The 72,089-nt window shown below is 35.2% G+C and overlaps 1 protein-coding gene across 1 annotated transcript; it reads left to right on the forward strand.

Moving 5' to 3' along the window:
* Nucleotides 1-12,787: 12,787 nt before the first annotated feature.
* LOC149551012 (BTB/POZ domain-containing protein At1g30440-like) lies at nucleotides 12,788-56,527 on the forward strand. The gene is made up of 4 exons (XM_089786576.1): nucleotides 12,788-13,281; nucleotides 18,608-18,677; nucleotides 35,118-36,314; nucleotides 55,753-56,527. The coding sequence occupies exons 1-4, from the start codon at nucleotides 13,223-13,225 to the stop codon at nucleotides 56,326-56,328; spliced, it is 1,902 nt and encodes a 633-aa protein (XP_089642702.1). The 5' UTR covers nucleotides 12,788-13,222; the 3' UTR covers nucleotides 56,329-56,527.
* The last annotated feature ends 15,562 nt before the right edge of the window (nucleotides 56,528-72,089 follow it).

The following is a 72,089-nucleotide window of genomic DNA, read 5'->3' on the forward strand; positions in this document are numbered from 1 at the left end:
GGTGATTAAAATTATAGGTAAGTGCCTCCAAACATTTAATTGTCTCAGGTACGCATCCTTAAACTCATTTCCTCTTACATTGGTTAATAAGGAATATGGTTGATATGATCACAATTAAAAGTTTCATAAAAATAATTATTTTCTAGATTCATACATTGAAAGACATGGTCACAATTTGCATAGAATCCTTAAAATGATCATCTTTATATAGAATTGGTGAAAAGTTTAAAATTCTATATTTCCTACCGACTTGGCAAATAATTTTAATGAAGAATTAATGAATGGAAATGCTATCTTGCAAATGGGAGAATTAAGGTGTTTGTATGAACTAAAATGCTCCTAGTCTAAATTTCACAATCTCGCAGTGACTCCCAAATGAGATTCACAGTATCACAATATGGGATATAATGAAAGCTACTTACTTGTCATATAATCTTGAAATTCATTATTGGTATTTACTTTTCATGAGATTTCTTTTTGAACAATTTTTTATTTTTGGAGAAAATATTTGTTATCAAATTAATGATAGACCTTTGCATTAATGTATTGGAAGAATCATGTAGGTACAATAATTGGGCTTGATGATATATGTGGCTTACTGCCAAAAATAGTGATAAGATCACATAGGATATGATTGGAAGTGATATTTTCTTTGAATAATGTTTAAAGGATTTAAGTGGAAGGAATAAGTAATGACTACCCTATATTTTCTTTAAATAATGTTTAAAAGATTTAAGTGAGTGATATTTTTATCATTCACTTATTTCTTTAAATATCAAAGAGCTTTAATATTATTCCCTCAGTTCATTTGAAATATATTTCCCTTACTATTAATTTTAGAAATATTTATATCTTGGGGTAAAATATCTTTTTACTTTGTAATAAAATTCGTTGGTTTTTTCTTTGGTGTCAGGGGAATAGTAAGCCTTTATTAATTATTCAATCATCTCTCAATTTAATGCTATTAGAAGGCTTTAGTAAAATGTTTTTATTGGATAAGAATTATACTTTCAAGATATATTTCCAATATTATGGAGCTTTTTATATTCTAATACTTTTCCTTTGTAAAGGAAGCCCTATTTTTCTCAATTTCACAATTTCACAGAGGTAAGTATTTCTTTCTCTTGAAACAATGAAAAGGTAACTGGAACTAAGGTTTTAAATTTTAATATTAATGTCTTATTATATTTTATGAGAACGATTAAATATTTTGATCAATTATTCCCTTAAAATATTTTGCCTTCACATCAAATTTTGATTTCAGTGTGTTAGAAGGGAAATACTTTATGAAATTATTTTCAACTTAAAATTCATATATTCTTTAATTGGAAAATATTGAGATATTTTTTTGGAATACTGTGCTTTTACCCTAAGAATCAATATTAGGGTGTAATTTTATATTTTCCCAATGCTATATTCCAAATGTAGTATTTTGATGAAATATTTTGTGCCCACGAAAGAGGCATTATGGTAAAACCCTAAAAAGGTAAGATGATGATTTGTATTAAAATTTAAAGTGTCTTACTAAATTATTTTCACATGGAATGATTAATAAAATGGAATCATAAAAATAATTTTCTTAATGAATATAAGAGAGATTAAAAATTTAATTCCTTTCCAAGCCAAAGGGTGTAACCCTTCATGAAGATGGCAAAGATAACAACATCAAGCCTCTGAATTGGTTAAAATGTTAAATTTTGCATCATAATTAAAATATGATCAGTTGTATTTAGTTATAGGTAGGAATAGATGCAATGATCTGAAGCTTGTTTGCATCATTTGAATTTCTATAAAGGATACCAGGATCATTCGCATTAGGGATAGAGTGAATAGAACAAATATAACAATACATTTTTCTAAGATAGTGGATGGAAGATTATTGCAGATTGATTAGGTAATACAACTTGAACATAACTTAATTGTAATTCTTTTCTTGAATCAATAAAATGATGTAGTTTCCTATCTAAAATTGAGAATTGGTTTTATCAAAACTTGCATGCTATAATGTCCTCTTGGATGCAAAACTATTGCTTGATAGATTGGACTTCATGAATACTCCTGATTATTAGATATTATCATAGTGTATTATAATATCTTTTTAATTGGTCTCCTTTAATTTGGGTTAAATTCATTTTGACAAGGGTTTCATGTACTAATTTCTTTGTTTGATAGTTGATGGTCCAGCCAACCGTCTCCATAAGAGTTTGATGATAAGTTCTTGCAGTGTTGACTCCATTTGCCCAATTGGACTTAGGGACTGATCTTCATTGATTTATTTAAATTTGTAGTTGCATTCTAGTGTGGTTCTTCACTTTAATCATTTGCATATCATTTACCATTTTCATTCTCATTTCCAATCATTATTCAAAATTATTTCAAAAGCATTATGCCTTATGATATCAAATTTCTCCTTGAGAAAACACTTGCCCAATCAAGAGCATCTTTCCTAAAATCTGCAATAGTGATTTTTTCCCACCACGGTGGTTGATATATAAGGTACACTCACCTAGATCCATAGAGCCTAAAGTGTGGAGATTGATTGCAAAGCCTCCAGTCTCAGAAGTTGGCCAAAATTGTGTTGATTTTCCCAACATTGAGCAGGAAAGGCTCATAGGAATCCAACCAACAATTTTGAGAACCAACACACCCAATTATCACAACCTCAAGGGGAACAATGACCTACAATAGAGAAGAGACAAATAGCAATTATGTAGAAAACTAATAAGGCAATAGATACACTATCAACAAGTACTTCAAGATCACCTCTTGAAGAACTTATCATGGGATTTCCACAAGATGTTAGAAAGATGTTTAAAGGTAACATGGATATTAATAAATATATTCAAGTAACATCATTTACAAATGGGAAGATAGCTGAGGAGACCGGTAAGATGAGAAAGAGTCCATTAGGTACACTTGAAAAGATTATAGAAAGGATGAAAAACACCATTCAAGTATAGATCAATGAGTGTGATGTAGAAAAGGGAGTAGAGAAAACCATGGAATGATTTGATAAGAAATTCTCTACATTGGTAGAAGTTGCAGCAGTAAAGGCCAAAACCATTCATGATGCAAATCTATTATGCACAATCTGCAACAATATCACCAATGATCTATCATTTCTTGATACTTGTATCAAGGAATTGAGGAGATGCTTGCAAGAAGGCAAGGACTTATATGTCAAATGTGCTTTATTATTTAGTTTCACTAAAGGCATTCAAAAGAAAATTTAGGACAAGGAGATAGAATTGAAAGGCATTATGGATGAACCAAAAAATTTAAATACATAGATCACAAACTTTGCATCAAGGATAAGCAATGCTCATGATGAGCTAAGGATACTAGAGTTACAAAAGGAGAGAGCAATGAAGAATTTTTCATTGTTAAGGGAACACCTTACTTTGAAAATTGATCATGTACAAAGGCAGCTTAAAGAAAGTATGGATGCAAAAGAATGTTATGGAAGATTGATATATTATGATTTCAATACAATTAAGTTAGCATCAAATGGATTATGTGCAATGCTCAATATATCTAAGGTAGTGAAGGACATATGGGAGAAGGAGTTCAATAGCCTTAAGAAGAATTTTGGAGAGTGCATGACACTTGTAAATATACAAGATCAACATAAAGGAAATAAGGTAACAATTTTGATGTGTATATAGATTTTGACTTGCCTTTACCATTGATGTCAAAGGGGGAGAGTATTGGATATGAAAAATATCAAGTATAAGGAGTTACAAGTAGGATAAAGTATAGTATAAGATGATATACATTTTTTAAGATGGTCAATATTTTTTAAATTTTCACAAGGCCACAATTTTGAAGATTTTTGTTTTGTAATTTAGCTAATTTTTCCATTTGTTGTTATTAATGCCAAAGGGGGAGATTGTTTGCAATTTAGCTAAGAGGATGTATGAGGATGATATAGATTTGTTATTTATGGCATATACACCTACTATGAAGAAGGAAAAACATGCTATGATGTTTCGAATACTAGGACTTAGAAAATTGTCTAAGTGTTATGCAAGAAAGCAATGAACAATCAAAGTATTTTGTTTAGTGCACTTCATAGGATGCATGTCAACATCTGTGTAGTTAGAGGAAGGTATTAAAAGGTGTATAGAGCACATTTCTAAAAGTGCTAAAGATTTTGATATGTATAGATGAAGTTATGGACATTTTACTAGGTACAAGTCATAATAAGAAGAGCAAAGCAGATGACAGAGTAAAGGAATTTTGGTCAATGGATTCTTTTGGTTTGCTGAAAAAATGACTTAACATGGTTGGGACAACATCCTAGATGTTAACCCTCACTTACTAAAAAGTTATTTCAAGTTTTGGGAAGTGTGCAAAGTATTGAAGACCAACTGGTTAAGTAGTTTGGTATAAAGGAAGAAACTTTTTGTTTATAACAAGTGCCAAATTATATTGTAATGATATAATGTTTGAATTCATACTTTGTATGATCAATATTGATGTGAACTTGATGATAGTATAGTACAATATGGATGCATGATCAGTTTTGTGAAGAGAGCTACAAAGGACAAATCAGATATTGAAGATATCAACATTATTCGAAAGATTTTTTTGTATATATACCTTTTATATACAGATTGTACTATTGTATATGCATGTTTGGGTAGTGGTGTTAGCTTTCTATTTTTATTATAATACCAACTCCTAATAGGGTTGAGGATTCTAATAAGGCCTAGTCCTGTAGCAAGGACATATACACTATACAGATGTAATAGACTACTAAAAGGGTCAATATCTTTCACAAGATACTTTTGATTAGTGGATCATTTTGTGGGTACCATACCCACCAGGGTTTTCCCTTGGTCAGGATTTCCCTAATTAACATATAATGGTGTTTTGAGTTGCATTGTTTTATGGTTATGTTTATTTTTCAGCTTGATTATATATGCAAGCTTAAAGATTGTTAATAATATCCATAGTTCGACAAAAGTTTGTGGAACACTGGTTCAACCCTCTCTTAGTATTCCCTAATTCTAATTGACCCATACTTTAAAAAAAAATAAAAATTTGATCAATCTCATGAGGGGGCATGCTAGCATCCTTTTACTCGGAGAGGGGGGTGGGGCAACGTGCTACAGACTTAAATTTCTTTGAAACAATATGACAAGTGCATAATTTCAAAGAGGGGCAAAATGTATACACTAAAATTTAGCTTGATATATTAATTAAATATTTATTATTTAATGAATAGTTTATTCATCTATTACTAAATAAATTGAATATTTTTTTAGATGATTCACTTTTTCTATTTATCTTATCCCAAGTCCGCTAATTAATCCTGTTAAGGGATTCAATTACATACTCACATTATGACTATGTTTCCTAGTCCGCCTTACTTGTGCAAGTCATGTGACACATTGCCTTAACTATTATATTTAATTAAATTATATTATTAAATAACCCTATTTATCATCACCCACAAGGAGGGGTATATGTCTTCATGTGACTTAGTCCTAACCACTTGTCCTTAAGAGACCTAATCCATGCCACCTTGCCCATAATTTTGTGGTTGGTTTAGCCACCTCATACGGTCAAAGGTGACTCATGGGACATTTGTACAAGGAGTCCCCATGAGGAGTGCGTTCCTCCACCTTATTTTCAAGGGCGTTTGTGAGACAAATGACACATGTGTTTCCCCTCCACCTCAATGCCTTATTTGTCAAGGTGAGAAGAACATTCTCGCTATTCTCCCTTTCACATCCCAACTAAATCTATATTTCTCTCAACCTCTCCAAAAAAGTCAATTTCAACCATTGACCTCTCCAAATTTCATTTTACACCATAGGATTTTTTCCACATAGGCTTGGGGTCTCCAAAAAATTATAAAAGGAGCATCATTCCTCCCATTTTGGTTAATTCACAACTTTGTGAGAATTGCTCAATCTTGTGAATTAGAAAAATAATGAAAATTTGACATTCTAGCAATCAATAGCAATTTTGAGCACATAATATCATGGTAATTTTATTTAGTATAATCATTAACATAATCATTATCTCATTTTGAAATCATCACCCATATTGCATTTTGGAGCATTCTAGAATAGTATTTTAGTTTTGCTCCACAATCATATAATCTCCAACACTTTGATACTATCTTGAAGAAAGTACTAGCTTTATAAAGTTCAAGAGCTCGCAAACTCAAGTAATGAAAGCTAGGAAATCAATGAAGATAAGCTACTGGTAAGGGAAGGTAAAAAATGCATTTTTAGTTATTTTACATTTGTAATCTTCATTGGGTATGCATATTATATAAAAGCTAGTTGGTTTGCAATTTTTAATTGTTTTACTTCAATTTTGCATACAACTCCCTAGAAGACCCAATGTTTCACCTAGATGCAATGAGTGCCAAGTGCTCCACTAATTCTAATGAAAGATAGATTCTTGTGAACCACTACTCATAAACATAGATCAACAAGTTTGACTCAAAACCTACATATTTGAATCATAACAACAATATCACAACTATAATCAATTCTATCAAAATTTAAATTTAAATCTAAAAGATTAAATTAAAGACAACCCAATCTATAAAAATACTACAACCCAATCTAATCTAGAGAAAAAGCCTTCAGTGGAGTCTATGGTGCAATTTGCCTCTAGTATTTGGCCTCGTGGGCAATGCCAGTGTGTTGGGGCTATGGGGATTGGTGGTGGTTTGGCTATCTTTTGAGACCCTCTAAAAATCTCTCCCCTTGGTTGGGTGTATTCTCATTCAACTTGTTCTACGGTGGCTTCTTCTTTGGATTCTAGTGAAGTGATCCTGATTACTAATGTGTATGCACCTGTCGATTTTGTGGCAAAGGTGGAACTTTGGACACATATTCAACATGTTAGAAACTTTCATCCTTACCATCCTTGGCTGTTAGTAGGAGATTTGAATTCAGTATTAAGTCTAGACAAGAAGCAAGGTAGGTTACCCTAATTAGGGCCTTCATCTAATCTTCTTCATAAAAATATAGATATTTTGCATCTTTTAGATATTAAAGCTACTAATGGTCTCTTTACTTGGAATAATAGAAGCACTGGAGTTGATACTATCTCAAAATGTCTGGATAGATTTTTGGTTTCTTGCTTCTGGGTTAGTGGTGCCCTCACTCTGTCTTCTGAAAATTTGGACTGGAGGGGTTCTAATCATTGGCCAATTAAATTTTTTGCTACTAGGGTGATTATTCCTAAGAGTCCTCCTTTTAAGTTTTAGCTCATGTGGCTCTGGAACCCCTCTCTTCATGATCTTATTTCTTGTTGGTGGAGGGATGGTACCCTTGCTTTTGGTTCCAATATGTTTAACTTTTCTAAGAAAAGATGTCAAGAGGCAATTCAAGAGATGGAACGTAGATTTTTTTGGGAACCTTCATTCCACGAAGAGGCTCGCTCAGGAGCATCTGGATGTCATAATCAGATAGATTAGGGATCTTGGTTTCTCAGAGGATTTGGGTAATGCTGAATCCCTTGCTTTTAGATATGTGGAAGAATGGGAACTTCGGGAGGAAATATTCTGGAAGCAAAAATCCAGAGTTGATTGGCTCTAGGAAGGTGATAGGAACACTGACTTTTTCCACAAAACTATGCAATCTCATCAAGAATTAGAGCTATATTTCTTCTTTGGTTAATTTGGAAGGTATCCAGTTATCTCCCTTGCCAACTTTATTTCAGGTTGCTACTTGGTACTTTTCTAACCTCTTCTCTGAGGATTCTCCTCCTACTAATAATGAAGAGCATATTATTTTGTCTTGGATTCCCTCCCTTATTTCTCAAGAAATGAATGATTATCTTATGCACCCAATCTCTTTGGTTGAGTTGAAGGAGGTGGTCTTTGGTATTCATAAGGGAAAATCTCTTGGCCCTAATGGCTTTCCTGTTGAATTCTTTTAGGACTCTTGGGACATCATTAATTAGGATTTGTTAGAAGTTGTTAAGGAATATTATTCTAGCAAACTAATGTTTCGAGCATTGAATTTTACTTTCTTGGTTCTATTCCAAAAAAAGATGGAGCTAATCAATTGAAGTTTTTTAGACCTATTTCTCTATGTAACACGACTTAAAAAGTTATTACTAACTTGATTGCTGAGAGACTTAAAAAGTGGCTAAATACTATTATCTTAGAAGAACAAGGAGGTTTTGTTATAGGAAGACAAATCTTAGATGGGGTGGTTATTGATACTAAAGTTATCCACTATATGGCTAGCTCAAGGGAGTGATCTATGTTTATTAAGATGGATATGGCTAAGGCCTATGATAGAGTCAAACTGATCTTTCCAAGGAATATTCTTCTTACCTTTAGCTTTAGCTCAGAGTGGGTGAGTTGTACTATGAGCTAATAGCCAACCTTCCTAGTTATTTGGTGCTTCTAGGGGTCTCCGCCAAGGTGATCCTCTTTCCCCCTGTATTTTCATTATTGTGGCTGAGGGTTTGGGTAGATTCATTAAGTATTAGGCATCCTAGATCTCTATCTATGGGTGGTCCTAGGGCATTAGTTTACCTTCTCTTTCTCATCTTCAATTTGTTGATGACTCTACTCTTGTGGGAATTCTTTGAGTCAAGGAAATTAAAGCCTTCCGACATACTTTGGATATTTATTTGGCGACAACAGGCCAGAAAGTTAATGAACACACATCTTCTATATATTTCTTTAACACTCCTGAAACTATTCAATGGAGGATTGCTAATATCCTTAGGTTTCAAAATGGGTTCGCTCCCTTTGAGATATCTTAGCATTCTTATTGCTATTTCTAGGCAACCACAACTCTTGTGATTGAATTTGATTAACAAGCTTTGGTAGAAGGTAAATAACTGGACCCATAGATGGCTCTCTACTATTGCTTGTGTTACCCTTCTTCAATCTATTATTTAGGCACTCCCTATTTATAAAAGCATGGTTCAAGCTGCTCCTCTTTACTTTCTCAAGGAATTTGATGCTCTTTCTCAACAATTCCTTTGGAGTGGTAATTTGCATAACTCTAAATTGAGTTTGATCAGTTGGGAGACTATTTGCAAGCCTAAGAAGGAGGGTGGTCTTGGCCTTCGATCTGCTACCTTGAGTAGCCAAGCTTTGGCTGCTAAGCTTTACTAGCAATGGTGCTCTAGACAAAATCAACTCTGGGCTCGTATAATTACTCATAAGTATTTTAGAGATGTTGATCCTTTGTCTGTTTCCATGCTTCCTCTTGCAGGTTGTGGCTCTATGGTTTGGAATACTCTCAAGGTTGGTGCTCAATTGCTTAAGAGGGGCCTTTTATGGATATGCATGGGAGGTTCTGAGGCTTTGTTTTGGTTTGATGCTCGAGATGACAACCCTCCCATCTTATCCATTTACCCCCATCTTCAGACTTTGTGTGATTCTGTTCTTGCTTCTGGATGGGATAAAGTGGCTCATTATAAGACTCCTTATCAGTTGGGTCTTGTTGTCAGCTATAGATGGAAGTACTCTTTAGATTGGCCTCCTGGGGGTTTAGAGGCGGACCCCAGGAGCATTCTAGGATTTTTTCTTCTAGGGAGTGCTACTCTCTGTTGGGCTAGATTTTTTAGCTTGGGGTGGTACCCTATCTGGTAAATATCCTAAATTTTTTGGGTACTAGTAGATTACTAGAGAACTATTAAGGGATGCTGAGGTCCCTTGGTGAAACCAAATTTGGAATAAGTTTTCTTGGTCCAAATGTAATTTCTTCATGTGGCTGGTGGCTCACAACTAATGTCTTATGTGGGATAATCTTTGTAAACATGGATTTCAAGGCCCATATTTTTGTGTGCTATGTTGTAATGGAGAGGAGTCTATTTCTCATCTCTTCTTCCATTGTTCTTTTTCTACCTAATTATTGCATCTTTGGTGGAGTGCTTGGGGTTGCTCTTGTCGACGTGCTTCCTCCTTGCCTGAGTTTTGGGATTGCTTAGGGAGTGCTCCCTCCAAGGTTTCACCTCTTTAGGTTGCATGGGTTGTTGGCCCCTCTTTTATTCTTTGGTGTATCTAGTTGGAGAGAAACTGACGAATCTTTCAGGATGTCTGGATTGGAGTCATGCATCTTTGGTGGAAGATTTCCCACTCTCTTTAGGAAACTATTCAGGCTAAGTGTAAGTTAGATGGAGGTATGGATCCTGGTGATCTTGCTATTGTAGTCGCCTTAAATTTCATTTTCATGAGTTCTTAGGGGTTGTAGGTCAATGGTGTCATAATGTTCCCAACCATTCTAGACATTAGGGGAAGCAACGAGTGAACCATGTGGGTCATTGGTTGTCTCCTCCACTTAGAGTTCTTAAAGTCAACACTGATGGTTCTTCTCAGAGGAATCTAAATCCTGCTAGCATTGGGGGTGTGGCTCGATGCAACTCTAGAGAATTTCAATTTCTTTTCTCAATGCATAAGGGTTGGCATACTAACAATCTCATGGAGGCCCTAGCCATTTTATATGTTGTGGAGCAATGTTGTTTGAGGGGATGGCACAAGCTTATTTGTGACTTTGACTCTCAAGTGGTGGTGAATTTGCTTACTTCAAAGTTGCTTGAGGATATTAGTTAGCAATTGGCTTCAGTTGTCAATCAAACTCTTCTCTTTTGTACTTCTCTGGAGTCTGTTAGTTTTAATTGCATTCCTTGAGAATGGAACAAATTTGCTAATTATTTGGCCAAATGGGCTTCTGATCATGTTCAAGATTGAAATATCGTAGATAGGGGGCAACTACCCTTGGATCTGTCTTGTGAGTTAGATGACCTTGTTACTCAGGATAGAGCTCCTTTTTGAGCTCTCCTTTTTGTTTCTCTTTTTGTCTTAATAAATTTTTACCCGTCTTAATTAAAAAAGAAAAAGAAAAAACTTTAAATTAACCATACTTTAAAGTAATAAAAAATCATCTAGAATTAAAAGAAAACAATGTTGACAGAGCTATCCATTTTTCACAATTAAATGTAATATATTAAAATCGATAGTATATATATTTTTAATTTAAATTAAAAAATTGAATTATGAACAATCTTATCCATAAAAGATAATTGAAGCCCAAACAAGGAAAAATTTAAACTACTAAAAAAACCTTTTAAACTAATCATATTCTAGAATAGAATAAAATTTACACGTCATTTTATTAATAAAATAGTATTTCAGCCCAAAGGAGGATTAAAAATCCAAAGTTTAAAGTAGTCATCTCTAAAATAACAAAATTTAGATGTCATACTCACATTTCTATATCAAAATTAAGACCATCTAGTACGTCCATAAAGTCAAAATTAGATCATCTAACTATAGAGAATAATAATACCACCATACACAAAGTGACATAAAACAATTTTGTATGCACTTTTAATTCTTATAATAATAATAAAATATCCCCTCTAAAAGCAAGAAATCAAAAGCTGACAATGTACATACGCATAATAAAATCCCACCAAAAAGTTTGAAATATGGAGGACAAAAATACCAATCAAAGGCGGCCATTCTAATTCCAAGACTTTTTACCTTCCAAATGAATGCCAAGAGACAAAAATAGAAGAAAAAAGGCATTAAAGGTTAGAAATGGACCACCTCAATGCATTTAAATGGACAAGTTGCATGGACAATCAATGTTTCTTTGTATAATAGATATATTACACTCCATCAACAAATCATACCCATAAAACTTAATCAATTTTATATATATTAAATTTTAATTTTTTGTCACGTTTTGATGATTGGTTTTTAAGTTAATTTTATTAGTTTTTATTTTATAAATAGTGATATTAATATAAAAATAAAAATAAAGAAGTATAAAAAATTGTAATGTTTTGTCATGTTTTAATATGTTTTAATGGTTAGTTTTTAGTGGATTTTAATAGTTTTTATTTTATAAAGAGTGATATTAATATAAAAATATAAACAAAGAAGTATAACAAGGCTATAAAGTTGTTGAGTTTCTAAGAACATTGAAATAGGTAATTGATTTGTAACATTTTCTTAGCATTAAACTTCTAATTCATAAGTAATTATAGTTCAATTTTTTTTGTTAAAATTAAAATTTATACAATTATATTTTGTTCAAAATCGTGCATCTACATATAGTGATAACTAAAATTTATTGTAAAAAGACAAAATAATTTTAATGGTTGATTTCAAACAAAATTAATAATTGCTAGTTAAGTTTACTTCTATACTTATACTACAATAGTAATATAATTGATTCGAGATGTATAAAAATAAAAAGTAATATTTTCAAATTTAATATTTATTATTTTATTAGTGTGATATTTATAGTAGTTATTCTTTAAAAATTGAAAGTCATTTATAAATTTATAAACTAATTATGTAATTTTTTAGTATATCTTTAATTACATTCTATACCTTTAATTCAAATAACATAACATTAGAATTAAAAAAACATATTAATAGTATTTTGATTCATCATTCATATATCTATCATTAAGATTTCCACCATCTATTGACAAAGCTGTATGTTGCTAATAGACTAGATTATGTGAGCATTTTTAGGAAAAAAGTTTGAGATCATACTACATAATCCACCTTTAAAATGATAGAAAACATAAACCATGAATCACTTAGTGTGGTCAAAACATTGATACATAAAAACATTCACATAATCCAAACCAAACATACAATTCTTTTATATTATTTTAAATAAAATTTATTTATACAATAAACAAATTTGAATCCCAATTAAATCTTAAACAAAAGATATTTTTCCCAATTTTCTATTTTAACCAGCCTCTCAACCCTAGTTCATTGAAGAACCCTTAAGTTACATTGCATAGTATTGAAATATGGCATTATTAAATTGAATTTATAGCTATTTCACCTGCTCTAGTTGTTTGGCTGGTTTGTTCGTCCGCATTTAGAAAATCAATGAAAAACCAATATAAATATTTATAGAAATGACGACCATTTTTAGATTTCCGGGACTGCCTGGACTTCCAATGCTTTTTTTTCAGCACCAAGATTTTGAAAACATGTGTTTTTCTCTATTGGAGAATGACCCATTTCTGATCTTTTCGACTTATGTGTTCGTCTCTTTCTCCTTACGCGGTGTTGATACAGGACTCGGAAATTGAGAATACCCATGTTGTATGGAGGCTCAGTGAGTATGTTTTTAATGCAGCAGTGTGATGGAAGTGAATATTGGAGTCGGGTGATTTGGAAGAAGGTACATTATGAAGCAATGAATGGTTGTTAGCTGGTGTGGATTTGTCAGAGTTTAAATTTGTGAAAATGGCTTGTATGAAATTGGGATCCAAAGCTGATAACTTCCAAAGGAAAGGACAGGCATGGTATGCTTTTCCCCCTCCTATTAAACCCTCTGAATTGTATCTATTTACTGTACATGTCTGTATTAGATTATGGTGGAGATGACTAGAGTAAAAACGTTCAATCATAAATCTATATACAAGATTTACCATACTGAGAAATGAGAGGATGTCTACTCGAAGAAAATAGACATGGGTGCCGTTTGAGTGGCCTAGTACTGCCGGAGCCGGATTGGGACAACATTCACAAGAGGGGAAGTGTTTCCGTCTCTTTTAGAGGTTATTCGGACATATGAAGTTTCTGTAATTGGAAACTGTGTAACTAATTTCTGAAGATTCTTGAGTGTTAGCATATGTTTTCAGGTGCCCTAATCCATCTCCTTGTAGGGAAATCTGATGTGATTTTGGTCTAGTTTTTCGAGATGGGTGGTTTGAAGTGTTTAGCTGTAGTTATTGTACGTGGGTAAGCTGAAGTGAATTTGGTCTAGCATGCGGCAGTTACGTCTCTTGAACTGAATTTAGCACAACTTTGTGAGATAGGCATTTTGAAGATTGTTACGATTCTCGTAAAAACTGAAACATGAGAGGTTCAGAAAAACCATAAACAATATGTCAGAGCCATAAATTTGGGAAAAAACAAGATCAAATTTTAAAAGTAAGTATGCCAGAGCACTATATCCATCAATAGCTTCCTTTGTATAAACAATTAATTAATTAAGTGTGCATTTATAGTCCACAATACCAAACAATCTGTTCTTGGGTCTATAAATAGTTTGTAATAGATGAGACCACCCATACACCTAGTATGCGGGAAGCAGCTAATTGTGCTTAACTAAAAGTTGCACTTATCCTACCCCTACAGAATTTGAACATATGACCTCTTTTCCAAGAGTACAAGTTTTCTACCATTAGGCCAACTCAAGTACATTTACAGTTCTTAATTGAAGTTGATTGAACTTTGTATTTGCATCGAACTAATATTTGTGTTGCCCTATATTATTTAATGTCTTGTCGATTTGAAACTATCACTCTTACCCTTACTTTTTGAAGTGTACTTCAAACTTCAGAGCATACTGGTAGGCCTTTCCCGGTGTTGAATTCGACAAGAAATCCACTTGAGTTGGATGCTTGCCAATTCTATATTTAAATTTTCATTCTTTTGTTTGCCACATGATACTCTATTTGGCTCTTCTGCTGTTTAAAACATTAGTGAATCCCTCACTGATTGGTCATGATACGTCATCTGATCTCCCAATGGTTGTGGATTTGGATGACTGTTCTTCTCAAGATGTGATCCCGTCAAGAAGCTTCAGTATAATGATCCAACAATTCTGACTTCTCCCTCTGTAAATGATTTGCCATGCCCTTTCCATGTCTCTGAAGTGTGTTCTCAATCAACCTTTGAAAGCAGACTCAATTTTGCATCTTCAATATCTCCATGATTTCAATTTGTGTTTTCTTGGGATGTTAAGATGATCTGAAGCATTATGGGTTTCGAGATGTAAGTTCTCATACCCTGAACTTGTCTGACTGAACATACAAACATTGAAAAAGACCGAAGTGTGTACTATGATCCCATTGATCTTGATGCAGCTCAAGGGAGAGCATATAACCAACTATGGAAAGGCTAATGGTTTCCTTTGATGCCCAATCAACCCTAGAGGAATTTGAGCACCAAAAGGTGCTGAAGGGGCATCTGGCATCTTAGATTTAGATTATGATGAGCATTATCACTTCGAGAATATTACATTCAAAGTGAGAAAGTTGAATATGCAAAAGACAAATCAAGAAAATTTCATCCGACTAGTTGATTTCACTCATTGACTGTGAAACCCGACCAACTTGATTTAGGGGAGGACAAAATGACCAGATCAAGAAACTATTGTCTTCCTTGACAGTGACAGTGAAACATGTCAACTTCCTTTCCTTGCTATAGATTGACCTGAATCAAGAAGGTTATGAAAATTTCATCTCATCTTGCATGTATAGCACCAGTAGGAATTAGGGAAAATTTCTTCTTGTAGGATTATGTGTTATGGGAAGAAACAATTGACACTAACAATTGTGAATAGCAATCAGAGAGATGTAGCAAATTAAAGTAGACACTATATATAGAATTGTATTGGCAAAATTGCACTATCCAAGTTGTTCTATACAAAACCATGAGATCACGTGGACACATAAAATTTGGTAATATGAAATGAATGCAAAACCTTCTTGGACTTGTATTTTAGTTTAAACATACTTGTTTGTGATTACGTTGATGTAGATGAAGGTAGTAAATCATTACAAGAACTGCAATATTTTGTATTTTGTCACTTAGACTAAAAGTGTTACCATTGCATCTTGGGATTATGTGCATGTATGATGCTTCAAAGGTTCTGCTTCTGGCCTTACGTGGCAATGAGTTTCATCTCTGGATTCTCTCCGACACTGGCATCAGATTCTGTGGTGATGCTGCTTAGACAGATGTGAAGTTCTGACACCTGAGAATAATGCTCATGCTTCCTCCTGGTTTAGCGCAAAATATCCTTTGGAGATGACTTATAGGCATCCTGATGGAGTAAACCAGTTACCATCCCCACGGGATGAGAGATGGGGATTGAATAACAGGATAGGTTAATGCATTATGATTGGGGTTTGATTCACTATAGAGCAACAGTAAATCTGATACTATAAAGAGCTTTAACGACTGTCAACTATCAGAATATTAAGTCAACTTCAGTACAACCACTTATAGCAGCAAAAACATTTTAGGGAAATGCTCAGCAAGCCAAAGATAATTTTTCTTTTTTCAATAATCAGGAAAATGTCAGGTTTGGCATAGCATTAATGTTGGGGGAGAAAATCAGGTTTGGGTTAGGGAATAATTGGGTTAAATGTACAAAGTTAACTTGAAAATCTAACGAAAAACTTGGAAAGAATTGTCTTAGATGTGAAAAAAAGGGCTCAGAAATGCATTTCAAAAATCGGTTCGACTGATAAATTGCAAAAAACTGCAAATTTGTAAGCAACAAATGGGCAAGTGGCATTTAATTGGAATAAATTGCAATTTTGAACGACCAAACTTCCTTTTGTTGCTTAATCAGCTTTTGCTTTTAAATCATTAAGATCATACAATTTGAGTTAAACCCTAATACAGCAGTAGCATAACTGACTTTCGACCTTCAAGGGTTCAAAATCTATACCTGAAGAAGTTCATTTATCAAGCACTGGACTGTTTGGCAAACAGAAGTAGATTCAAGTCAACTGCATTCAGACCAGGCATTACAAGGCTAAAGGTCACTTTTGGCAGCTATGCCTTTGTCAGCAGAACTAATTCTGTTTAATATTCTTAAATTCTTCACTGGTAAATGGAGAGAAAACGTTGGCCTGATTGGTGCTTACAAGGACATTCATCAAGTGTACTATGTATCTATATTGAGATATTCTGAATATGGTTTTTAAGGGTTGAAATGGTGTATGTTGACCCTACAAGTAGAACAACAAGGTTGAACAGGAAAAAGGATATAGGTATCTCTATGATTTTAATTTAGAATTTCGTAATAAATGTCATGACAATAACATATGTAGGTTGTCATTGGCCATCACTAATATGTCACAAGCCCTTCCTTGGTTCAACTTGTAATCATTGGCTATTCTCCTGTCTCAAGTTATCCTCTGTACGATAAGAAAAAGATGATCAATAGAGAGATCCTATTTCCTTATTGCGCAATCGAAATGAAGATGACTCACTAGGCTCAAGACGACATAAGTGCTGAATGAGTGCAGTGGTCCTTTTCTGTGATGATTGGGTGAGTTGATTTATAGGAATATGATTGGATGATGCAAGATAGAAGGCAAGAAAGGGAGAGACGACAAGTTTCAGAATATACAGTCCGACAGAAAATAGACAGCTCAGTATGGATGCTAGATTTAAGAATAAGAGGATGTCACTGACTTATGATTTCAATTTGAAGCAGTTTTGGAAGGAAGAGTTCGCCTGGGCCAACCTATTCCTTGCACTTTTGATTGAACTCAGTTTTAGACTGTCCGCAAGGTCCTGAACTTCCCAGATATGATCCGATGCAAATGCCACCTATACTTGCACACAGAAAAAAAGGAAAATGTTGTGTAGAGAGGTGTTTGCCTCTGTCAAACCCCGCTTTGGAATCAACCTTTAAATGAAACGAAATAAATGAAAGTGTGCTGTCATAGAGCAAAGGGTAGTTCTGAAATTTGAAGTTTATTATACTTTGCATTACAAATGTTTCTTTGAATGTGATCAAGTATGTTGATGCAATACTCCAAACTAAAACCCAGAAGGTAACCATGAATGACAAAACCTTATGTAATGGATGTTGTAGTTTGTCACAATGCTTGATTGGAGAGAGAGAGAGAGAGAGAGAGAGAGAGAGAGAGAGAGAGAGAGAGATGGAGAGTTGAAGACTTGAATGCATGAATGAATATGGATGCTTGAATGTATGTAGATGGTTGCTTGTACTATGATCTTCTTCCTTGATGGTGGACTCCTTTGCTTGGGCTTTAAAGAGGGAAAGAAGCTTGATCCATGGAGAAGATTGCCTTGGAAAGATGCTTGAGAATGCGTGAAAATATTTGGGCTACAAAATTGTAGGAGAGCTCTTAAATTCTTATGATGCTATATTGAAATCTTGTTTGGATGTCAAAATTAGGAGAGATAGGTTGCTTTTATATCTCTCACAACATTTGGGGCTCAAAACTCAAAGGAGGCCAACAAAAATTCGGAAATCCCTCTTAACCAATGAGACGGACCCTTGATTTGAATTTTGGGGTAAAAACGAGGGAATTGGTTGGCCTGGGCAACCTCTTCTTGCTAAAAAGTGGTGAAACTTGTTTTGGGTGTTGGGAATGCAGAGAGAAAGCCAGAAACGTATGCCGCGTAGGGCTGGAGTATTGGAAATCAATGTAGAAGCCCATGTGTAGTGAAATGTTGCCTAATTGACCATCTAATTGTAGGTGCTTACAATTTAGGAAGGTACACCCGCATTTAGTGATTTCTTTTTGCAGTGAGGGATAACTCAATTGGAACACTTTGAAGGAACTAATTTGGTACTGAAGTTTGCCCTAATCATATAGCTTTTGATTTTGTCTCTTGTTTTAGTGTTCACATATCTTTGTTTCTTTGAAGCGCTTTACAAACTTACACTCACTATATTATTTGTTGTAAAATTAGACACTAGTAATCTGGTCCAAAATACTTTGCAAATTATTACAAGCTATTTTTTCTTGTAGAAACTTAATTTAATATACTTTATTGTGAAATGTGAATTGGTAATCCACAACTGTGCTTATTTTTAGTTTTCATTCGAAGTATCTATGTTATTTGCAGGTTCTGCTCAACTGGTCTTCCCAGCGATATACGAATTGAAGTTGGAGACATCTTCTTTCACCTTCACAAGGTATGTAACATTGTATGCTTAATATGCCTTGTTCATTAATTAGTATTTCATTGCATTATATGATTTTTTTTGCAAAGTTTTGTTAAATTGGCCTTTAGTAAAGGGAGTGTTGAGATTTTTTTAAGGCATAGCAACTGAAATTTGGAAAATTTTGGAAGCATGTCCACAGTATTGAAACAAATGTGATCAAGTAAGCTACTTGCTTTGTGTCATTTATCAAAAGGATGATTTTTTTGTTTACTTATGTTAATATATACTTATAGTTATAAAAACATGAAGTTCTTAAAAAGAGTGTATCCACTAGGAGATTATATCACAAGATGTCAATGCTGTAATAAATAATCATGTATGAGGTATGGAAAATACTGAATGACTAATGGTAATAAACTAATTTCTGCAATCATCGATAGTAAGCCTACCATAAAGAGCTGCAAATGGATTAACCTTGTTGTGGGTAACTTCAATTTCTTTGATGTGGTGGTTGCTACCTATTTAAGAGCCTAGTGCAAATTTTAGCTCAGTCAATTTGTTAGAGCGTGAATAGAATACCATTCATGTTTCACCCATCTTCCATGTGCATCTCGTTTAGCACAAAAAATAGCATGCAATGTGGGGTGAAGTCTCTCCTTTTCATGATTTAGAATAGATTGTCATCATATGCTATATTCTCTCATAAGTCAAGGAACTATCTTTTGCATGCAATTACATCGTCTTACACAAAGTTGCATGGATACGGATACGGATACAAATACAGATACGGTATTGGGTACAGATACAGCCATTTTTCAAGACCCCCAATATGGATACGGCTGGATACGACATTAATAAATAACACATATACATATATTTTAAATAGTTTTCTAAGTTATTGTAGGAGATTTTCTTTACCTCAACAGTAATATTGACACATAAATGCTACATAAATATTTATAGTTTAATTTAACTTTTTACTATATGTAAACATAGTAGAGTTGCATTAGAAGATAACCCAAAAAAGGGTTGCTGAAATAGAAAAAACATTTTATTTGTCTTTCTCGTTCGGTGGAAGTTTTGTTTATACTATTTAAAAAAAAATTGCTTTAATATAGTTTTTTTTACATTAAAGGGAAGATCTACGTCAAACCTTAAAAAAAAAAAAACAAATCCCATAGGATTTGGTACGGTTAGAAAATCAAGTTTATTAGGCAGACATGGGTGCAACATTCAACGTGTATCCGGGCAGTATTAGATACGTTTCCAAATTGGATACGGGGATACGTGCGCCCAAGGAGGGACATAGCAGTTTCTGGCAACTCTGGTCTTACATGCAGTTAAGTCATATCCTTTTATTTTCTTTTAACTCTGAGATTCAAGTTTTAGAGATAGTTAGAGACTTCCCTCTTGTAATCTTCACATAAGCTTGAGTGTTTATGCTCAACAAGTGATAAATAATGCCACTGGATTATATGCTTCTCCCCATTGTAATCTACCTAGACTTAAACTTGTTATTGCTTGATAATTTGATCTTCTTTCTATGCATTAAGGATCTACTTCTATACACTTAATCTAACTTTGTGAAAATTGTGCACCATAATTTACCACATCAGTGTGAATTCAATTAATCCAATTTTTTTGTGTAACAGGTTCAATATTCTTCAACTTAAACTAACCTAGTCCTAGTATCGTTAGAATACCTCAAGACACTCCCTTTGAGGTCTATCCTTCAGCTAGTTAGCTTATATTCCTTAGGCACAGTTACCTTGCCAATAGTCACTGTGATATTGTTATTTAATATGTTAATAAAATGAACATTAAATCTCACAAGAACAGCGAGTCATTGATAACTGTTATCCTCTATTTAAAAAACAACGCCTTAGCTTCAATGTCATGCTCAACATACATCTGGAATCGAGTATAAAGGGACAATTGATTGATTCATTGAACCTTGACAGAGGTGAATTAGAGAAGGTTCCTACAGTGCATCTTAATTTTAGGTAAATTCTACATGATGACGCTCGTGCAGAATGATTTCCCTCTCAACCCTATTACAGGCTTTACCAAAATTAATCTTCAAGAAAAATAGCTTTGTGCGTTGACTTTAGTCTGCTTGATTTTATCTCAGCAGAGATAAGATTCAATTTCTTCAGAATGATCCATTGAATATACCATTTAGTCAACCAAAGTGAAGTAACTCAACTGAAGTATCTCCACCTATGCCCAACCTTGTCTAGCACTGATTGTCACCTTTATAACTCTGGGGTTTGTGACTAGTTAGAGAACGCAGAGTGTTGATGCAATAATGGTCCTACAAGTCATTATTGGATTAATTTTTCTCAAGTTTTTTTCTTGCTTTTTTTGTGGTCATTGGACATTTCCAGCCTTCTATACAACTTGTCTCAATAGAGTCACAAAAATGTTCCATAAATCAGGGTGTAATACTCATAGGATACACGCTTCCTTCTCCAACACAAAAATCCTGACCTTCACAGGTTCAAAATTTCACCACCGCAAATACCAAACATTGGCTGGACTTTGTTTGACATCCTCATCTCTAGGACTCTTGCCATTAGCATGAGTATGCCTTAAAACTAAATAGGATGAAATGCTTGTTAAAACCTTACATCTCAAAGTAGCATTTCAGATCTCCACTAGCCTTTTTTTCCATAAATCTAGTCAAGCTATCTATTTAGAATGAGGAGAGCCATCAACACCAAGCTCATCTTTCCCCCAACACTACTTTAATGAAATCTAGGTGAGTGTCCAAATCAAAAGAAAGTGGAGTGTGAACGTTGCTCTAAAGATTAAAACAATTCCTTTGCAGTGAAGGTCATGTTCTTTATTCACTTGTTGCCTAAAACCCACCAAATGCATACAACAACAAAGCACCTCCAACGTCCAAACAATCAAAGAGAATAAAATAATCCATTAATCCACCCACCAATACTTGTTGGCAGGATTGTGACACCTACAAAAGTTGCTTCACACAAGCCAGAATAAATGAACTTGGCCTTTGCCATGACCTCCAACTTAGACATGTTACCATGCATGGAGCTTCTAAAACCTATAATTAAACATCACTGTTAGTGAGAGAGAGCCTAAAGGCCATAAAGTAATTAAATTGCAAGGAGCAGGCTTATTTCTAAGACATGTCTTTATACTCTCCTAAGAATCAGAAAAATGGCTATATAGGGATTTAAGAGTAGCCATAAATTCTGTCATTGCATTTAAATTGCATCTACAGTGCAACTTACACTAGCAAACTTAGAGCCCAACTCAAAGGCCTCTTCTACACAATGCTTTAGCCTCCTATCAGGATAGGAAGCTTTGTGCATTGTACTAATAAAAAATAGGATAAACCCTTTCACAATAAGTTTAGCAATCATTTAGAACACTGCAGCTGTCATGCATGCCACTAACACTTTGCCTTTAGCCTCATTATTAGTTCTAACTTTAGGAAGAGGGAGCCACCAAACACAAATTCTCCATTAGCATCTCTCAGCACAAATCCTGCACCAGCATTTCTTTGTGCTGCCTTGGGAAGTACAATCACAATTTAACTTCACAAATTTATTAGAGAATGGCACCACTTATTATTTAGCGCGTCATCCTGGACAACTATTTGTGCTTTCAATGTTATTTGCTCTTACCTCATGAATAGGGGAATTGTATTGGGAAAACTTATCCACAAAGCATAATGCTTTTTAAATGTATTCTAGGAATCAAGATGAAGCCTTTAGGTTTGAATTGGGTTAGAAGCCAAACAATATGGTTGGTTGAATGGTCAAGGATTGTCTCAGTTGAGTTAGTTATTTGAAGGTTCACTTAAAGATAATCTCTTTCAAGAGTTTGAAGTGATATAACTACATGATAGATTATCATTCCTTTTTGGTTGATTTTGTAAAGTTTCTATGAGATTTCAGTATAGCACTGACTGATCTATGATTTTAATTTGCAGGTTCAAACTCAAATGGCAATGGATCTGATTTGCTCCATAATATATGTATTACTCTACAGTAATATAGATGAGATGTTCTCTAAACTGTGATGCTTATGTTCCTTCAGATATGCTTGCATTAATAGATTTCGATGCCTATCAAGATCGGGCAGATCGAGTATATATATCAAGGATGGGTGTGAGAGTGAATGGGCATGTCTCCGAATGGAGACATGACCATTCACTGTCACACCTTTTCGGTGTTTGATTATTACACCCGATATGAGATTTGTTAGACATAACAAAAGTCTAAACTTAAATCACTGACCATAATGAACTCGTTTCAATCACAGCCTGATAAAGGTAATAATGTAGATCGATAATGACCTAAACAAGTTGGGATCAGAATATATCTCGATCGTTATTGAGATACGATCTCAGATGTAAATATATATATGAACATTGGTTAGAAGCAGTGATCATATGCAGAATATTATTCAAATGGATTATATATATGTATGCATATATATCAGTATGTAAACATACTGGTATACATACTGGTATATATATACATATGTATATATCAATGATCACAGATACGTCTGACTGAAGCTACATACTTTAACACTCCCTCTTAGCTAGGGAAGACAAAGTACATATATAAAAGTTCTTCTTAATTCTAAAAGTAATATCACCTAACTTGTGATATGCTTAAGAAAATCAAGTCTCATGATGTTCTTTCCAGTTATGGTGTGTGCACACACATCAAGTCTTATGATGTCTATCATAAGAGATTATGGTATATCCATAGATATTACGTCTCATAATATCCACTATGATAAGTGAACATAATGATCTTCTACAGATATCACGTCACATGATATCTATCAATATGTCCTATTAACTATTATGACTTGTCTATGAATATCAAGTCACATGATATTCATCATGATAGTAGTCTAATCATTATGAAGTCATCACCTTATAATGTTAGAGTCAACATTTCATTATAAAAGATTGTCACCTTTTAGTAATGTACATAGGATATGCCCATAAGTCATAGAGTCACACATATGACAAAAGAGTTTACACTTTAAACATCTTTATTTATATTAATACAAAATTTTACAATATTGAGACTCAATCTCATAAACTCACATTTCAACCATACCAAGTTTCTTTCTGAAATGATCAACTTTCACCTTTGGAAGAGGCTTGGTGAGAATATCACTTGTATTAATATATTCCAACTGAATAGCTCTTCTTTCCACCATGTCTCTTATGTAGTGGTAAGGGATTTCTATATGCTTTGATCTATCATAAAATACCGAATTCACAGATAACTTGATGCAGCTTTGGTTGTCACATTGAATAATGGTAGGTTTGAGAGGCTCACAGAATAAACCATGTCTCTCATAGTGGCAAGGGATCTCTATATGCTTTGATCTATTATTAAATACCGGATTCACAGATAACTTGATGCAGCTTTGGTTATCATAGTGAATAATGGTAGGTTTTAGAGGCTTACAGAATAAACTTGCAAGCAATTTTCGAATCCACACTGCTTCACTTGCTCCCATTGCTACTGCAATGTATTCTACCTCGGTTGAACTCTGAGTGACTAAAGCTTGCTTCCACTCTATGAGATCATAGCTGATTCTAAACTGAAACAACATCTAGATGCGCTTTTCCTGTCTTTTGCACTTCCGACCCAATCAAAATCAGTATATCCATGTAACGACAAGCTGGTATTCTCATATTTAAGTTCATACCCAATAGTGCCTTGAAGATATCTTAATCTATGCTTCAAAGCAACAAGATGTACTTCTTGAGGTTCACACATGAACTGGCTTAATGCATTCACAACATAGCAAATATCCAGTCAAGTATTCACAAGGTACATTAAAGACCCAATTATCTGTCTGTATAAAGTGGGATCGATAAGTCTGGATTCAGTAGTTGCTTCCTGTAGCTTGTGTAAGTTGGTTTCCGTAGGTGTTGACATAGGTCGACTATTCCACATTCCAAATCTTTTCAGAATATCGACTGTATATTTTTTTTGATGTAGAAAGATGTTTCCTGACTACTGATGAATTTCCAATCCAAGGAAGTAATGAAGAATCCCTAAGTCCTTCATAATTATTTCTTACACTGATTAATGAGATGGTCTTCTCCTGTAATCAGAAGATTATCAACATAAAGGATTAGAATCAACATATCACCTTTAGTTACTTTAAAATAAAGATTTGGATCAACATCCTCTTGGAGAATCCATGACTTAGTAGATATATATCAATCCTTTCATACTAGCTTCGGGGAGCCTGTTTGAGTCCATATAGAGCCTTTTTTAATTTACACACATAAGAGGTGCATCATGAGTCACAAACCCTTCAGGTTGCTCCAAGTATATTTCTTCCTCAATAGTTCCATTTAGAAAGACAATTTTCACATCCATTTGATGAATTTTCCAACTTTTGGCTGCTGCATTACAGCTCTGACTGAGGTATACTTAGCAATTGGTGCGAAAGTTTCTGCAAAGTCTATTGTAATAACCCCAGCTAGCTATATCCTTAACAATCATCAATTTTCCTTTGCTAATCAATGGTCTAACATTTTATCAAACATTTGACAGTCTTTACTATTATGGTTGCAAATTTGATAATCTAATTTTTGAATTACACTAGAGAATGCAATTGGGCACTTACAATTTCAGATAAATTTAATACTAAGAAGTTTGTATGAATGCCTACATTAATTCATAATTTTGCCCTACGAACTGTGCAATTATATAATTATGAAAGACGAAGGATTTGCTACAGCTTTAATTCATTACCAACAATGTTTCAAACAAATAGTAACAACAATAATATTTTAAAATGCCAAGAACCTAGAAATATAGATTGGCTTTGACTTTTAAATTGTCACAGGTCATATAAATTGACGTAGCTCTTGAAAATTGTAACAGGACCCCTCAGAAATGTCACACGAACCCTCTTTAGGTGAACACGACCTTGCAATTGATAAACTGCTGCCCTATAGTGAAATGGCAGCCCTGTAACCATGGTTACCAGGAGACCCGTCTCCCCCTAAAAGTCACCGAGACGCGTCTCGGAGACTTTTCGCGTCTCCGAAGACCTCAAAAAAGGTTGGAGACTTCATGACGAAGTCTCCTGAAGTCTCCCCATCTCCTAAACCAAAAAGTGAAGTCTCCCCGAAGTCTACTGATAAAATATAAATGTAAAATATAATATTAAATAATTTATATAAATTAGCCCTCATTTTAATGTTTTTAATGCAAAAATTAAGACCACTGACAATTTAAATGATTAAATCATTTAAAATATTTTATTTAATAAATTAATAACTTTAAAAACATTAGAAACACTTTAAAAAAATTATTTTTATTCGACAATTTAAATGATTAAATCATTTAAAATATTTTTGGAGAGATGATTTTTTGGAGAGCATGATAGCTGAAGACCTTGAGATGGATGATCACAACCTTGTGGAGTAGATGATAGTACCATCGACATACTAATACTAGATATATTTCTGTTTTTTGTTTATTGTACAAAGTGTTCATTTTTGTTTGCATATCGGCAATTCAGCATCAAACTATACTTTTTTGAATTTAAAATTTGAATATGTAATGATAATCTCAGCGATTATCAATCTGATATGATGGTGATCATATGCAATATTCGAACAACAAATATGTCTATGAGATACAATATTGTGTTCATGTGAGTTTTGAAATCTTTGACTCTATGAGTCTATTTTAATTTTTAATGTGACATTACTATTATTATTTACTTTAGTCTTATAATATTACTATTTTCAAATTTTGTATTTACTTTTAGTATTAGACTCTTTAAACTATTAAAAAAAAATTCAAAAAAATTTGCCGTCTCCAAGTACCCCTGTCTCCTATTTGAAAAATTGCCGTACCGGTACCAGTACCAGTACTGGAGACCTCGAAGTCTCCCCGTCTCCAGGTGACCTTGCCTGTAACACTTAGGTTGTACTCCCAACCAGGACATAGAAGCATAAAATTAATAACTCAGCCTTCAATTCATTCTCTAGAATGTAGTCTTCAACACTTGTTCAATCAACTTCTCAATAACAGTAGATACAGTAGAGAAGCAATTACAATTTGCTTTACCTCAGCAACAAATTGCAAGAAAAATTTAGAATCTAACTCTTATACTTCAGCAAGGGCACAAAACCACAGACTCGGAATTGTCACAAAGACGACAAGTAGAGAGAAAAACAAATAATCGGATTTTTTTTCATCAAATGTCCTCATATTTATAATCTCCAAATGACACCAGTTTCCCAAAAGAACTCCACTTAAGAAACTTTCTCTACACAACATTAAAATATAATAAAGTGCCATTGATATAATTTATTAATTGCTTTTGGCTCCAAAAATGACCTTTTTCACCATAACTTAATATTCTGACATGCAAGGCCAATATTTCTTGTTCCCACGATTTAAAACTTTTCGTCTCAGTTCCAACGAGCTATGATACTGAGGTGACCGATCAACAATACCAACAAAAATAGCAACTTCAGCGTATTTAGATGAAGAATAATAATAATTCACTCGTCTTGCGAAAACAACTAAAGAAGCATCAAAATCGAAATCTGACAACACCAAAGTGATTTTGATGATGAAAGACGATGAATGAACCTGACGAGGTGACTTACTATAAATAGATGCTCCCTCCAAGATTCTTGGAGACCGAACCAGAAGCTCGAAATAAAAATTGAGAGCATCACCTAACACCTCTAACTCAACTAAGCTCATCGGAACCAACAATTTGGCTTACAAAAAATAGTAAGTCTCTCAATTGGAGCCAAAACATAGCATAGGCTGTTGAAAAGCCTATAACCCCACAACCGAGACCCTCAAATCCCATTGTCAGCTCACGAGGGTCGCGACGGTAAACTGACCAAGCCAATTGGAGGAGCTTGCTAAAAATGGGGACATTACATCTATTCCTTCCTTTTGAGAGAATCCCCTAGCTACAAAATGGGCTTTATGTTTTACAATGCTACCATCTGCAACATACTTAACTTTGAAGAGCCTTTAGATAAAACAACAGATTTTCCTTTAGGTCTAGAAATTATGTCCCAAACATCATTTTATAGTATTGACTAATATTCTTCTACCATTGCATCTTTCCAAACTTGATGCTTGAGAGCTTCAGAACCATTACAAGGTTCAGAGTTTGGAATCTCACACATGAATGAATTATATGTTAGTTTGCGAGGTCTTTTGCTTTCTCTGAATGTCCCTGAAGGTGCTGCAAATTCATCTCCTTCCTCTATTATTTTTCTAGCCCAAAGTGGCCTCTTAGAATTATTGTCAAGACTCTCTTCTTGAGTCTCTGGAAGGATCTCATTTTCATTTGAAGTCTCTTCAGGGTACTCCCTCCGAATCTTAGGAGTAGGAACCTCTTCTAGGGAATGGGGTGAATCATCCGTATCTAGTTCATCTGAAATTTTGGCTCTTTTGAAGGCAATGTCTTCTTCAAAGATGATATCTCTGCTAAGTTCAATTTGTTTTTGTCTAGGTATGTAGATTCTGTAATCCTTTACTGTTTCACTAAAACCAATAAGGATTCCTTTCCTTCCAGCAGGTTCTAATTTTGTCCTTTTCTCCTTAGGTACTTGAACATATATAGGACATCCAAATATCCTCAAATGACTAATGTTAGGTTCCATACTTGAAAAGCCTTCTTTAGGAGTCTTCTTGTCTAGATGTGAGTGAGGACATCTGTTTTAAATATAGAATGATGTGATGCTTCAACCCAAAATTACATGCTCAAGTTTTGATCATATATCATAGCCCTAGCAGCTTCTACAATAGTTCTATTTTTCCTTTCATGAACTCCATTCTGTTGAGGGTTGTAGGGAACTATAAACTCCCTCTTAATCCCAACAAGTTTGCAGAATTCTTTAAATATCTCAGAAGTGTACTCTTTCCCGTTACCTATTCTTAGAATTTCAATATTCTTTCCTGAGGAGTTTTCAGTGATAGTTTTGAATTCTTTAAATTTAGAAAGAATCTCTTTAGATTCTTTACACTTAAGGAAGTATATCCATGTCTTCCTTGAAAAGTCATCAACAAATATCACATAGTGCAAAAAACCTCCTAAGGATGGTGTTGACATGGGTCCACATAGGTTAGAGTGTACTAGTTATAACACGTCTTTAGTTTTGCTCAAACTATGAGGAAATGATTTTTTTGTGTTTTTTCCCAAGGCACAACCTTTACAAGATTCATTTTGAATTTGACTTAATGTGGGCATTCCAATTACCAACTTCCCCATAGATGTTAAGGCACGAAAGTTGATACGACCTAATCTTCGATGCCAGATTTCATTTGAATCTGAGGTCTCATTAACAAGTGCATGGTTTGTCTTAGTGCAAAGTGCATATAGCAGTCCTTGTCTCACTCCTATAGTTTGAGCCTTCTTTATAGTTGAATTCTTTGCCCATGCTAGTACTTTACCTTCCATGAATGTGACTCTATAACCATCATCTTCAAGTGGCAATATAGCTATTAAGTTCCTTTTAATATTTGGTACATATAGAACTCCATAAAGCTGAAAAGATTTTCCTGATTTTAATTTGATAGTGTAGGTCCCAATTCTTTTTATAGAATGTGCAGAATCATCACCAATTGTAACTTCTTCATCGGTTTCTATTTGCATGCTCTCTAGATTATCTTGATATCCAGTGATGTGTCTTGAAGATCCATTGTTAGCTATCCAAGTGTTGGACTTGGTTGATATTTGACTAGACTAGGTTGAGTAGAAGGCATACCTCTCAAGATCTTGACCTTCGATTGATTTATCAGTTTTGGCAAATGATGCTTGAAGTTTTGATTGATCAGGATAATTTAGTGCATAATATCCATATTGATCACATCTGAAACATTCAATTTTAGTCAGATCTTTCTTTTGTTTGAAGGTCCTTCTCCATGAAAGTTTCTTTTCCTTTTGGAGTTTTTCTTCTTACCCTTCTTATGAGAGTTGGTGTTAAGAACATGAATGTCGTCATCTATAGTCTTTTGTTTTCCTTTAGTCATTAGTCTTGACTCTTCTTGAAGACAATCAGATCGTAATCGATCTAATTTTGGAAGTTTAGATCTTGCACTTATACCTTGTACAAATGCCTCCCAAGAACTTGATAGTCCTCCTAATGCTATTAGGGATAACTCTTGATTGTCAATTTCATAACTGACTGAAGATAATCGATTTCTTAATTCAGTGATTCTCATGAAGAAGGCATTTACTGATTCTCCTTTATTCATGCTAATATTATTCATTTGTCTTTTAAGAGCAAGTCTTTTGCCAGTGTTATTTAGTATAAATGCGTTTTCAAGAGCTTTAAACACGTGACATGCTGTTACATGTTTTGCCACAATAGGTACTATATGGTCTTGAACAGCATCCACTATTATTTTCATGGCTTTCTCATTATTCTCAATCTACAGAGTTTTCTCTGGATCATCTTTAGTTTCATCGTTTTCTTCTTTTACAAAGGATTCTAATTTGTTCACTTTAAATAGCATCCTTATTTGAAGTTATCAGCACTTGTAAGGTGGTGTTTGAATCTTAACATGTTTATCATTTTGAAGAATAAGAGACTGCAACTCAATTTGAAAATTTGATCTCTTAAACTTAATAAGATCTTTCCTTGACAAGGCTTTGATACCATGTAAATTTCTATTAGATTTTAGTATAGTACTGACTGATGTATGATTTTAATTTGCAGGTTCAAACTCTAATGGCAATGGATCTGATTTACTCCAGAATATATGTATTACTCTACAGTAATATAGATGAGATGTTCTCTAAACTGTGATGCTTATGTTTCTTCAGATATGCTTGCATTAATCGATTTTGATGCCTAGCAAGATCAGGCAGATCAAGTATATATATCAAGGACGGGTGTGACAGTGAATGGGCATGTCTCTGAATGGAGACATGACCATTCACCGTCACACCTGTTCGGTGTTTGACTATCACACCTGATATGAGATTTGTTAGACATAACAAAAGTCTAAACTTAAATCACCAAACGTAATGAACTCGTTTCAATCAAAGCCCGATAAAGGTAATAATGCAGATCGATAATGATCTAAACAAATAGGGATCGGAATATATCTTGATTATTATTGAGATACGATCTCAGATGTAAATATATGTATGAACATCGGTTAGAAGCAGTGATCATATGCAGTATATTATTCAAATGGATTATATATATGTATGTATATATATCAGTATGTAAACATACTGGTATACATATATGCATATATGTATATATCAATGATCATAGATATGTCTGACCGAAGCTACATACTTTAACAGATTTAAACATATCCTTTTAAGTTGGAATCCTCTTGTCATCTTACAATTGTATGGTCGGACAGCCCTATTAATGTTGTACATTTGCACATTGCCATATACCCTCATCTGGCAGAAGTATAATCTCATCTTTCTGTTGTATGATCTATGCCAAGTGAGCAACTCGTTAAAGAATTTTCAGAGTCAAGTAAAGACAAATTGCTTGTACATTCCCCAATGATGGATTTAGTTGTATGGGTTGTAATGACTTATGACTATAGTTGCCATATATTTCAGCTTGTTTGTGGAAATTAGTGAAGACAATAAGTTCATTTTATTTGAGTAGGAATAAGAGTTGGCTGAGAGGGAAAATCAGCTTCTTGGAGGGTTTGATGAACCATCAAAGTTTCTTGGACCAAGCTTAGGAGTAATTAATGCAATGATTTAGAGTTTTGACAAATAATTTGTGGTTGAAAATTGGGCTTTTGCTTAGGTGGTAATGACCAAAGTTCCCAGACTTGGACTTGGTAGGGCTGACCCGACTCAGGACTCGGCAAAAATTCGGAAAAGTGAAAAAACCCAACAAATTTAGAGGTTTTTAAGGATTTAAAACTTGTTTCATCACCCTTTATTCAATAAAGCTTATAGACACAATAACACCAACACATAGAAGCTAATTTGAAAATTTGATCACATACATGAATATACATAGATCACATAAGTACAGACGCATATTGGAGCTGAAGATAGCAAACTTAGATATTGTGATATTGCTATCAAGATTCAACTGTGTAGTTTTTTGAGTCGAACTTAGATATGTACAGGGAATGAGGGAATTCCTAGAAAATCCAAGTATCAAAAAACCTTGGAAAAGTCAGGAAAAGCTATGGAAAAGAACAATGATGGAAGCATGCTGATTATTGAAATTTGGCCAAGTCTATTTTTTTAGTATTTTCCAAAATCTAGAATCTCCATTATAACTCCTGGATCTGAAACAACTCTCAAACATCATGACGGTATTTATATAAAATATAACTTAGAGCATAAGAAAGGAAAGAATGTGACTTTAACATAATTGTTATATTTTATAGAAGGGAAAAAAACATAAGTTAAAACATCCTTTTTTTTTTGTAAATAACTCAGCCTCTGCAAGCCAAGTCTGGTCATTAGGACTTGGCGAGTCATGTTGTGACTCGTGTCTCAGCGAGTCACAACTTAGACTATTCTGGTTTGAGTCCGGGTCTTGGGACTTGCCCAGGATCACCCGGTTCACGACTCACTGAGTTTAGGCAAGTCCCGGTGAGTTTGGGAACTCATTGACTGACGAGATAAAAAATCAGCAAACCTTAGGCACTTCATCAATGTGGAAAGTGAACATTGGGAAAACAGTGTTGAATAAAGCTTTTGAGAAGTATGAGGTTGTTAGAGAAGATTTGTTAGTTCTAGTAGTATCTAAACAAAATGAAAATATTGTACAAAACATTGCCATGCATTGACAAAATGGGGAAGAAAAAATAAAAAGTAGTACCAAATAAGATAGGATTACCCCAAAAGCTCTTAGTTGGGAAAGCTTAAAAAATGGTGGTTGTTGCGGGTGAATAAATTTAGATGGACATGAGTGGAAGGCTGCTCTATGTGCAGCAAAGGTGGACAATGTTTTGCAAATTCCTTATTTTAGTTTTCAACTTTGAACCTTACTTGCTTTGAATAGTTTCTAGCTCTAATAGGGACAAGAAGAGTCATTTGTACACGACATTGACAAGGATGTTTGAATTAATCACACTTATGTAGATTTTTCTAGAGTTTTCAAAGTCTCTTGAATTGGACCCCTTGTTTAGAAATTCACCTACAACACAAGTGCAGAAGGATTTGTTAGTGTACCTTATGCACGGGATTCAACTACGACTAAGATGAGTAAAATGTAAACAAAAGGAACTTTAGGCCTCAATGAGTGATTAATCATAAAAAACTTGAGAAGCATTATGGATATGATAAAAAATAGGTTGGTGGAAAAAGCAAGCACTTCATACCAAGGAACCTTGGATGTGTTCCCAACCCTTTTTGATGCATCTTGTTTCCAAGACACCTTGGGGATGGGTTGGGGATGACCCCCAGCTGTCCCCAAAATCTGAAAAGTTGTAGGAAACATTTTGGAAACAGTGGGACGGCAGTGATTCTCAGAGGGGACATCCCCTAGTCCCTAGGAAGGTTGGAGACATCTGTGATGTCCCTGACCATCCCCCTTTTCCCAACACATTTAAAAAACAGACCCATGCTTTAAAAGATCCTTTTCTTTTTCCTTTCTTTTTGTGGACCCCCACACCTCAGCAATAGTGCACAAGTGTCAGTCACATCAAACCATAGTTGAAAAACATTGACTCAACAATGACTCAGCTGGCCCAAAATTAAAAACTCAGGACTTGCCAAAACAATTGGGAAAAAATCGGCAAAAACTGGGCAACTTTTTTGAACATTTGAAAATATTTAAATTCCTAAAATTGGAATAGTTTCAATCAGAGAAGCAATTATCTGTAAAAAATCGTTATACTACCCAATTAACCACGAATCATGAAGCCCAATTAACCACGAATCATGAAGCCAGCTGATTTTTTTCTCCAAAAAAGATGATTGATAAAAAAGTCGCTGACCAATCATTGGTCCTATGTTTTCAATTATTTTTTGCATTTAAGTCTCATTAAAATCACGTTGAAATACCTACAAGACAAAAGCTGTAAAAAAATCATTGCAAAAACCCATGAAGCCCTACAAAACTTATGAAATTACTGAACAAACTCAATAATAGAGTCAATACTGAGACAGAATCAAAGTCAGTGTGGAATCAGTTTGTTATTTTGTCCCTTAGTTTTCTTTGCTTTTCTCTGGAAAACCCTAAATAGAGGTAGGAGGAGCAATGGTCATCTTTAACTGAATTTGGAGAGGCTGTAATCATCCTGAATTGCAGGGGGGCATGTGAGATGTTGAAGCAGTTGATGAATCTTCTCTAAATTGCGGCTCTGAGATAGCCTGAGTTCTTTGCACACCCCAGCCCAATATCATACACTATAGTGCACAATTATAGATGACGCTTTGACCAGTAAGGAGTGGACTCCTATAGTTTATAATTAATATTATGAAATAATTTTACAATTTATATTATAATTGACTATTCTATATATATATATATGTATATATGTATATATATGTATGTATATATGTATATATGTATGTATGAATGTATATATATATATATATATAAATTTTTTAATAAACATTTGTTTCTACATAAATTAGTAGGTGCAAACTACGCATTGCCAAAACCAGTGGCTTACTAATCTTATACTTCAACTGAACAAATGCCTTCTGTTGAATTCTACTCCATATAAAAGACTTACCAATTGCTGTTATGGAGTACAAATTTTGGATTACAGCTACAAAACTCTATTTCTCAATTGCAGTGTAAGTCTGGGATCACTTCAAAAATCAAAATAGCTTCCACTTTTACTAATTTACAAACAGTAGCTAGATTGTTATCTGATAAAATTTGATCTCAGTTACTTCATAGATTTGGCTAATATTTGATCTGAGACTTGGACAACTATATGGTTACTGCCCTTTTAGAAAGTCTGATAAATGTTAATCTCAGTTATTTCATTGACAGCTAATGTTTGATCTCAGACATAGACAACTACTTGATGAATGCTCTCTTCAAATTTCTGATAAATGGTAATCTCAGTTACTTTGTACACCTATTAACTCAGCCTTGGACAACTATTTGGTGACTGCCCTCTTAAAAAGTTAATTGAATATTTACCAATGTAATCTGCAATATGAATATAAACAACAAAAATCTATTTACTACAATTCATGGGTTAACCTTTATTGCATTTTCTCTCTATATCTCTATCTTATGGAAAGGCCCTTAAGTAGTGAAAAATAGTTTTTAAAAAAAATTTCTTTTGAAAATCTGTTTTTTCTTAGATCTTTTCGCATTCTTTTTCTGATTTCGAAATATCTTGTACTTTTGGTTTCCAGTTTTTTTGCCCAAACAATTTTTGCTGCCATGATAATTCTTATCTGAGTTTGTCGAGGAAGGCTGATACCAAAGAAATTGAGCTTGCATCTACACATTTTTCAAAATTTGAAAGGTTTTTATTTCTTTTGCAGTTTCCGTTGATATCTAGGAGTGGAAAGTTAGAAAAACTTATTCAAGAGTCTACAGATGATGAAGAGGGATGCTATTTGCAGCTGCATGATATACCAGGTGGTGCCACCGCGTTTGAACTTGTAGCAAAATTTTGTTATGGTGTCAAACTAGAGCTGACAGCCTTGAATGTTTTATTTCTGCGTTGTATCGCTGAATATCTGGAGATGACAGAGGCTTATGGGGAGGGTAATTTGATTTCTCGAACAGAGATTTTCCTAAACCAAGTAGTTCTTCCTAACTGGAAGGAATCCATCAGAGCAGTTCAAGGCTGTGAAGATGTTCTTCCACATGCAGAGAAGCTTCAGGTTGTGAAGAGATGTGTTGACTCAATTGCTATGAAAGCATGTTCAGATCCAAGCTTATTTGGATGGCCTATGATGGACCGTGGGTCTATGCAAAGCCCTGGAGGTAGTGTCTTGTGGAATGGAATTAGTACGGGAGCTAGATTAAAAAATGTTCAAGCTGACTGGTGGTATGAAGATGTTTCAGTTCTTAGTCTTCCACTGTATAAGAGACTCATTTCTTCATTGGAAACCAGAGGTGTTAAGCTTGAAAATATTGGAGGAGCACTAACAGTATTTGCAAAAAGGCATCTTCCTGGTCTTACTAGGCGACAAGGTGCTAGACGAATTAGAATTCCATCTGAGGAAGATGGACGGCATCTGCTTGAAATGGTTGAGAGTCTACTGCCAATGCAGAAGGGTGTCACTTCCACCAGCTTTTTGTTTGGATTGTTGCGCACTGCAATGATATTAAATGCAAGTTCTGTTTGTAAAAGCAATCTAGAAAGAAGGATAGCAATGCAGCTAGATCAGGCCATGTTAGAAGATCTTCTTATTCCCAATTATTCCCACATGGTAGAAACTCTTTATGATTGTGATTGTGTTCAGCGGATTGTTGAGAACTTTGTCATTTTTGATCAAGCTTCAGGAGCTGGAGCGGCATCACCTAGCTCTGATCAGGATGGACAATTGATTGGTTCTACATCTCTTACACCAATTACTAAGGTTGCTAAGCTAATGGATGCTTACCTTGCAGAAGTTGCGCCAGATATCAACCTAAAGCTTGGCAAATTTCAATCACTGGCAGCAGCTCTTCCAGAGCATGCCAGGCCTTTAGATGATGGCTTATATCGTGCAATTGATACATTCCTAAAGGTAATTGTTCTTTGCATTTTGTAGGTTTATGCAAGATGCTTTATGGAAAATGGTAAAAAGGAAAGAAGGAAAGACTGTGATCATGCACAACATGCTACAGTCGATTATATTATTTACAGCTATCATGTTTGCTATTCTTGTTCACAAAACTTCACTTTAGACTACTCACTTTTTCTGGTAAACATTATCTCTCTTCATTCCTAAGCTTAATTGTTTGATATGTTGGAGCTGTTGAATATTGCTTCCCACCTTTCCTTCATTTTCTTTTCAAATTTTGATGACAGCTTGATCATGTTTGGAAATACATATCATTAGGAACCTTGCTACCCTTGTTGATTGCAATATATTAGACAAACATGGGTTTTAGTTTCTTTCATTGGGAACTTATATTGTTGAGCTCACTTTACTTTCCCAATTATTATGATCCTTAATTCATTGCATTGGCTATTTAGTTTTAATATATCAACACTGGTCATTTGGATAGATTTTGTTCAATGATTCATCTTACTTATATAAGCCTTTTCTCTTCAATTATTCATATTACTGATATAAGCCTATTCGCTAAATACATCTGCACAGTTAGTTTAATTGTCATGCTTGCTGAAGATTCAATTTCATGCATGAATGTATTCCTCTTAAAGATATGGGAGCTTATTTATCTGCCTTTTGAAGTGAAAAATCTCAGGAATCCTCGTCTTGAATTTTAAGTTCCCACCACATTCTATTTTCCTTGTGGAATGTTTTCTTGCTATTATTTGAATGACATGTAGATTCTAGCAATTAAAAAGCATTTTCCGTGAATTGTAGTGTATGAAAACCATTTATGTGTGATGACTAATGAGAGACAGAGAAATTTAGACTTTATGGATGTCAGAAATACTGTAGAAAAAAATTATATTAATGTCCAAGAGTGACCAACGTAAAAGATGCTTCCTAAAAGGAATCCCCTGAAAAGAAAAACAATAATGGGAATCCCAAGTAAATGGAACGTTTACCAAAATGTTGAACCCTATGATGCTAGGAACTATGCAATTATGGTGGAATATGATCCAGGCAATAAAAGTCAACTCGTCGGGTGAAAATAACCATGACATGAGCAGTAAGAGGTTTCATGATTTTATAAATCACGAAGTTTTCTCCAGTGTAAGTTAAAAAATGACTTCCTAGGTTCAGAGTGAAACATAGGTGTACACAGCTTGCAGACAAGAAAAACAAGTGCAGCTTGGAAAATGCAACATAAACTTGTTATATTGCTGGAAATTTTAATGACCCAAGCTGGAATTAGCCCCTGCTAACAATTGGTGTCCACCTTTAGTACAACTTACAAGCAGTCAGCAAAAATTAGTCATTCATAATAACTGTTTTGCAGCTGAATAAATGCAGTGAAATGGATTGTAAAATTGATGTTGTCTTCCCTCATAGGGTATTCCGTATTTGTTTTCAAAGTCAAATGCTTTTAAATTTTGCACGAGGATGAAATTGTGATAATAAACTATGTTCCATGGAGTCTCGGAATGGGGAGATGGGGGGAACCTTGATTAGGGGACAGCTGGGGGTTGTCAGCTGCATGGCAGTTGGTGTGGGTTTGCGGGCAGAACTCCAATCACCAAGCCCAAATTAAGGGCTTAAACACCTCATGGACCTTCACGGCACATGCCATTTTTATTAATTTATCAATATTTTCTGCATGTGCTCTTCCTCTTGCTATTTCTTGCTCTTACTAATGCTTTTTTTTGCAGCTTCACTTTTTCTCTTTTGCTATGCAACTTATATTCTTGCTCAATGCTTCTAAGCTTTGGCAGTGATATGGAGTGGACTTGTGAGGTGTATAGTTAGCTTTTTGGAATGTTCAGAGTGTTGGTGGGGCCCATATTTTTTAGGGTTGGGTTGGGGCCACAGGCATCAAGAAAAAATATATTTTTTAAATTGGTTTTTGGAGGTGGTCAATGTTGTCGATGAACAACAATCAAAAAGACACATGAGAGATGCATAGAAGTTTCCATGAAGTATCAAAGATGTCTAGTAATCATCCCATCACCCCCAATAGGGTGTTGGCATAACTGATGGTGTAATGAGATTGTTGGCATGATTGATGATGTGATGATGGGAAGAGGAAGTGATGATTTGATTGTATGATGTGTTGGTTCCCAAAACCGCAGATTGGAAATCCAAGAGCTTGCCACTTCTTCGATAGTACTTCTCAATCAGTTCTAGCCAACGAACATGAATACTTTTTGATTCCCTTGCACTTCAGGCTTCGCTACACCCAGGCGGGTAAACCTTCACCCCAAACACCGACTGTCTAGTTCAAGGCTTTTCTATAGCGAATTTAAACTTCTGGAGTTCTCTGGCTGGCAAGGTCCTCAAACTCAATTAAAATGAAAACTGGATGCTGAGTGTGAATTGAATGAATTGTATAAGGTTTTAATAATGGATCTGATGCTTGTAGAAGGAATATATAGATTTATTGACTAAAATAATAAAAAGACCAGTGCCTCTGCTCATTCAGGCAATAGAGTCAACTTCAGTGAATTATCATGTACAACTTTATAATGTTTTACACACTTTACTGCCAACAATTAAATAATCAAGATGCGATAGATCAAATATATACGCAATCTTAAATTAGTCCAAATTAAACTTTAACTCCTTTGGTAGGGAGACAAATTGGACACAAATACGAAAACAACTTAATATTTGACAATATTTGTAATGATCAAATTCAAAATGCTAAATGACCATGTCTACTTATTTGACATTTAAATTGTATATAGAATTCCAAAAAATAATTACAAAGGACGATTCATTTGTAGTTTGAATCTCCATGCCATTTAAAAATAAACAGAAGACTTTATTTTATCATTAAAATGAAATAATAGAATTTATATTACAAAGTCATATTATAGCCCTTATTCCTCCATACAAATAAATATAAAATGCTCCTCCTTGAGAATATGTTTTTCTTCGAATATGTCCTTTTTTCAAATAAACTACTTCATATTTATATTCTATTTGTTTGAAGATGTGACTTTACAAAGGAAAAGTCATTATCTCTTTTTAAATAAATTAACTTACTTTTCTCTTTTTAAACAAGAGCTCTGTTTGAGCTGGAGTCCCTGCCTTCTTGAAGATTGACCAGCAAGGTTGAAAATATAAGAGTTATTATTATAGTTAGTGTTCAAAACTAGTTTAGTTTCCATAGCTCTGCATAATTTCTTGCCTTCACTTTGAGGTAATTTAATTAGTTTCTTAAATATCTATTTCTTTATTAGCAATTTATCATTTTGTTCTAATTTAAAGTGAACTTGCCTATAATTAAATATCCTCTTCTTTTATATGAGCATGTTGTGAACGTGATATTCTATCCTAAATGAAATATTAATTGTTGATACAGTAAATAATCTATGTTCTTTGGGCCATGCATTATAGACAAACATTTGAAAGGTGGACTATTATTATTATTTTTAATATAGATATTTTGGTATCTTATATAAATTATATTAGAATTTTTAAAAATTTATTCATAAATATTTATCACTAGAAATTCCAAATTACAATTGATATTTTAAATCAAAATAAATAATCCATCATAATAAAAATAGAATGATAGATTAAACTACATTAAATATATTTTTAATCTATATCCAATCAATTTTAAAAACAATCACCACATTCAATATTCTTAATTTATCTTTAACAAATATATAGTATGTATTTAATTACTAAAATTTAAACTCTTAAAAAAGTACAGTTACCATTCAACCATCGGATGTTTGAACTTTTTTCCACATTATATGCAGCATCTACAGAAAACAACAGATATTGAAAATAGAAAATAAAACTGTGTGTGTTGCAGGATGATTTGGACGTGTAAAATACCTTTTGTACAGGTGTCTACCATATGATTTTATCACATCGAAATAACTCCATGAAGTAACTCCATCACATCTACCGACTAAACGAAGAGTAAATCCTTTTAAAGTCGTTGCCGTAAATGCATTTATGTCCACTGCACAGTTGTCCTCCGTTTCATTTTTCTCTATTAATTTATTTTATTAAAATGCCTTTAACCCCAGCAAAATTCTCACTGTCCAATCGAAAAATCAGAATTTGTAGATAGAAATGATTTTTTAAATAAACAATCCTTGAACTTTAGAGCTGTACAATTTTTAGGTTTCAAAAATAAATGAACACGGAATCCGGGAACATTATTTCCCTGCCTTATAGGGACTATTAAATTAACCTCCTATCTTTGATTATAATTGCACCTTTTGCCAATATAGTTTTAATTAGCTTTCTTAGACTAACGACATATAAGTATAATTAATACTTTTGTTTTTATCTCTCTCCATATCAAGGCAAATAAATATTATTTCTGCCACTTAATTCACACCATACTCTTCATTCTTTCAATCATTGCCTGGAGGTTGAAACTGAACGCCCATGATTATAAGATGGAAATATAAATCAAGAACAGACTTTCCTCGTCTTGCTCATTATGTGCTATTCCCTTTTCCATGCAGTTGACCTCACTTTTACCTTTAATAATTATTGTCTTCAATCTTGCAATTCATCGGGCTCCTTTTCTTATAATATAATTGCATCTTTATGGGCACCAATGATTATTAGACTTTATCGGTGCAACTTCAATATTATTTCTTAATATTATATGAATTGATGATAATCTCAACCCTTTTAATAGTTTGAAACTTCGATATATGTTGACTGATTGAGAATGGATGCGGTGGATGTGTGTCACTCAACTGGAATCTCTGGGTGTATAACCCTGGCAATGCATTTCTGAAAGGTCTGTATAATATAAACAAGGCCCATTCTTGATGCGACTTGCAATCGGAAATGGTATTCCAAGCAATCAGGATGCATAGTTGCCAGAAACGTGACGGGGAAGCCCTGTTTCACGTTGCGACATGTGAAACAAGTTTCCCGTCACACAACGGCCGTTTCTGTGTGGGAATAAGGTTATAAATTAAAAAACTATAAATAATTTCTGTCTTGTGTGAGAATAATGTTTAAATTAAAAACCATTAATATATTTTATAGGGTGCATAGGGAAAGTAACAGGCGGTGAAGTAGTAGTTTTATTTTTGTTAAACTAGTTTTAGTATTGTTTTAGTTTGTAAATGAAGTAACAGTTTCAGTCTTGCTTGTTAACGAAGTAGTAGTTTTAATTTTGTTAATATTTGGAAACATAGAGTGTTATTTATCAAGTTTCTTTTTAAAGTTTTTAAGATTTTATAAAATTTAGCGAATTACTCTAGTAACAATCAACTATTAGTTTTTTTGTGCAATTAAATTAGTAATTTATTAATACAATTTAAGATAGAATTAAGAATTAATTTCTAAGAAATAAATTAGTTTGGTTATATATATATATATATATAATACGTTTCTTTTACGCAACCTTTCAAATTTTCTTTTCTCGTCACGTTTACGTTGCGGTTAGGTTTCTTGTTTCTCGTTTCTGGTAACATAGTTAGGATGTAGAGTCCTCGCTGCCCTTTCCATCGTATGAACCTTAGTTGCACCATTCCAAACGGCTCCTATCATATCGTCTCTTTAGTATTACTGACTGTGAAACTTTTAGCAGGTCCATTCTCTTTGTATGGGTATCATTTTTTGCTTTCTTTGTTGATTTCTTTGCCGTGGATGAGGTTGAGTCGGGTATTCCAAGTGTCTGTATCTTTCTCTCTGAAAAATTAAATGTAGAGGGTCAATGCGGGTCTTATTATTCCTTCATTCACATGTCTTTAATGTTGAATAAAAACACTTGTCTGATGGCACCGTTCTGTATAATAGCGAGCACATACAACATCCTCACTGCTGTTGCTATTCCTTATATGACTTTTTATCCAGTATTGGATGCATCGGGTCTGCTTAAGTACAACATCATGTAGCCATAAATCTGTGTATGTTTGATATAAAGAGCAAATTTCAGTGTCACTCTTTATCTGCAGAATGGGGAAACACAGATTTATTATAGTGACCACATTTAAAGCTCACAACTTTCCAGAATAGAATGCAATGCCAATATTCATCAGTCCTTCCCATATACTGCATATAATCTCATTTTACTTATATGATTGTTCCTTAGGATGTTAAATGCCATGTAGTTCGATATCAATTTTTACATCTGTAGCACAAGCCAGGTGAAACTTGGTATTAGATATTGATATGGACAAACCATATCTCTGTTATGTGGTAAACAAATTCCTTTAGCTGCGTTTGTTTCTATGAAGTAGGGCATTCCATGGCTTTAATGTCTCTTACTATTTACTATGTAGCATCATTCAATGAAGACCTATCATATTTACTTGACATCTTTGATGTATTTTCAGTTTAGATTTCTATGAATCAATCTTGATTAATTTGCTTGTTTGAATACTCAATGCTTTCTATATTCTCCTAATTACAACTTTTAATATATTGTTTGAATATAAGTAGTGGGTAAGATATGAAGATTTGGGTAAGATATGAAGATTTTATCTTTGCCATGGTGCTTGCTATAGCTGTTCTCACTGCAGCATTGAAGTTATGAGTGAGTTTTGTTTTCTGAATATCCACTTGTAGTTGAGATTATTTTTCTAACCTGCCACTTTTTTGAGAAAGAGTTATGAGGCAGTCTTGCTGTTTGACCATGCTGATACACATCTTTGGTTTCTCTGTAAACACTCCAAGTTATCGTTGTAAGGTGTAATATGAATCAACACATTGAACCTATTATCAACATGTTCTTGCTTGTGGTGCTTTAAGAAACCTACAAGTATAGAAATTTTTGTGACCAATAAATAGTGTAAAGGATGGGAAAACGTCAAAAACTGGAGACAAATTTTAGGCTTGATCATGATGATCGGTTATTGTATTGTTATTGACATCAACTATTGACTTAGTGTTCTTAGCTTGTTGCCAAATATAATTGAGTGTTGTAAAGAGAATAAGGTGTATGATGCAACTAGTGAAGAGAAGAATAAGATGACCGGTAAGGTAACAGTGCAACTACTATCAGTAGTTAGTATCAGTTGATGGGTGATTTGATTGTTTTTTCAAATCCATAATGAATGGAGTGGAGCGATCACAGGATGTTGATAAGGATGATGTTCACAAGACAATGAAGCTGATATAGTTACAATGATAGGTAAAGCATTTCCAGGATGGAAAGATGACAGGTGAAACAATTTCAAGTTAGGCGGGTGATCGGTGAAGCCATGACATACAAGTTAAAGAAGAGATATATATGTCAAAGAAGATAACTGAGAATGAGTTCTTGAGTAACGATTGGTTAACTGGAATCAGTGACAGGTGTCAAGGTTGTAGTGACTTGGGGTGAGTCAATTGTAATAGTGACTTGGATATACATGTGGAGGTGATGATCTAGCATCACAATGATTGAGATTGAGTTTGTGGAGAAAATTCTAGAGGAAGCCCATGATAGGTCAAAATGTGTTTGACCTCTGGTAGAAAATACTATAAATTGGTAGGTGCAACCGTGAAAGGTGACTTGTGATATAAGATAACATCTTATGGCAGTTGGATCTGAGTGAGATATTTGAATTTCCCAATAGTAGTACATTTAGGGTTCGGTTAAGTAGGTGGAGGTGGCAAAAAACCAATATGACAGTTGAAAGGACAAGTTTGATGTTGTTGATCTTGTCCAGCTTGTGTGAGAAGAAGTGGAAGGTGCGGTCCAGCTAGAAAGAAGAGAAGTGAGTTGAAAAGAGTTAGAGAGCTTAAGAGGATCCGATCTGGTAGAGGTAGTGCTATTTTACAGGTCAACCTTTTTGTTGTTCTTTAACAGTTACAAACTTACAACAAGTGAAATCTCTTAACCGGGTGGATCCTAACAGGTCCTCATTGTAAATCCTTTAACAAGGTAACACTTTAGCTAATTTTTTAAGTCCTCTTATGAGGCTACTCCTAATATGGTAAAGCTTCTAACAGGGCTAGAGGTAAATTCCCTAACAGGGTGGCACTTGACAGTTTTTGAGAATTTGTTCAACCCTTCTCTCGAGATTCATGACAAGGGCTTAACCGCCTCTTGTGTACTATAAGTTGAGTTGTTGTATCATGCATTGATAGATTGGTCTTTTGGTGCAATGACAACCCCATTCTAACAAGTGGTATTAGAGCTTGGTCACAGGTTCTAATCCTTAGACCCTCGAGTAACACTAAGGGGGAGATTGTTGGAAATTTGTTCAGCGCTCCCCTCAGGATTCGAGACAAGGGCTTAACTACCTCTTGTGTATTATAAGTTGAGTGGTTGTATCAGGCATTGATAGATTGCGCTTTTGGTGCAACGACAACCCCACTCTGACCACAATGTCTTTATAAACTCCTAACAAGGGTTAAGCTTCTAATAGGGTGTACTCATAATAGTGCAAATAATTTTTGGGTATTAATTCCCATCGTGGTTTTGGTCCAAGTTAGGTTCCGTGCACCAAAATCGTTGTGTCAAATGTGTGAATGATTTCATGTGTTAGATGCATTAAGTGATTTATCGGTTAGTAGTTTAAAAGGTGAAAACGTTGTTTGATTTGTTGATTACTGATTCACCCCCCCTCTCAATAATCTAATCACTGAGGATCAACAATTGGTATTAGATCTCTGGTCCTCTATTATGGTGAAGGCTTAACAACTTGAGGTAAAGATTCAAGACGATGAAGGAGGCTCCTAAGTTCTCAAGAGGAAACTACCCACTATGGTGTGGAAAGATGAAGCTCTATCTCAGAGGTATAGGAGAGCAATATTGGAATCACGTGATCACACAGTATGTTACCCCTGTAGGAACTCTTAATGAAGATCAGTTGAGGATTCAACAAGAATGCACAACTGCAATGTATGCCATTGCAAGAACTCTTTTAGATGTAGAATATGTGATGTTAAATACTTGGATACAGCCTATGATATGTGGGAGAAACTGAAGACAGTATATGGAGGAGATGCTCATGTGCAAAAGGCAAAAGTGGATAGCTTAAAAGGAAAATTTGACGAGATGAGAATGATGGAGAATGAGAACATTGAGCAGTACAACCAAAGGATCAAAGAATTAGTTGCTCCTATCAAAGGTGCCGGTGGAACACTTGTGTTAAGTAAAATTCTTAGAATCCTGTTGCCTAAAAATGCTATTAGAGTTTCAACTATTCAAGAGGTTATATCTTTAGGCACTGGTGCAGTCACTTTGGAATCGCTAATAGACAAGTTAACAACTTTTGGGTTTAGTAACTTTGATAATAGTATGCCTAAGATAGAAGTTGCTTTCAATGTATTCTATCACCCTTGCTCCTGCAAGAAGAGGAAGTGGCAAGTACAAAGGTATCCTACCTTTAAAGTGTTTTAACTGCAAGAAGATTGGACAATCTCTCTTTCAAATGTCCTGAAAAAAGAAAGAAGGATAAGAAAAATAAATCAAAGGAGATCAATAAGGCTTACTACATTGCAGAAGGTGTTACCAATGAAGAGTCTGATGGAAAAAAGGAAGAAGAAATTGTACTTGTTGCACTCAAGGAAGATTTTACTAGAAGTGATGAGAAAGCCTTGATCTCCAGCATGAACAATAATGAAGAATGGATAATTGAGAGTGTTTGTTCACATCACATGACCAGTGATAAGAGCAAATTCATTAGAATGGAAGAATGTGATGGAGCGCTAAAGTTTGGAAACAACAGTCCCTGCACAGTAAAAGGTAAAGGTACTACTGTTTTGAATGATAAAACACAGTGTGAAAATGTATATTTTGTTGAAGGATTAAAATACAATCTATCAAGTGTTGCTGAGTTAAATAACAAAGGATACAGATTGGAGTTCAACAAAGGAATGTGCAGGATACTTGGAAAATCAGGAGATGATCAGTACTTGCAAACAAACTAGAGGTAACTTATTCCAATTGAATTCTACTGTTAGAAGTTGTCTGTTTGCTAAGGCTGATGATTGCAGGTTGTGCTATAAAAGGTTTTGTCATGTTAACTTTGATAATTTGATCAAAGTAAGCAAGATGAAAGTAGTAAGCGGGATTGCCTAATCTAGATAAACCAAACAATGTAATGTGCAAATATTGTCTGCTTGGAGCAGTGATAAGAGCAAATTCATTAGAGTGGAAGAATGTGATGGTGGAGCGCTAAAGTTTGGAAACAACAGTCCCTGCACAGTAAAAGATAAAGGTACTACTGTTTTGAATGATAAAACAGAGTGGGAAAATGTATATTTTGTTGAAGGATTAAAATACAATCTATCAAGTGTTGCTGACTAAAATAACAAAGGATACAGATTGGAGTTCAACAAAAGAATGTGCAGGATCCCTGGAAAATCAGGAGATGTGATCAGTACTTGTGAACAAACTAGAGGTAACTTATTCCAATTGAATTCTACTGTTAGAATTTGTCTGTTTGCTAAGGCTGATGATTGCAGGTTGTGGTATAAAAAGTTTTGTCATGTTAACTTCGATAATTTGATCAAACTAAGCAAGATGAAAGTAGTAAGCGGGATTGCCTAATCTAGATAAACCAAACAATGTAATGTGCAAAGATCGTCTGCTTGGAAAGCTAACCAGTCCTAGCTTTATTAGTAAGAGTTACACTTCCAAAGGTATTCTATACTTAGTTCAAACAGATCGGTGTGGTCCCATAGGAACTCAGGGTTATCATGGAGACAGGTATTTCATGAAATCTGTTGATGATTATTCCAGGATGATGTGGGTTGTATTTCTAAAGTGTAAATCGGATGCATTCTACATGTTCAAGATCTTCAAAGCTAGAGTAGAAAGGGAAACCAGTAAGAAGATGACATGTTTAAGATTGGATAGAGGAGGTGAGTTCACTTAACATGAATTCATTGCAGAATGTGAGGAACATGGAATTAGAAGGCAAGTGTCAGCTCCTAGGACATGTCAACAGGATGGAATTGCAGAAAGAAGAAACAGATTGATCATTGATTTTGCAAGAACACTGATGTTGTAGAAAGTTGTTGCTCAAACCTTAAGGAGAGAAGCGGTGAGCACTAGAGTCTACACATTGAACTGGGTACAATTGAAGAAAGGAACAAATAAGACACCCTATGAACTATGGTATGGTAGATCTCCCTATGTGCGTTACTTTGAAGTATTTAGAAGCAAATGTTACATCAAAAGAGATGATTTTTTAGGAAAGTTTGATTCTAGAGTTAATGAAGGAATATTCCTAGGCTATTCCACTAAGAGCAAAGCTTACAAGTGCTACAACAAAAGGACAAACAAGATGATAGAAAGTACAAATGTGAGAGTTGATGAGTACTCTTAATAGAATGTTGAGTCTAGCAATAAAGAACCAAAAGACTACAAAGGATTTGTCTACATGCAGATAGTTGAATAGGATGCTACAACACAACTGGTGGTAGAACAAGAGAATTTACAAGAACCAATTCAAGCAGTTGAAGAAGCTTCTAGAGTAGAACCGTTACTACCAATATATCTCAAGCTAAATTATTCTCCAGATCAAATAATTGGAGATAAGAATGCTGGTGTATTAACTATAAGAAAGGCAAGAGAGAGTGCATGTTTGTAATCTCAATTTGAACCAAAAACTGTAAAAGTTGTTTTAAAGGACACAAATTGGGTAAAGGTCATGAAGGAAGAATTGAAACAAAATGAAAAGAACCAAACATGGACTCTAGTGCCCAAACCAATGGATAATAATGTAACTGGAACCAAATGGGTTTTCAGAAATAAGATGGATGAAACAGGTGAAGTGGTCAGGAACAAAGCAAGGCTAGTTTGCAAAGGTAATGCAAAAGAGGAAGAACTAGTATATGGAGAGACTTTTGCACCTGTGGCAAGACTAGAAGGGGTCAAAATACTACTTGTATTTGCTGCTTACAAATGATTCAAAGTTTATCAAATGGATGTCAAGTCAACGTTTTTGAATGGAATCTTGAAAGAAGAAGTTTGCCAATTTAGAAGGGAAGAACATCGTGTGCAAATTACAAAAGGCACTATATGGATTAAAAAAAGCACTGATAGCATGGTATGAAAGGTCACATTCATACTTGATCAAAAGTGGATTCACAAGGACAAGTGACAACAACAATGTGTACCTGAAGGTAGAAAATGAAGACAAGTTATTGATTGTAGAGATATTTTTTGATGACATTTTCTTTGGAGGCAATGATATGATGAGCATTGCATTCTCAGAAGAAACGAAGAAGGAATTTGAAATGTTTATGATTGGTGAGATCAAATTCTTCATATCTTTGTAGATCTATCAACTTAAGGATGGTATTTACATCAGCCAGATCAAGTACATAAAGGAGACACTAAAGACATTTGGATTGGAAGATTCAAAACTATTTGGCACTCCAATGATAATAAGTTGCAAGGTATCCAAAGAAGATGATACAAAGGTAGTGGATGATACATTGTACAGATCCATGATTGGTGAACTATAATATGTGGTGTGTAGCAGACCAGATATAACATGAACAGTTGGATTAGTAGCAAGATTTTCCTTTAATCCAAAGGAATCCCACTTGATTGCAGAGAAGAGAATCTTCAAATATCTCAAGGGAACTGAAGAATATGGTTTATGGTATGGACACCAAGGAGATTTCACATTAAATACATATACCAATGCTGATTGGGCAGGTAATGCGGATGATAGGAAGAGCACAAGTGGTGGAGCATTCTTTTTGGGTGACAGACTATTTTTTTTGACAAGTAAGAAACATAATTGTGTATCACAGCTTACAGCTGAGGTAGAGTATGTTGCTGCTGCGATAAATTGTACACGGGTAATATGGATCAAGCAAATTTTGGAAGGAATACAGGAAAAGATAGATGAACTTGTAGTTATCTACTGTGATAACACAAGTGCTATAAACATTTTAAAGCGTCCAGTAATGCACTCTAAGACCAAGCACATAGCCATCAAGTATCAGTCTAGTAATGCACTCTACTGTAATAAACATCTCAAAGATTCCAGTAATGCATTCTAAGACCAAGAACATAGCCATCATTATTGTAGAGAATAGTTCCAAGCAAAGGAGGTAAAGTTGGAGTATGTGCCACCTAAGGAACAGGTAGCAAACATATTCACAAAGACACTACCTAAGGATATGTTTGAATACTTGAGGGGTAGGTTAGGGGTAATTCCCTCACCTGAGTTGAATTGGAAGAAGACACAATTGCATTAATTCAAGTGCAGTCATGAATATCTTGTGTTTTGAATTTATGTATGGATGCTGCTCCTTAGGGGGAGCAGTTGCTGATTGAAGAGGTGTGTATTGAGGAAGGAAAGGTTGCAGAACAAATCACAGAGATACATTGACACCTTTGGCACTATTGTCAAAGGGGGAGAAAATGAGAAGATTGACTTCATGGAAAGAATGAGAAGATGACTTAATGAGAGAAGAACAGAAGATGGATAAAGGAGAGATTGAGAAGAAAGGAGAGGAGAGAATAATGAATAGGAAAGTGTAGTGAAAGAGGGAGAATCTATATAAAAATGAACATTTCAAGGTGAAGATAGAAGTGGAAACATTTTATTTCTAGTAATTGTTGCTAAACAGATTTATGCAAGAAGTCAAGTATAGTATGTTTTGCCATCAATACCAAATGTTACATCCCAATTTTTGACCTAATTTGAAATATAGCCGTTGAGGTTCACATGAAGTCAGTCGGTAGTTTAATTTGTTATAATCTGGCGAAATGGTAAGATAGATAGTCGTTATGATTTCAAGTGAAGATAACATGCTAGTTGATCGTTAATCACGAATTCATGGAATTGAGAAGATGGTTAACCGTTATGATCAATTATGATTAAATAGTTCATTATGATAATATAATTTAACTGTGGGGAATTTCGTTGCAGGAAACATGTCGAAGGGGGTGGAAGCATTGTCAGAAAAGAATCAGGTAGAAGCATCACCATCACTGGGCAGATTGGTAGAGGATCTAGCGACTTGAAACAAGATACATCAGTGGAACCGCATGAGTGATTTAAATAATTAATTTAATTAAAATAATTGAGTTAAAATATAAAACATGTTTCAAAGGATTTTAATTTATCTTTCATCATATTATTTTAATAAATATTTATAAACGTGCATATAAATAAAAATGATTTGGCACCATTATAATTTAATAATTAATAAAGTGATGTTACATGTGCATATAAGATTATAATAACGTTCGAATTATGATAACATTTGAATTATTATAATTTTCCAATTATAATCTTCGAATTCTATTCTTTTCTTTTTAATATTCTTGCTTTTAACGGATTAATATTTGGCATGTTAAATTGAATTTATGTTTTTGGAATTCAAATAGACTTCTTGAAAACAGATGGAAGTCGAGGAGACTTGACTTAGTTATTAAGAAGCCGTGATTGAATTAGGAGGCTCATACTTCTTTTCTCTCCATCCTCTACGTATGCGTTTGCAAACACTATCTCTCTCTGCCGAATACCATACTTTTTGCACCCCGAATCACTGTGGTAAAGCAAATTTATTCACCTTGCTGTTTATCATTGCTGTTGGATTGAAGTCGGAATCAAGTCTTAGATTTGCGGGAGTCAAGATACATCCAAACACACAGCGCATATTCCCGATTGCTCACATTAATCTGCTAAGCTCTACCATCAATTGAACTTGGAGGAAAAGAATTGATAGTGTGTGATCAAGAGTTCAGGCCGCAGGTGGATGATACCAAAACATCTTGCAGGTCATGTGTTTTCCTTACCAAGTTTTAAACCATATACAGTCAGCTCTCCATACTCCTTGCTAATTGAAATTCTAAGAGATCAAGTCTTACTTGGATCGTCTATCCATAAATATAGAGATGCTGCCGTACAGTATAATAGTAGACTGAATAGAAAGCATAATATTGATGCATGCTTATCATCTTTTATTATCCATAGTCTGATATTTTTGCTGATACCTTCTCCGTAATACTTTGAGATCTTTTTCAAATATCCTTGATATTATCTCATTTATGAATTCAATGATGGAATCTTAATTAAATTACATGAATCAATATTTATGCATGTGTTATCACCCTTTTCCCAAACACTCTTCAAAGGTGTAAATAATATCTTAACGCCCAAACACTGAGGAATTCACCGGCAAAGAAGCCATGAAGGGTGAAGAGGTGTAAATTAAATAGAATGGTTATAATCTTTCAAGCACCTAGGATTCATTGGCAAAGATGCCATGAATGGTAAAGAGGTGGAGTTAATCTGCAAGTACGCATAAGAGAAATCAGTTATGATTAAATTAATTAATTAAGCATTCAATTTTGAAATCTTTAAAGAACATAATTATGTAATCACAGAGTGTGAAATGCTGGATGTATGTAATCCTTTTTTTTGAATAATTGATAGAGCCGTCTGCTCTGAGAATTCCGAATACCTGGGACTCACCCGGCTGTGTAGCCAAGGGGATGGGTGATGAGGTGAGAGAAAGGAATCATCAATAACATGAATCAGTATCAGATATAACAAAACAATGTTTATCATTTTTAATATGAATTAATTAATAACTCATGCATGAATTGTGATCTCCTGCTGCCAAGTTGTATGTTAAAATACCAGAATGCCTAGTGGATGGCAAGATGACCCTTGCCTATTTCGGGTAGGGAGGGCCTTTCTCGTTAGAGATCATCTGGGGATAAGATTTGGTCCGAGGTTGGGTGGTTAGGCTCCTGACAATGTTTCACCTCTCCGTAAGTTATCGGAGGTGCATCCGACAAAGATAAGTCATACATTCAATTGGTTGTCGGAAACAAGTATTATCACTTTTATGATTAATATGCAAGGAGGTAAGATTAATTGAGTTGTTTCATTGCTACACCTAGATGCAAGAGATAGATTTATGGATTGATTTCATTTATATGAAAATTGAATATAAGCATATTTTCTAATCTTGAATTCCTACAACAGTAAAGTAATTGGATGGAAAGGAATCAGAAGCCCTAATTGATTCAGAGTTAATTGGAACCCTAAATGATACAGTGGTATCAGAAGTCCTAACTGAATGAGTGGTATTGGAAGCCCTATTTGAATCAGTGGTATCCGAAGCCCTAAGTGATATCAAGATAACTGAAAGCCCTAAATGAACCAATGGTAAACGATGCTCTAATTGATACAGTGATATGTGATGCCCTAATTTTATATAGTGGTAATTATTGATAATTGTCAATAGATTTTGGTATAGTGGTATTGGAAAGAATTTCGTTATTTGATATTGTTATAGAGGTATTTGCGGACTAACCTAGGTGGTTGCAGAAGCATCCCTACATTGATTTATCGATTCAAATTCCAAGGTGCGTGGATATTACTTTCTATATTAAATTCCTTGATGGTGTTTTAAGTTCTTAGTTTAAAAAAAAATTGTCCAACTGATTTTAACGGTAAATCTTATTCACATGAACATGAATGATATCATTGTCTTCGTATGAAAATGAAATTATAACTGTATGTTAGTTGTTAATTAAGACCCGAGAAATCAGGTTACACCAAAGGGGGAGATTGCTGACATAACAGAGGGTGTGATGACGTTGGCATAAATGATGATGGGAAGAAGTGATGATTTGACTGCATGATGATTAGTCATCGCGTTGTCATTGATGTCAACTATTGACCTAGTGTTCTTGGCAAGTTGCCAAATGTAGTTGAGTGTTGTAAAGAGAATAAGGTGTATGATGCAGCTGGTGAAGAGAAGAATAAGATGACTGGTAAGGTAACAGTGCAACTACTATGAGCAATTAGTGATAATCGATAGGTGATTTGATTGGTTTATCAAATCCATAATGAATGAAGTGGAGCGATCACAGGATGTTGAGAAGGATGATGTTCACGAGACATTAATGCTGATATAGTTACGATAACAACTCATTATCATGACAGGTAAAGCATTTCCAGGATGGAAAGATGATAGCTGAAACAATTTTAGGTTAGACAGGTGACCTATGAAGCCATGACAGACAAGTTAAAGAAGAGATAGATAGGTCAAATAAGAGACAAACATGTTAACTGAGAATGAGTTCTTGAGTAACGATTGGTTAATTGGAATCAGTAATAGGTGACAAAGTTGTAGTGACTTGGGATGAGTTGATTGTAATCTAGTGACATGGATATACATGTGGAGGTGATGATTTGGCATCACAATGATCAAGATTGAGTTTGTGTACGGAATTCTAGAGGAAGCCCATGATAGGTCAAGACTCAAAACGTGTTTGACCGTTGGCACAAAATACCATGAATTACATATCAACCTTTTTGTTGCTCCCTAATAGTTACAACAGGTGAAATCCCTTAACCGGGTGGATCCTAACAAGTCCTCATTGTAAATCTTTTAACAGGGTGACACCTTTAGCTAGTGTTCAGAGTCCTCTAACGAGGTTACTTCTAACAAGGTAAAGCTCCTAACAAGGCTAGAGGTAAATCCCCTAACAGGGTGGTGCCTAACTGTGTCTTTGTAAACTCCTATTAGGGTGTACTTCAGGAGAGTGCAAATTATTTATGGGTACTAATCCTCACTGCAATCTTGATTCAATTTGGGTTTCTGTGTAACCAAAATCCTTGTGTCAAAATGTGTGAATGATTTCATGTGTTGGATGTTTTATTTGATGCATTAGGGGAGTTACCAGTTAGTGGTTTAAAAGGTGAAAAAGTGGTTTGATTTGCTGATTACTGATTCAGTCCCCCTCTCAGTAATCTAATCATTTAGGACCAACATAGGGAAGGTGTATTCTCTTTGAGGGAGATATCCAAGGGTTCTTTTCTGCCTGGTGGTGGAAGTGGGTGGATGGTGACAGAATGTTTCCGAGTTGTCACCAAGTCTTGGGAGGTCTCTTGCTTGGTGTTGGTAGGATGTTTCCCAGCTGTCCCCCAGATTCAGGGTCATCCCTGTGTACAAAAATTTCAATTTTCTGGGGGACACGTCCTGTGGAATTAATGACTGAAAGTAACTGGAGTTTATACATTTAGCTATGCTTGTACAAAATGATGATTAGTATAAATATAATATTTCTCATAAGCAATTTTATACTTGAATACATCAAATACAAGTAATTCTTGAACTGCTACATGGTCCATGTACTAAAACAATTGCTGATACACAGCAAAATCACAATACTAATCTCTTTATTTATGCCTCGTAACCAACATTAAGCATGCATCTCAAGTTTATGTTCAAGTATGAAATCTGGATTAGTAAGGTTACTGTCAATCATGTGCAGATCCTTGTTCTGCCTAATATTGCATGTGTGTATTGTAACTTAATTAGCTGGCAGAAACAAACTACCAGCTATAGTTAATCCATTTATCATATCCTAATTTTATGGGCGTGAATTGTCCAGGAACATCTTATCCCTTCTGAACTGGCTATAAAGTTGATTTCTCTCAGCATTTCGCATTTCAGATGCTAGAGCTAATAAATCAGTAATTAAATGGTAAACCAACTATGAAAAAATGTGCAGCATTATTTATTTTGCATGGTGCACTGCAGCATTTCTGTTCCGGCTTATGCTGTTCTAGGATTTCTGAAAATCTGTGTTGTGCAAACCTAATAAAACCTGCAATTTGGATGTAGCTAGGGGTTTTTATGCTCTTATACTATTTAAATTTCCTGTGGCAACAAAACTATATGCTTCCTCTCCCTTCTCCTCTCCCTTTCTCTAAACTTAGACAAGATCAATTATTTGGGTCTAAATAGGGCTATGTATATTATGCCATATTATTTTACTGTGTTGACAAATCTCTCTCTCTCTCTCTAAGCTTGAGCTGTGATTTGGGTATGGTTTGGGGCTTACGTGTTATTATACTATTTCATTTCTTTGTGATGACAAAACTATGTGTTTTTTATAAGATAATAAAACTGGAAATTATATCTTTGATCCATCACCTCTCTTTCTGTATAAGCTTGGCAAGTCCTGCAATTTGGGTTAGGAGTGTATGACTATATGCTATTATTCTTTATGAGTTTTATTTGTGGCAATAAAAATAGTTGTTTCTGTTGAAGGTACAAAAAACTGGAAATTATATCTATGATTGGTTATCCTGACTGGAATTCCCATTTGGGCTTGTTCACATGAAAATAAAACTAGTTATATTTGATAGTTGACCTTTGTTACTTACCTGTAGTACGTTCATGAAAATAACTAGAGGTATCTTTCTGTTTGTCCATATATGATAACCAACTTAGTTAATGGAAGACTGTATGCTGGTAAAGTACTCGTATGTGCAGTGTGCATCCAGGGAAGAGAGAGGCAGATGCACAGGCAAAGGGAGGGAGAGAGATTACATAAAACACTATTGTCTATGCTTTATATTCTGCATTATTATCTGTTAATGTAAATGAAAATATTATATGTTTGTGATACTGCTATAATTTTCATGCTATTGCCCATGTATCTGATACAACTTATCGCCTGAATCTAATTTATTCTTGTTCTCAGGCACATCCTTGGATTACTGATCAGGACCGAGAACAGCTATGTAAGCTCATGGATTGCCAGAAGCTATCACTGGAAGCTTGTACTCATGCTGCACAAAATGAAAGGCTTCCACTTAGGGTTGTTGTACAAGTATTATTCTTTGAGCAGATGCAGTTAAGAACTGCTATTGCAGGTTGTTTTCTAGTTTCTGAAAACCTTGATGCTTCACGACCCTCAAGGCAAAATGTGGGTATATCAAATGATGGGGCATTACCACCACAAAATGTACGTGGCGAGGGCCGTCCTAACATTATTAGGGAAAATCAAGTTCTTAAAACAGACATGGATATCATCCGAGCACGTGTTCTCGAGCTTGAAAAAGAATGTTCAAGCATGAGAAAGGAGATTGACAAACTCGGAAAAGGGAAGGGCCAGGGTGGTTCTGCATCAAAAACCCTTGGATTCAAGATAAAGTCTCAGTTTTGCAGCACAGAAAAAGATGCTATCAATAACCAAACTAATGAAGATACTGCAGAATCAGAACAACTTAGGCCCAGAAAATCAAGGCATAAACAGAGTCCTCACCTCCCAGATTGAGTTGCTTTTGATCCATCTTGATTTTACATAGCATTTTTTTGCATCAGTTTTTTGCACCTTGGCAAATATTGCAGCAATTATCAGTTTGGCCTCAGTTTTTGATTGTCACGTACTAGTTTCCAGCCATTTTGATGGCTTGTAATTCTATGTAATTTTATGTAAGAATTTATATCTGTTTATTCATTCATCTCTTTTTTTCCGTTTTTCTATATATCAATTTCTCAATGTTCAAACTTCAAAAGAGAAAAAAGGATTATAATATGTTCACCAATTACCAAATTAGGTCAAGGGGACTCCAAAGTAGAGATAGTACGATAGCTAATCAAGTGTTTAAATAGTTACTTATAACGAACAAAGTGTTTTTTTCTTTAAGTATAATGGAAGCAATAAAACCAAATAATAATTTACACCGAGTGCATGTAAATACACACCCATAAACACACGTTATCTTATATACACCGCATATCATGCTGGACATATTAATGAATGACTTCTATAATTGCCCATATCACACCTAAATAAATAATTGATGTGCTACCAAGGAATTTTAATGGACTAGTTAAAGATTAGTTACTTCAAGATGGTTGACAAGTAAAGAAGGGAAACATCTAGAGGATGTGACAAGTGAAAAGCTAGCATTTCCCTTGTGATAATGCAATATGACTATAAATAAGATAGACAAGAATAGTTAGTATGATGTAGATTTCAAATCCAAACATGTAATAAGGATGAGATCACTTATTGCCAATTATTTATCTCTCCAATATTGGCACTTCAAAAAACCAGTACTCGTGCTTAGAATCAGCATTTGCTTACAATTTTGTTAAAATAATAGACACTTTATGTTTTATTAAAGTTGATTGAAGCGAATACAAACTCATCATAGATTTGTTTGTGGTACTCAGTGCATACTAGAAGTTGGGCTCATGTATCTTGAGTAGGATGATGGCTAATTACCTGACACCCAAAATTGAATTGAAATGTTCAGCATGATATATTTCCAATGTAACACCAGTACTGGGGTACGTCAAGAGGAGTTTTTGGGATGGGGGGATAATGTGCCTCATTTTCGGGACGACAAGGGATGGCCAGGGGATGACGGCAAGGGCAGGAAGGGAGGGGTGTTGTATAATATACATATAGAGCTTGAAATGCTTGTTATTTACATACCCAAGAGTAACATTCAAAAATCTTAATTCAAATAGAAATCTGAGTCCCCATTCCAATGGCGGAGGTGGGGGTACTTGGGTACGCAAGTACCCAGTGCAGGGATGTCTCAAGGACAGGTAGTCTGAGGTTTGGAGGGGGGTGTGAGTTCCTGTGTAACACTGTAAATATCAGACTTGGGAGGACATGGATTTCAAAGATGTAACAACCCAAGCCCTAAAATTAAATTGATAATATTTAGGATGATAACTCCAAAAATCTGCAGACATTGCATGGACTCTAAAGTAATAGTGCTTCAAGTCCTTGAGCAATGGTATATTGCACTATTTTGTACATTTGACCTTAGAAGTTAATTAAATAAAATTCCATTCTCAAATTTTGAAAAGGAGAGTTTGCATCAGTAGCTTGAACTCTGATGATCAGCCATGATTGTTTTATCACAAATGGCAATTTGATAGACGATGTTGATGGCTGCTCCCTGCCTTATCTGTGTTTTCGCTATGAGCTTAAAACCTAGTAGTTCCTTAGGGATTGGGATTGTTTTAGGGTCCTCTGATTTAATAACTAGATACCTTTGGCAGATTGCCTTTTACTCAGATTTCATCTGCATTGTATGCAAACTGGCTTTTCTTCCTTGCACCTCTTCCAAGTCCTGGTTCATGATTACCATCATTGCTTGTAGTGGGAAGATATGACCTAAAGCTTGGATGCTCATCTGTTCTTTTGGGAAGCTAACATTGTTGCAGGTGTTCAGAAGTCTATTGCTCAATGATAGTGGCATCCTCTTTTTATAAGGTTAGTCATCTTGAAGGGTCCAAAAGGGAGTCATGATGGGTAATACTCCTTGTTTAATACTATATTCATGATTTAGATAGAATAAATGACCATATGTGGGCTTGCTACTCTGTCAGCGAATGAATTAGCGGAGAATGGGCTCTAATGCACCTAGATATAGTTACCCCTGAATCCCTTTAATTAATATCTATCCTAGTATAAATGAGTTTTCTTAATTTCCTTGAAATTTGCATCTTTGGCTTGCCTGTTGACAACCCTATCACCCTTCTAGAATGATGTGATACATTTTGATATTGTTCACATGAATTTTCACTGTCGATGTCATGAATGTGCAAATATGTAATTGCAGAACTAGAAATAACACCATTGTCTTTTATTGACAAGTAAATGCTGCAAAATGAAATAAAGAAAAACAATAGGTTCTTTATTTAAAAATAAATGCCAAACACTGCCTACAAATGTTGAAGTTTTAATATTAGAAGTGAAAAATAAACAGAAAAACAAAATAATATCCAATAAGACAAATAATTATGCTGGGAAAACATGCTAACTTGAGGGATGAAAACCCAACCACAAATATATCAGTTATATAATTAAAGAAAGAGCATAAGTCTGCTTTACAATCTTTTAGAAAACAAAAGATATCAATCTGTGCGTTTATGTGAATTCCTTCTTGAAATATATAAACTTGTCTTGACCCTTCATTGTCTTGACTCTTCAATGTCTTGTCCCATCAAAGTGAGGACCCTTCATTGTTTTCAATAAAAAACAGATTATTTATATATTTCAAATTTAGGAAAGAAAGATAATTTCTAATGCTATAAAATCAATAGTTCTGGTAGCGAGACAACTTTTTAGACATCCTTGTCATGGAGTCTCCACATGCCACTCACAATGGCTACATCCATTTCTGGAAAAGAGTTTATCACAAAATCTCTCAATGTGATAATGTCATGGGGTCACTCAACATGATGTCCACCATGGCTACTCCCATGTGTGGAAAGAAACATATACACAAGTGCTTATCACAGAGTCACTCAACGTGATGTCATCATGGAGTCTCTCAACATGACGTCCATCATGGCTACTCCCGTGTGTGAAAATAAACACTCTCAGGTTTTCACCTCATATTTCTTTGTCTCAGAGAAATATGCACTAAAGAATATCTCTCAAGGGCTTTCATCTCATATTTCTCTGTCTCAAAGAAATATGTTTTTACAATTAAACTTCTGATCAAAATTTATTGTTGGCAAAAGTGTTATGTTGTTGAGATTAGTTAAGATGTCAGTTAGTTAGTACTTGAAGGGTGCTCCATTATGATGCGACTGTTCAATCACACCCCTTTGGGACCTATATGTACACTCTCCCTCAAGAGAGAAGGCATTCAATAGTAGTCATTCACGATCTATCTTGTACTTGCATATGATATACTTAAGCATAGAAATATTAATGAAGAATGTCTGGTTCTTGAAGCATTGTATTTGTCTTATTCTTGTGATATATATTAATCTAATTTACCGCTATTGTAAGCATTCAACACCGTTGCTAGTTCTAAATCTGGGAAGAGTAACACAAACAATGCAATACAAAGAATAAAATAAATGGGAATGCCTATCTTGGAGATGATGAGAACGAATGACAACAGAGTGACCGCGTTGTATGAAGGGGAGCATGAATGGACAATGAATTTCTACATTTTGTTTTGAGCAAGTATTGAAGCTTTTGTACGAACATAAGTCGTATGTGAAGAGGTTCCCAAGGAGACCGTGTGGGATGCGCTGAACATGAGCCTTGCCGCGAGCTAACTATTGCATCAATTCCCTCGACTGTTTACACAAGCGTTTCTGGCATAGGCAAGGCAAAGGGAGGAAATGGAGATGGAGTAGTGAAAACAACAAATTCTCAGGAACTTCTTGGAATGTAACCGTTGAGAATCAGAGGATTGTGATGAAACCCAATAGAGGTCTAACCCATGAGCCCTAGGCCGTGGGAATGTAAATGGAGTGTGAGTGAAAAAGAGCACTGAACTCTGTAACGGTTGCATAAGATGACCCATGATGATGTACGTAGATTATATGTAAATAAAAGTGTTCTTGTTATTTATAATTTTTTTTTTGTAAGAATTGATGCCAAATCAATTGAATAAAAATAGAAATAGAAGAGAAATGATGATAACGATGTCCATGTCGCACAACAGGCTTTGATCCTCCCACAACAAGTTGAGCGGAGGCAAAGAATCAGGAAACTCGTTGATGGGTACCATGGTGGGGTCATAGAGGGTGACCATGGTGCCACATTAGGTGCATTGAATGGAGATCATGGTTTGCCTAACCGCCTGGGACTAAGAAGTACAAAGGATTTATGATAAGAGACATGAAAAAGGTTGAATCTGATTGAGGAAATGAGGGAAGAATTTCTAAACTTGTGTAGACCATAGGTAGAGAATCCAAATAGAAGTGAAGAAGAAACTAGTGTGGCTCTAGGTGCCGAAGGAGCACAAGCATGGGGTGACCACTTTGTCCTTCGCACACCATACAAACTAGTACAATTTGATAATTGAACAACCCTCATTTTAGAACCTATTACATCAGAGTGTAAGGCAGGTGCACAGGCACAAGCGCAGAACCACAACCCACATGGTACACAACAAACACAACCAACACAACCTACTATACCAAGGCAACAAATAGTTATGGTAGGATAGAACAAAAGCAGAAACTGCCTAAGTTTACGGGTGATGGTACATAAGACCCCATATGACATTGTATGACATGTAAAACCATATGGACGACCAATGGAGTGATAGACCAGGATGATTGGGTAAGACAATTTTAGGAAACTCTAAGGAGAGTAGCTATCGATTGGTTCTCTGACATCGATCAAGCGAAGGTAGCTACATGACTGAACCTGATGGAGTTTGGGCTAGAATTCTAGCTATTAAGAGATAATAATAAAATTGTAGCTGAAATTTACAACACCAAACAAGGGAAGGATGAAATCGCCCGTGGGTATGCACGAAGATTGAAGGAGTTGGTTGGAAAGATGGAAAGCTCATCGACTGATGGCTTGAAAAAATACTTGTTCATCGAAGGCTTGAAACCCGCACTTTGGAAAAAGATGAAAATTGTTACCCCCGACACCATATATTGGTGCATATAATAGAGCAATGGACCTTGAAAGTGAAAGTAAAACATGGAAGAAGAAGAAGACTAGATCGTCCAATGAGCAAGATGATTCTTTGAGGGAGAGCAACGATGAAGAATCAAACAAGAAGATTTAGGCACTACAAAAAGATATGTTGCATATGATGAAAGAATTCAAGAACGTGAAGAAAAACCCTGGTCGAAGTACTGATGGGGGTTTATGGTGTACAAATTCTAAAGAAGGCCACACAAAGGGCTTATACCTTAAAAAAATCAATTCTACAACATATGTAGATAGCTAGGAATTCTACTAAAGAATGTCCATGCAACATGAAAATTATAGGCCACTAACAAGTTCTAATGACACAAGAGGTATCTACATCAGGCGCTGCAGGAACAGGGAACACAAACACCAACGTGACATCATCGGGAGGATATTAGAACAGATGACGAGGAAGAGGTGGAAATAACAACAACATTAATAATGGAGGTCATAACCATATACAGTACGACTGAAGTGGGCAACCGATGATACAATACCACACCTATAATCAATGGGGCCACTTCGTGAGGGACTATCCTAAGAGTGAAGCATCACAATTTCAATGCAGATGGTGTGGTTGTGGAGACCACAATGACTCAAAATGCCCAAAACCAAGGATTAACCTACTAAACATCCAAGGGAACAATGAAGAAGTGTTAGCAGTTACTCGAGCGCAAGAAGTGAAAGCTGAAATAAAGAAGGAAATAATGGTCGAAAGAAGGGAAACAAATGATATCGCGAGTACCTCAATGAGGACGCAGGTGGAGCAAAACATCATAAGGTAGGTGATGCAGGCTGAAATACCCATAAAACTAAATGACCTTCTTCCAATGCCATAATTGAGAGCAACAATATTAAACATGACACCATCCCTAAAGGCATCAACTAGACCAACAAAGAGTAATCACGGTGAAAATGAAACCTCCATTGGAAAGAAGAATTCCCCTAGGACATAAAAGGATCCGATGTTACTTGTGGTGAATATGGGTAGACACCCTGCAGTGGTGGAGATGGGCATCCTTGGGACCATCCTTAAGGACACCATTGTTGATGGAGGTTTTGGTTTGAATGTGTTACTAGAGGAAACATGGAAGAAACTAGGGCAACCAATTTTGTGGCTGCCAACAATTCATCTGGTAGGTGCCAAACAACATGGTATTAAACCTATTGGGATTCTGATGGCACATAGAGTGATGATCAGAACACATCCCTTCATCTTGGACTTTGTTGTAATTCCACATAAGAGAAAAGGATATGATGGGATCCTGGGAAGGGGTTGGTTGGTACAAGCGAGGGTGAATCACAATTGGAAAGGAAATAATCTCTCCATGGAGAGAGGAGGTCACAAGTTCATAAATGACCTGCAAATATAAATGGTGAGTGAAGACTTGGCATCCTCATTTGATTTAGAAGTGGAAGAAGAAGATGATGAAAGGAAGAAAAACATGAAACCTAATAAGAAGGGGGTTTCCGAACTGGAGGAACACCTCGACGATGACTTGGATTCATTAAATGGAATCTTCCATTGGCAAATTGAAGACTATGAGGTGTTTCTGAGTTGCAACATGTTAGGCATAGATGACATAAATGAGGATGAAAAACATTTGTTCCCAACAAAATACAAAGAATATAAGGGGAAGCACTGATGGATGAAACACCAACACATGCATTTGATAAAGAAAAACCCATCAAATATGAAGAACCTTTGGTAAAGGCAATGAATATAGGGGAGGAAGCAAATCCTAAGAACATCTTTGCCTGCGATGTCTGAAACCTTGTGTTAAAAGTGACAACATTTAAGATATTTACGAAATACAAAAGACATATTTGCTTGGATGAATAAGGATTTCAAAGGAGTTCCACTTGAATTATGTGTCCATCGAATTCCACTCATTTAAGGAGCCACACCTGTGAACACAAATTATGTTGTATGAGTCAATGAGGAGATTGCACAAATGCTTGATGCGGGCATCATATTCCATGTACAAAAAAGTGAATGGGTGTCTTCTATTGTAATCTCGCTAAAGAAAGATGCCAACCAAATAAGGATATGTGTGGATTTCTGCTGCCTGAATACAATAACCATTAAGGACCCATTCCTGATACTATTCACCAAAAATGTTCTGGAGGAAGTTATTGGACACAAGATCTTCTACTCATTCATGGATGGATTCTCTGGCTACAACGAGATATCTATTACGGAAGAACATAAGTTAAAAATGACCTCTATGGTAGAAGATGGAGTCTATGCATACAATCAGATGCCTTTCAGATGGTGTAATGCTCCAACAACATTCTAGAGAATCATTGTACACATCTTCGAGAAGATGTCAATTGGGAACTCTAAGGATTTCCTAAATGATTGGTCCATATTCAGTGTAAAGGACACACACTTGGTAACCCTAAGGGAGTGCATGGACATATGTTGATAGGCCATGTTAGCATTGAACCCTAAAAAGTGCAAATTCATGGTGCCTCAAGGGAAACTATTGGGGCATATAGTATGCAAAACGAGATTGAAGATAGATCCAGATAAGGTCCAAGTAATTTTTGAAATGGAACCTCCCACAGATGTAACCTGAATAAAGTCCTTTCTAGGATACATCAGATACTATAGAAGATTTATAATTTTTTTCTTAGGTGTTTACCCAATTGACAGACTGACTTGCAAGGGGCAACTCTACATGTGGGAAACAAAACAAGACAAAGCATTTAGAGAACTGAAAATGAGATTGGTAGGAGCACCTATCCTTGCCTACCCAAATTGGGATAAAGAATTTCATGTGCACGTGGACGCATCAAAATTTGCAATTGGGGCAACTTTGACACATATGGGTGACCATGTGTTAGATCACCCCGTTTATTTTTCTAGTCAACTATTGTCAAAAGTCAAAAATAATTTAGTACAACAGAAAGGGAAGCAATCAGAATGGTGTACGTCCTGTAGAAGTTTTGACATTACCTGCTAGCAACACCATTTGTATTCTATGTGGATCACTAGGCTATGATGTATTTGGTGAATAAGGGCGGTTGACTTGATGGTTTCTCCTCCTACCAGAGTCTACATTTAACATTGAGATACACCCTGAAACAAGTCATGTGAGTGCAGACCACCTCTCAAGGATTAAGTCAAGAGAACCACTTGAGGGAGTAAATGATGACTTTCCTGGTGCACACTTGTTTCAGATTTCTATACTCCCATTATGGTATACAAGCATTGGGGAATATCTATCAACATAAAAATTTCCAAGAGAAATACAACCAAATGAATGAAGAATGCTCATGTCGAGAAGTTGAACATTTCAGTTGATTAATGAGTTAGTTATAAGATGGGACCTGATCAATTCCTTCATAGATGTGTTATGGAAGAAGAAGTGTTGAGCATATTAAGATAAGTGCACAAAGGTCTTGTAGGTGGACACATGGGCCAAACACAACAACACGTCAAATAATTTTGGTAGGGTTGTGGTGGCCTACTTTGTATAATGACACCATAGAATGGGTTGTGGGCTGTGACACTTGCTAGAGGGTGGGAAATTCATTAGAGAGGGACTTTATGCCACTTAACCCATTGAATGCGCATGAACTCTTTGAATGATGGGGGTTGGACTTTGTCGGACCCCTGAAGGAAAGTAAAGCTTGGGAGTCTAAGTATGTTTTCGTAGCAACCAAATATTTGACAAAGTGGGTTGAAGCACAAACCCCACTTAGAAGTAAGTACCATAAAATTTATCTATGAACAATTAATCACTAGGTATGACATTCCAAGATAGCTAAGAAGTGACCAAGGGGGGTACATTTCGTCAATCACGTCATTCAATTCCTCATGACAGAGTTTAAAATGTCATTCTTTTTCAATCCTATACTACTTGAGAGCAAATGGGCAGGCCAAATCAACGAATAAGATATTAGTATCGATGATCTATAAGTCCTATGAAGTCAAAGGTGAGGACTGGGAGGAAAATATTGCATATGTGTTATGGGTCTACCACATTACTTATAAGGTCATAACATGACAAACTCTATTTCAACTAATGTACAGACAAGAGGCTGTGGTGCTAGTTGAGTTCATGGTGCCAAGCTCGAGGATCACAATCGAGAATAGGTTGGGTGATATTGTTAGCCTAAAGGAAAGGTTATACAATTTGAATAAGCTCGATGAACGGTGATTAATGGCATAGTGGGCCACTATAATGTCTCATCTCAGGTGTAAGGCATGGTACGATAAACATCCAAAGCTAACAAAATTCATGCTAGGCCAACTGACGTTGAAGTATAATGGGCACAATTATATTTAATCGAGAAATTTTAAGGTCAAGTGGGTCAAACCCTACAAAGTATGTGAATTTGGTGATAATGGAGAAACCAAATGAGTTTGATTCAAAATCACACAGTTAAATCTTGATACAATATCACAATAACGGAGAAATCAAATTATGGACCTTGACGAGAAAGAGATCCTTGATCTAGTTAATGGTTTGAAACTCAAAATTGACCATCAAAGGCATAAAGGATAGAGAGATGACGACTCATGAGGTAATTTAGACTTAGGAAATACAAAAAACACATATATCTCTTTCCAAAATACAATTTAAACTTTTACAAAATGCCAGTAAATAAACTGGGGCCATATGAAAGCATATGTCTATTTAGTATAACATTGGCATAGTACTCAAAGCATTAGCATAGTACCTAAAGTATTGATTGGATAATACTTGAAGTAGAGGATAGTATGCAAAGCAATGATTAAGTACTCAAAGTGATGACGTAATACCTGAAGCACTAGGGTAGCATGAGTACTGAAAGGGCATATTTATGATACCATATGGTTAGGAAATAGAAGGATGGTTGAAAAAGAAATATCACCATATGACCATATAGACCCACCACACACAGAGTCAACATACAACCAAAGAAGCACATAAAAGTTCTATACAATAGCTTCGAGGGTGAAAAGGAAATATAAGCAAGTTTAAAGGCCATACAACCATATATTACCCATGTGCGTGATAGGAGAACATGGGATTGACTACTGTGTGATATGACTATGTAGAAGCAAGAAAAATGTGGCCCATGCAAAACCACCGCAGGATACCATCTCATATGATATTGTGAAAGTTAGTGAAGTCAAAGAGAAAACATTGTATGGTATACTGAGTGCAATTTTGCAAGGGTAAGAGGAATTGGAGCCAAAGTGCACAAAATTGGAACACAAAAAACTAGAAAATAGATAACTCCTGAAGCACAAACAAATGGTGGGACTAGTGTACGGTCAAGAAATTGCCATCATAAGTCAAATTGACTGTCGTACCATAGTGTAGGAAGGAATCCACCATAGGTAGCAAAGGTGGAAGGCTTGAGAACACAAAATGACCCTACTGTAATTTGATGAAATGAGAGCGATCTTGAGGGAAATGTATGACTAAGGAAGGTACATGTTTTCTTCTGCAATCATTTTGTTGAAGGTAGTAAGTACAAGTTGGAGCCGTACAACTTGGGGAAAAGGGTGAAGGAAAGTCCAGACTGCACATTAGGAGAAAGCCCTAACCGTTTCTCTCAAAGACATTATTGACAAAGCATGAAATAATTATGGATGAAAAAAGGCCTTGGAGAGAAAAAATGTAGGTGCAAGCTAGTGGGTTAAGTTTGACCAACACAATGTCAAGGAATACACAAGTTCTACTATCTAGAGTGAAAGTTGCAGGAAGGGTGGACAAAGGGAAAAAGATAGCATGACCAAAAGCATCCAAAAAAGGATTAAATAGATTGGAGTGCTGGAAGTGGTGGCAAGAAACTCCAGATGATGATTTGGTAAAGAGCAACATAAGGAGAGCGAAGGTGGAATGGGCCATTAAAATGCCTATTTTTTGCATTAAGGATTTCAAAGTTTTCTTGCGAATAATGATCAATACCTATGAGAGGCACTCAAAAATGATTACCTTTTCATAGCTGAACCGTGATATAGATATCTCTTTCAAAGCATAATATTTCATGAGAGTATTTGGCATACCTAGATATGCTAAAGGAGGCAAGTAGATTGATTTAAAAGTGAAGGAATTGACACAACAAATGAAGGAATGACTGGCAACCCTGGTATGTAGAGACCTCTCTGACATGAACAAACAAGCCATGATGTAGACTTCCAAAGAAAATAGACTGAAAAAGTCTAACATTAGGGAAGGACTGTGGCATTGTATTATGGACCTAGTGAGAACAAACTGATGGGATCCAGTTGCGCTTTGAACATTTCATTCCAGCAAGTAGCATTAATGAACAAGATTATGAAAGGAAGGGTATATGATTGGACGATGCTACTTTCAGAGCGTATGTATGAGTTCATGACATTGCAACATAAAACATTTTGCATGCCACACTACATTATTAGCCTGCTCTTGGATGCCACACCATGGTTGACTCCAATTGATAGGCTTGAGATTAAGGTGAGATCTTTTGCTCCAAGGGAACCTCCTATTAAGTAGTGACATCATTTGGACTCATCAAGTGGCCAGAAGGAAATGGTAGGGAGATGTAGACATGAGGTGGATTTTGCATTTGAGCATGAGAATATAGATAATGGTCGATAGGATACTTCGCTCGATAGTGATAGTGACACAACTGAGAGTGACAACATGTAGGTGGAGGAGGAGGAGGTCAAGATCATCACTTCCACACCATTATTATTTCCATGACCCCTTCTCTCCTAGTCACATTTGACCATGGGGAATATACACATTCCTGGGTTCAACAGATTAGGAAGCCCATCAACATGACCCTGACTATAGTAGTGGCTGAGACAACACCCCTAGTGATTCTTGAGGCAATAGTTATATCTCAACCAAAGACAAAGTTCCACACCTCGCCAACTATGAATTTGTCACAAGAGGTGATAGAGGTGCCCAAGTAGGAGCAAATGCATGAGGAGGTGCCACAGGTTTGGTTGGACGTGATTGGGTTAGATGCATTTTTCATAGTAGACACCACCTTATTCATTAGCCCAACTAGAGAGGATACTGATTGAGCACATACATCATAGAATTTGCAAGCCTGTTTGGGCAAGAGCTTCAAAAAAACCCCAAGGGCACAAGCACCTAGCATTCTCTCACCCATAAGGGAAGTACATGTCATCGAGGATAGGGAGTTGATGGTATCTCCTCTAGCTCCTCCAGAGGGCGAGAGCCACCCCACCCCGATAGATGAGAAACCAACACTAGTGGACAGTGCTCAAAGAATGTTGAAGGCATTAGATATGGCTATGGGTACACATGAGAAACTAGCAAAAAAATTGTCCATGGTTTTGGGAGAGGATGTTGAGACACATTTAGCAGGTGTAGTTACTCGAGGTCATCAAGTGGTGATCTCTTCTCAGAAATATGAGAATTGGAAGGAGTAGCTCGAGAGTTGGAGCATGTTTTCTTTTTTATGAGAGTTGGTTGTCCTACTACATTTACTACATGTTTTGAGGTGAAAAGATGGCCTGCTATGGAGACTTTCAAGATGAGACAAGACTGACTTGTCAGAGGGCCAGTAGTGAAAAGCCAAGTGGAGTCCCTTATTCGTGAGATAGCGTAGGTGTACCGAGACACTTACTATGCTCTGCAATGGAGTAAGGTAGATTAGGTAGCAGCACAAAAGCCTCAAGAGGAGATAAATATTCGATTGGTTGCATTTGAAGAGCATTGGCTATCCAACAGTCAATATAGGAGTCAGATTGAGCAACACTCATTGCTTAGTTAAAGGTAGTAAAACTGGATAAAGAATCTGAGAGAACAACATTTCTCACTCAGCTTGAGAAAATAAAGAATGAGAAGAGTCTTCTAGAGAAAAAGTGTGCATCCAAAGAGACAAAACTTGGGTGTATTTCCGATATGATGACCACGACACTTGAGATTCTGATGCAAGTTGAGGAGGATCTGAAGATGAGGACATTGTAGGTGTGAAAGTTGCAAGCACAGTTGTGAGCTTTAGCATCTAAACCTCTAGGGACACACCCTCCTTCCTCCTAGTTTTTATTTTTATGTATTGTATCCATTTTTTTATGTCGTCCAAAGAAGAATTTTCTTTTGGGGGGCATGATATTGTCGAAAAAAGTGTTATGCAATTGGGATTGGTTAAGATGTTAGTTAGTTAGTATCCAAATGATGTTCTATTATGACACAATGGTTCGGTCACACCCCTTTGAGATCTATATGTACACTCTCCTTTGAGAGAGAATCCATCCATTAGTAGTCGTTCATGATCTATCTTGTACTTGTGTATGATGTAATTAAGCATGACAATATTAATAAAGAATGTGTTTGGTTCCTAAAGCATTGCATGCATGTATTATTCCCATGATATGCATTAATCTAATTTCCCTTGTATTGTAAGCATAATTTAGTATTATTAGGTTAATGATATGTTTAACTCACAGAATATTGACTTATTTGTTTCGAATATGATTGCAGGTTCTTGAGCAATATTCAATACTGAAGTAGATCAAATCATCAATGTAGAATAGAATATCTCTACAACTATCAAATTGTAAAGAAGAATGCGTTTATGGATTTCAATGATCCTTCTCTTACATTTGATTAGCGCACACACACACACACACACACACACACACGCCTACGCGCGCACACACACACAATATCCAGTGGGCATGTGCAAGAAAATATATGACTGTTCAATGAATGGTCTCAATGAAGAGACATAATTTATTATTTTGACTAATCCAATTTATGATATTGCTATCAGGATTTAACTGTGTGATTTTAATTCAAACTCATTGAATCATGTTTCATGAGTAGTGATTCAACATGAATCCATCTCTCACGAGAATAAATGGAACACTTAGCACTCATTGGATCATCTCCTACTTATTAATCCAATTTACCTGATTAGGATCAGGTGTAATTATTAGAGTGCCCATAAATTATTGGGCACGATAAAACATAATAAATGAAGCTCGATTGCTCTAAGGGATCATGTGCTCAATCCTTATGCATCACAAATAGAATGATACTTATTTGGAATATGAAGTCTGATCCTAAGAGGAATACACATACTTGTGTTTGATTAGATTAAGGGAAGTAAGTGGTTTTATGGTAGAGTGTATTAGTGTATGTGTGTGAATGTACAATAGTTCACATGGTGAACCGATGTACATGCACACACATATACATATACTTGCTTACTGATGTTTCCTTGAATGTGACCGATGCTACAATTTTAACATTCCCTCTTAGCGAGGGAAGATAACAAGTATGAGGAGGTTTATATATCATCTAGCACATGATAGATAGGCAACTAGATTTGGAACTATTGGTTCTCAAGGAATATGCAAATATCAAGTTAGAATGATATTTGAATATCAGAGTTATGGTATGTGCACTGACATCATGTTACATGATTTCTACCATAAAATGTCATGGTATGGACACAAACATTACATAATATAATGCCCTCCATGATTATCTTGTTAAAACCATATTGATTCATAATAGATATCTACTTAGCATGAATCAATCAATAAGTTAGAGAGATATTAACTATCAAGACATTTCCATGAATATTAAGTCAACATGATATTCGTCATGATAGTAGACATTGAAAAGTCCTCACTTTACAATGTAGAATATAAGTGTACTTTATTTGAAAGATCATCACCTTTCAGTAACATGCACATGACAAAAGAGTTTACACATTAAACATATTTAATATAATAGTACAAAATAAAACAATTTTTAGACTAAGTCTCAATTTCATTTCAACCATACCAAGTTTATTTCTGAAGTGTTCTACTTTAACTCTAGAGAGAGGTTTGGTGAGAATGTCATTTGTTTGATCACTTGTACTAACATACTCCAACTTTATTGCCTTCCTTTCAACCATGTCTCTCACATAGTGATAAGGAATCTCGATATGCTTGGACCAATCATGGAATACAAGATTCACATAAAGCTTGATACAACTTTGATTGTTGCAATAGATAGCGGTAGCTTCAGGGGTTGACCAAATAGTCCCACTATTAACTTTCTGAGCCATATTCCTTCTCTAGCCCCCATGGAAACTGGAATGTATTGTGCTTTTGTAGAACTATGTGCTACTAAAGATTGTTTCCTACCGATCCAAGAGATCATGGCTGATCCCAAATTGAAACAACATCCAAATGTGCTCTTTCAACTAGTCACACTTCCAACCCAATTTGAGTCGATGTATCCATGTAAGTCTAAATCAACATTTTTATATTTGAGTTCATAACCAATGGTACCCTATTGGTACCTCAATGTATTTTTAGCAACAAAAAGATGTATCCCTCATGGTTCACACATAAATTGACTCAAGGCATTCACTACATAGCAAATGTTAGGACATGTAATGACCAAATACATTAGTGATTCGATAATATGTCTAGAAAGAGTAGGATCTATAAATTTGGATTCTAACTCTTTCAAAATATGTAGGTTAGTTTTCATAGGTGTGGACATAGGCCTAAAATTTAGCATTCCAAATCTCTCCAGAATATCAACAATGTACTTTCCTTGGTTTAGTAGAATACCATCAGGTTTCTGCCAAACTTCTAGTCCTAGAAAGTAGTGTAAAATACCCAAGTCTTTCATATCAAATTCTTA

The sequence above is a fragment of the Cupressus sempervirens genome, chromosome 6 (assembly GCF_028749045.1).
Source record: "Cupressus sempervirens isolate cs-2001-9-10 chromosome 6, ASM2874904v1, whole genome shotgun sequence".
Classification (NCBI taxonomy): domain Eukaryota; kingdom Viridiplantae; phylum Streptophyta; class Pinopsida; order Cupressales; family Cupressaceae; genus Cupressus; species Cupressus sempervirens.

Bases quoted from the DNA above. Each gene is read 5' to 3' on its own strand.
- LOC149551012 (XM_089786576.1), top strand. From the start codon at position 13,223: ATGGCTTGTATGAAATTGGGATCCAAAGCTGATAACTTCCAAAGGAAA. The intron at 13,282-18,607 runs GTATGCTTTTCC...TGTTATTTGCAG, and splicing joins CAAAGGAAAGGACAGGCATG to GTTCTGCTCAACTGGTCTTC. The intron at 36,315-55,752 runs GTAATTGTTCTT...TCTTGTTCTCAG, and splicing joins CAATTGATACATTCCTAAAG to GCACATCCTTGGATTACTGA.